Raw genomic sequence first — 72,089 nt, forward strand, 5'->3', positions numbered from 1 at the left:
TCTGCAGAGTGGCCCCAAATTTTGAATATGGCTTTCCTTTCATTATGAATAGTGAATAAATAGGGCTCCAACATCGATCCGTGCAGGATATCACTAAACATATCCTTCCAATTAGAATACCTCTTATTATCTACACAAATGTCTCTTGTTCAAATCAAGTTCCTCTGCAAGAACATATTTTGCATCTTATTACCTTTAATGGACAGCAGAAAGATGTAAATTCAGGGACATTCTTCGCAGTCAAATTTGCCTTGTGTTTATCTGATTGGGGGAGCAATGCATCTCATTAAATATTAATCTTTGTCTTCACGACATGGTAACACGATCAAAAAGATTAACAATGTCAAGTATTTATTCTTCTTCATGATTGATAAACTCTGGGCACATTGTTACAGAGTGGTACTCGCTTTTTTTTTCAAAAACACAGACCCCGCCCAACTGTTGGCTCACACTCGTTACACCGTATGGTCCTCGTCCTCTCCATCTAAATCTCATGGCAAAGTACCTCAAAAATGGAGAGGAGCAACTATTCCAAGCACTGAGATCCCAGTAATTGGTACCACCATTCACCCTAATCCCTTGGAGAAGCCGATTGGTCCCACCATATGTCCTCATCTGAATCATGCTGCTGGCTGCGTTTCTTCCCCATATTAAAGCGGTCATGGCTCTCTGATGGCAGAAGGGAATGGACGGAATTCTCTTCAATCTCATCTTTCGTCATTGACTCGTCGAACTCATGGGAGTACTCAGTGGCAACAGAAGCAGAGTCTGGAGAGACAATAAATGATTGACATTGTTCTTTGTTATTTTCCATTGCTCACTGAAAGGTTTAGAACATGAACTTGAAGTTAGGGGCTGAGCTAGAATCTTTGGATTAATTATCGGCTCAAGGAGCAGAGTTGGGTTACAATTATAGATTCAACACAACTTTGATATTGAATCACACATTGCTTAAGTTTCCTTATGCACAACCACAGATCCAAGGGAAACACAAGGAAGTTGGATTGAATAGCTTAAGCACACGACTGAATAAAGGAATCTTGAAATAAATCAGTGCAGGACATGTGCCTATTTGACCCACATATCCTTTGGGTAGGGAAGGAGTGCTAACATAGCAAAAGATTTGCTTGATTCAAATCATCTAACTGAAGAGACACATTTCCCTGCTTAAGTCATGAGATCAGTGGAAGGACAAAACATCATTTCTGATTAAAGAATTCACCTTTCTCACCAGGTAATGAATGCACACTGTCTCTGCTGACCGAGACGTTGGCCACTGTTTGAAACACCTCCTCAATAGAGCTGTTTCCCTTTTGTGTGGACAGAGGTTCTGCTTTTCTCCAAGAATGGTAAGTGTGAGCTGCCTTGTTTACTGCTGCCGCTGCTGCTCCTATATAAAATGTCACAGAACAACACAGATGCATAGTTTCAGGACACAAAAACAGGTTCTCAGTATTTGTGATTTACACAGGCTTCCTTCCCAACCTAAACCCATCAACATAGTTTTCTTCGATTTCTTGTATTCCAAGCTCCTCCTTGAATTCATCTGTTATTTGCTTCAATTATTCCTGATATAGTAAGTTCTACATTCAAACCCCTTTTTGGTAAAGACTTTGTCGACCTCTGCAAATTCCCCATTAGATTTAATAGTGATTACAATTATATCCACAGATCCAGTGGATTCAGTCATTCGCAAGAAGAAACGTCTTTTCCATGTCTCCTCGATCAAACATAACTGGACCATGTCACTCTTTTTCAATTAGACAAGACTGCCTAATCTTACTTGATGAATTCAAACTCAGTTTGGATATAATTCCAGTAACTATTCTTTATCTTCCCCGATCCGAACTGTGTGCAGTGCTCCAAGGGTGACCTGTCCATGGTCCTACACATATCGAACACATTTCCATTCTGTCACCCCAGAAATAAACCCATGACCTACTTCTCGATCTAACCTCACAAACCGGTGCCATTTGCTGCCAGTGACTCATTCCTATCTCCAGATCCCTCTGCCCTATTTAAGGACATATTTCCAAAGAGGAAGTGGTCTCTTTAGTCTTTTGACCACAGTTTACTATCTCACACATGGGTCGAGGTTAATCTTCCACAGCTTTGACTGCAATATTCCATTAACCAAATCTTCCCAACAGTAAGTCTTCCTAAAAACAAAACTCCAATATATTAATGTACTTAATCTCATCTACTATTTCTTATTTGAAAAGCACTAACTGTCCAGCTCAGTTTTGAACAAACACCCTCTGCCACAATTATTAAAATGTCACAAGCTGAACTACAACCACTATTTGCATTCATATTCATTGCAGCCCAATAATGAGAGTTGGTATCATTGAGGGTCTATAAAATGGACAATGGATTGATCAAGTAGATGCAGAGAAGATGGTTCAATCTACAATGAGCCGTCGTAGGTTTACAATAAAGGGAAAGTTGAAGGAATTACTTCTCTCAGAGGATGGTGAATCATGGGAATTCACAACCTGAGAACAATGTGGATTCTGGGACATGAAGTAAATTTAAATAAGAGACACACAGGTTTTTAAGTAGTAATGGGTTGAAGAGTTAAGGAGAGCTGGCAGGAAAGTCGTGTTCAGGCTAAAATGAGATTAACCATGTATGTATCAAATGGCAGATCAGGTACAAGGGGCTGGATTAATATTCGTGCTCCTAATTATGATGCTCTTATGTTCTTATTTCAAAAGGAGGAAGTAAGGGGAATGGACTAATACAAGGTGTTTAATAGGCATGGTATTGGAAATACTATGGTGAACAGGTGCTTGACTGGGTGAGGTGAGGCACAATATCTCTAAAGTAGTGTCAGCAGACCAACTGGGCCCTGCACCGAGAAAAGATCGTGATGTATCCTTTGCAGCATCTTTCCCCACCTATCCATTTCTAGCTCTACATTATTCTCCCCTCCCTAGCTTTCAGCCTGAAGATCCTTCACTAAAAACCTTGCAGCCTCTTTCTTCAAACCCAACATCACCGAATCCCCACTATCAACATTCTGGGGGTTTACTATTGACGAGAAATTGAAGTGGAATTTCCATATAACTACGGTAAGTAAACCACCCTCCAAATCGCTGAAGCCTGTCCATCATCTACAAGAATCAACTCAAGAGTGCAATAGGATATTCACTACTTGGCTAGGTTTGGTTGCAGCTCCAAGAACACTCAAGAAGCTTGACAGCGTCAGGAAAAAGCAGACTGCTTGATTGGCACCATATTCACTTCCTCCTCCACTAATGATCAGTGCAGCACTATGTACTATCTACAAGATACATTACATAAATTCATAACACTTCAATAGCATCTTCTATACCTATGACCAATACCAACTAAAAGTAAAAGGGAAGCAGATTCATGGGAACATCACCTCCTGCAGGATCCCTTCCAAGCCACGACCATCTGGAGATGAAAATCTTTCAGCAGCCCTGAAGTCTCATTGAGCCAAAATCCTGGAATTCCCTCCCAACAGCACTAACAATAGGTCTACAACCCACACGGACTGCAGTGATTCAAAAAGGAAGCTCACAACCACCATCTCAAGGGCATTATAATGAGGGAATAAATGTTCTCACAGCCAGTGACACCCACATTCCATAAATTCATTAATTCCTCAACACCTCCTCCTTCCTTCCACAACACCCCACCCATAGATAGCTGCGCTGCGCAAACACAAAGCCTTGAGCAGCATGTGGTTACCCACAAGGAGGCCCAAGCTACATTCAAGCCGTGCTCAGACAGGAGTGGTCCTGAACGAACAATCATCCCCAGTGATTCACACACCGTAGTCAACAGTGCAACTATCAGTTGCCAACATTTTCACAAAGAGATTGGTTGCGACATGGGATGAACGGGCAGAGGAAGTGATAGATGCAAGAACAGTGACAACATTTGGAGAGGTACATGTTTAGGAAAGGTTGAGGAATATGAGGCAAATGCAGGAAAACTGCACTGGCATAGTTTGGGAAATTTGGTTGACATGGATGAGTTGGACCGAAGGGTTCATTTCCATGTTAATGACTATGATTCTATTCTTTTCATCCACAGTGGCATTTTGGAATTGTCCTAAACTATGGTGTAATTGAACAAGTTAATGGAGGCTTTTGACACCAGGGCCACAGTACTCTGTAGGTAAGGTGTTGAGTAGTAGCTGCAATTTAGTGGACATTTAATAAACAACATAATGAAGAAGTATTGAAGGAAATTACTACAGATGGTGGATTCTGTACTGAAAACAGCAATTACTGGAGCTGACAGCAGTTGCGAAAGCATCCATGGAGACCAAGCAAGCTAACGATGTGTCTCAATGACTCGATCAGAGATCTGATGAAGAGTCATCTGGACTCAAAATGTTAGCTTGCTCTCTCCATCGTTTTTTTTTCAAAAGAAGTTCATGGGATGAGGGTGTCATTGACTCAGCAGCATTCATTGCTCTTCCCTAATTGCCCAATGGACAGTTAAGAGTCAGGCTTCTTGCGGTGTGTCTGGAGTCACATGTAGGACAAACTAGGTAAGGATGGTAGCTTCTTACTTCAAGCACGTTAGTGAACCAGATAGGTTTTCCGTAACCCGACAAAGGATTCATGGTCATGAGATTCTTAATTCCAGATATCCACTGAATTCAAATTCCTCCATTTCCTGTGGTTCAATTCGAACCTGGTTCTCCCGAATCCAACCTGGATCTTTGGATAAACAGTCTAGCAGTAATACCACTCAGCCATCGGCTCCCTCCTGTGATCTTCGGTATTTGTTGTTTTCAGTTCTCAAGACATACGTTATGCATTAATTTTGAACTCTGTAACAGCATCCACAGTGAACACAAAAATCCCACCTCCAGTTATGATGGTTGAGTCTGGATAACTCAGTCAGACTGGCTAATGAAGCGGAGTTACGCATTTTAACATCTGGCAGTTTCTCCACAGGTCCGGCTGGCGCTGGGCTGCTCTCATTCCTTCTGCGATGAAACAAACAATGAAATGACAGTGGATACTGCCCATTAAGTCTCTAAATTCAATTGCACCGTAACCAAAGTAATTTATTTTAATTCAAAAATGTTTCAGTTAAAGATATTTAAACATGCTCACCAACTCCTGTCTCAGTTCAATGGGAAATGGGATCAATTCTGCAGCACCTACTGTTCCAGTGGAAAAGGCGACTGGTTTAAGCCCTTGAACAGGCTAACAGCTGATCTGAGTTTTAAATCTTGTTCTTTGACAGATTGCAACATGTTTTGCACAAGGTGGCATGCAGACAGGACAAACTTCAATTATATTCAACACAAGAAAAGGCAATTCAGTGTAAATGAGAATGATTAATTGAGATCAGGCCTCATGTGAGGATACAAAACAGTTAAGTTTGGAATTTCCAGAGACCATCAAGACTGTCCATTCAATTACTGAAGTTTGTCTAATATTGCTTTCGTAGTCAACATATTTTGATGCATTATGACACATCTGGAACAGGTGGGACTGATACAGGCCTTCTGGCTCAAAGTTGGAGACACTACCACAGCATCACAATAGTACTTTGTTTTAGGCTGAGTAACTGGTGGGTTAATTTTCCCAATTATTTTACTAATCTGGAAGATACTGTTACCATCCTAATGCTGGGAAATAAGCAAGGGATTAATGGGAGAAAAGATGTTACAACAGTCTCTCTGACAAGGGACAAAATATCTTCCATCTGTTTTTTTTTGTCCATCCTTCGATAGTTTAAAAATGTTAAACCTTCTGGTCTACTATCATCTTTGCAGTTTTATACATCTTTTCATTCAATTTGATGTCACTCATAATTCCTTCAGCTATGCACCGCTGTTCATCGTGCATTTCTTTTACAAGTTAATATATATTGTTGAAAATTATAAAATAACTGAATATATTCTTCTGCTTTAACATTCTAACTATAATCCCATTCCACTTTGGCTAACTACTACCTTATACCCTGTGACTCCCTTTAATTTTAGATCCTAGTTGAAAAACCAATTTCCTCACCCTCAAGCTAAATTCTATCAGGCTGCATTGCATCTTACCAAAAGGGCCGCTTATTTTGAGCTCATAAATCAATCATATTATCAGGTCTAAAATAGCTGTTCCATGATTGGTTCCAGAGCATCTGTTCAGTGAAATTGTACAGAGCAGTCAACCACAAACTGCTTCAGAAGGTAACGTAAACTGAGTGAGCAATGCTATTTTAACTAACAGAGAACCCTCTGAATACCAGGATTCTGTTTGATCTCCAAAATTACTCAGAGCATGGAATCCCTACATTGTGGAAACAGGCCCGTCAGCCCAACAAATCCACACCAACCCTCCAAAGAGTATCCCAAACAAACCTATTCCTCAACGTTTACCCCTGATTAATGCACCAAAACTGTGCATCGCTGGACACTATGGAAATTTAGCATGACCAAATCACCGAACCTGCATTTCTTTGGATTGTGGGTTCGCAGCCCTGGTTCACAGTTGCTTCATGAAGTCTTCATGTTGTTGCCTCTATTAGTCCAACAGCACTGTCACTGACACAGGAGCTGTTCCACCAGATTGGTTTGTGGCAGTCACAGATCCTGCTATAACCTGCACACATGCCAACCCAGTCACGGAATCAGAAAGAATTAGGACAACACAGATTAGAGTCAACTTGGATCACAATTTGCTTTGAAACAGCAAAACCCAATGAGAACATTAAGACATCCAATGTTTAAAAAAATCACATGCTCAGTCACTGATGGTTTTTTTTTACATAATTCTTAGCAAAAGTTAATTTGAGGCAAAAAGGAGAACTCGAAGAGAAAGGTGAACCGCCCGTGGGTAACAAAGGCAGTCAAGAGCAGTACCCACAAGGAAAAGAATGACATTGCAGCAGATGACTAAAACGGGAGAAAACTGATCATGTAATTAAATTGACAAACAAAAATGAATGTGAAGAGTTGTACAGGTATATAAAAATTGAGTATCTAAAGTCAGCATCGAACCCTTGGAGGTTCTGACTGTGGAATTTATAACTGGTACAAGGAAACAGCAGATAATTTAAATCTATATTTTACAATGATCTTCATGAAGGAGGACACCGTTATCATCCTAAAGGTAAATAAGCAAGCTAATCATGGGTATAAAAATGTTATAACCGTCTTTGTGACAAGGGACAAAGTATTGCCCAATTAATAGGACGAAAGGCAGACTGGACCTAATGGCCTGGATCAAACATTTTTAAGACAACTGACTACAGATATATTCAAGGCATCGATTGGAATATTCCAGACTCGGGGAGACAGGAAGCATCCAGTGGATTGATGCATCTGTTCAAGAAGGGAAGGGAGACAGAAATCAGGAAACTATAGACTAATTAGTTTAATATCTGTTTTTGTAATACGGCTGAGTCAAATATTAAAGTACTAAATAGCAGGGCATTTAGAAAAGCTTATCATTAAACATGGTAGACTAGATTTTGTGAAAGAGACACTATGACAAATTTGCGACAGTTCATTGAGGAAATAACAAGCAGGGCTGATAAAGGGCAATCCAGTAATGTTCTGTATTTGAATTTTAAAAATACAAATGATAAGGTGCTACAGAAAGTTAATTGCATAATACAGGAGCTCACTGTGTCAGGGGTAACGTATTTGCATGGAGTAAGGATTGGTTAACCCCACTGGCTGTTGCTGAGACCTCACTTGGACGACTGTATACAATGTTAGCTCCCATATTTAATAAGGGATAAACCAGTATTGGAGACCAATTCAAAAAAAGATTCAGCTAGCTGCTTCGAGGACGAAAAGGTTGACCTATCAAGAATAGCTAAGCAGGTTAGGTCATTATTCAATAGAATCTCGACAAACAGATTACATACAGTGTGGAAACAGGCCCTTTGGCACAACAAGTCCACACCGACCCGCCGAAGCACAACCCACCTAGACCCATTCCCCGACATTTACCCCTTCACCTAACAATACAGGCAATTTAGCATTGCCAATTCACCTAACCTGCAATTTTTTTTTGGATTGTGAGAGGATACCGGAGCATCCGGAGGAAACCCATGCAGACAACGTGCAAACACCACACAGAGAGTCACCTGAGGCAGAAATTGTACCTAGGTCGCTGGCACTGTGAGACATCAGTGCTAACCACAATGCTACCGATCCACCCACGTAATATAAGGGGTGATCTTATGGAAACAAAATTTTGAGGAGCTTGACAGGGTAGGTGTTGACTAGATCTTCGAGCGAATGTGAAGTCTCAAACTAGGGGACATTACATAAGGGAACATTCATTTTGTAAAGAAAATTAAATAATTTTTTTCTCTGAGTGAATGGCGAGAATGTTCTAGCCAAAGCAATTGTGAAAGTTAAATGTGGTAAGGGAATGGCTCTGGTTGGGTTACTCTTCCGAGGGTCAGTGTGGCTTGTTGGGCCAAAGGGCCTGTGTCCACACAGTAGGGAATTTATGATTCTATCTCAAATTATTCAAATAGAGGGCAGATAGATTTTTGAAATATTGAGCAGTTGAGGTCTATGCGTATCAAGCATAATAGAGGTGTTGAGGCCTGGTTGGCGCAGCCATGATCTGATAGAATGGGGGAACAAGCTGAAGGGGATGAATGCCCTACTCCTGCTCCGATTCTTTGAGGCTGCATTTTATGATTTTTTTGACTCCAAAGAATAGCGTGATACAATGTGCTAAAGATCTCAGTTATTGTGAAACTGGGGTGTTTATGTTCTGGTTCAGATGGCATTGAATCATCAATCACAGCTACACAGTCATGAGTAGGAAGGCAATTCCCTCCATGAATAAAGAAAATCTACTGCAGAGCTCACACAAAGGGAATTCATCCCCTCAGTAAACTCTCCCATCACATTACCCAACATATCAGCTAAACTAGGACGCACTGCGCATGCTCTAGCCAACAAAGGGCCCCCGGGTGATTGATGTCAGTACCGGACCAATGAAAGGACGGTGGGCGCAGCTGAAGGACCTGGCGGGACGGTGAGTACTCTAACCAAAGTGAACGAGGGGCGGGACTAGACTAAACCACATTATCCCCCTCGCGCGGTAGCGCAGTGTCCCTGTCATGAATGCTGGGGAAGCTCTGGAGCGAAACGATGCGGTAAGGAAAGAAATAAACAGAGGGAAACGGGAGAAAAAAACTGCATGAGCGGACAGTTTTTGCAAACAAAATGTGCACGTCGGAAAACATAAATTTAAACGTTCCAGTCCCGTGTTTGCAGTAAGCAGGGAATTGCCACAGCGCGATTGAGCGCCGCCATCTTTATTCGGGGCAACAATTCACATGATACGTGCGCGGTCGCCATCTTTATAGGGGGTAAGGTGCAGCCAGGCGCAGCCAGGCGCATGTGCAGCCTTTCTCTGGCACAGAGTCATTGGGCAGGATCTCCACACAGCACATTCAAACTCAGGAAAAAAAGAATGCTTATTTCTGGATTTGTTTCGTCATTCACTTAAATTGTTTGGTATTGTAAATGAGTTTGCGAGTCATATAAAATTGGAGGTATTGTGGACAGCGAAGAAGGTTACCTCCGAGTGCAATGGGATATTGATCAGATGGTGTTTAATTCAGATAAATGTGAGGTGCTGCATTTTGGAAAAGCAAATCAGGGCAGGACTTATACACTGAATGGCAAGGCCCTGGAGAGTCTTGTGGAACAGAGAGACCTTGGACTGCAGGTTCATAGTTTCTTGCATAGTTTCTTACAGGGAGATAGGATGGTTAACAAGGTGTTCAGTATGTTTTCCTTTATTGATTAGAGCATCGAATATAGGATATGGGAGGTCATGTTGCTGTACAGGACATTCGTTAGGCGACTTTTGCAATATTGTTTGCAATTCTGGCCTGCCTCCTATCAGAAGGGTGCTGTGAAAATTGAAAGGTTTCAGTAAAGATTTACAAGGATGTTTCTGCGGTTGGATGATTTGAGCGACAGAGTGTGGAATAAAAAGCTCGGGCTGTTTTCCCTAGAGTGCCATTTTGAGCAGTGACGTTATGATGTTATACTATCATGAGGGGCATGGACAGAGAATGGTTAAAGTAAATGTTGATCCTTTGGAAAATGAGAAGGAGTATTTATTTATGGGATATCACAGTGGAGGATACTAATATGTTGCCAATAATTAACAGAGACAATGATAGGTGTAGATTTGGAAACTATCATAATTACGGAACAGCAAGTGTTGGACTGTTCGAGGAAATTATTCTAATGATAGAAAAGTCTCCTGACCTTGACGGAATGCATCCCAGGGTAGTAAAGGAGATGCCAGGAGAAATAGCAAATGCACTGGCAGTAATTTTCCAAACTTCACTGGTCCCTGTGGCAGTCCAACAGATTGGAAAGCAGCAAAAGTGACGCCACATGTTTAAAAAAGAGGTGGACAGAAGATGGGGAATTATACACCAGTTCACTTACTCTCTGTAGTGGGAAAGATGCTTGGATCTATTATCAAGGAAGAAATAGCAGGGAATCTCGGTTGAAATTGTCCCATTGGACAGACACAGCATGGGTTCATGAAGGGCAGGTCATGCTTAACAAATCTTTCAGAATTCTGTGAAGACATCACGAGCAAGGTGGACAATAGGGACCCAGTGGATGTGGAGTACCAGGATTTCCAAAAGGCCTTCAACAAGGTGCTGTGCAAGAGCCTGTTGCATAATATAATGGTCCATGGCGGTAGTGGTACAGTCTTATCATGGATAGAAGATTGGTTAACTAACAGGAAGCAAAGTGTGGGAATAAATGAGTACTATTCTGGCTGTCAATCAACGACTAGTAGTGTGCTTCTGGGATCAGTGTTAGGTGTGCAAATATTTACAATTAATACAGAAGATTTGGAGTTGGGGACCAGATGTAGGGTGTCAAAGTTTGCATGTGAGAATAATATGAGCAGCAGAACAAAGTGTGCGGAGGACTGTGAAACTTTGCAGAGGAACAGAGATACATTGAGTGAGTGAGCAGTGGTCTGGCAAATTGAATACAATGTTCATAAATGTAAAGTCCTACTGTTTGGTTGGAGTAACATTACAAAAGAGATTATTACTTGAATTTTAAAAAAAGTTTCACCATTTGCTATGCAGAGGCACCTGGGTATCCTTCTGCATGAGTGTTGGTCTCCAGGTACAACAATCAATTCAGAACACAAATGGAATTTTGTCCTTCATTGGTGAAGGGATTGTGTTTAAAAGTAAAGATTATGTTCCAGCGGTATTGGGTGCTGGTGAGGGCACACCTGGAGTAAAGCATGTAGTTTTAATTTCCGCACTTGAGAAAGGACGTACTGGCACCAGAGGGCGTGCATAGGAGGTAAACCAGGTTAATTCCAGAGTTGAGGGGTTCGCCTTAACAGAGACTGAGTAGATTGGGATTGTGAGAAATAAAACTCATAGTACAATAAATTTCAATCTGAGTTAAAATCTGAAGCAGCGAATCTCATTGGAACCTGCTTGCGAGAAGGGCTGACCCGTTGGCACCACATTAAGAATTGCTTTACAATTTATACAGTTTTAATTTTCCATACTCCCTGTTTACCTCATAGGTCTTCATACCCATCAATCTCCCTTATGGTGTTCTGCCCCTACCCAGCTGCGTTCCGCCATTATTACGTCCCCGTTCTCCAAGTTGACGACCCTCCACTCTGTAAGTGCTGACATAAGGGATATTTTGCTAAACTTGGATCTTGATGTTCTTTTCACTTTATCTGTTTGCTTGTAACATCTTCCCTTGTTCATAAGTACATTCCATTCCTGAATATACACTTTAACAATGTGTCTTTTCTTGCCTAGTTTGTGCTTCAGCTCTTTTGCTGAGACTATAAAATGTTAAAACTATCATGATGGAAGAAATGATTTGCTAGAATAATTATGCACTAAAGTTAGTATCAATTTGGGTGGCATGGTGACAGAGTGGTTACCACTGCTGCCTCACAGCGCCAGAGACCTGGGTTCAATTCCCGTCTCAGGCAACTCTCTGTGTGGAGTTAGCATATCCTCCCCGTGTCTGTGTGGGTGTCCTCCGGGTGCTTCAGTTTCCTCCCACAATCCAAAAATGTGCAGGTCGGGAGAATTGGCAATGCTAAATTTCCCGTAGTGTTAGGTGAAGGGGTAAATGTAGGTGTAAGGGTCTGGGTGGTATATGCTTTGGCGGGTCAGTGTGGACTTGTTGGGCCGAAAGCCCTGTTTCCACATTGTAAGTAATCTAATCTAACCACAATTATACAATAAAGTTCGTAATTATTTACCTATATCCCTATAAATACTTACCTATAAAGTCAATTATTTACCTATAAAGTTAGTACTCCATTATACTTGCAGAAGTAACGCTGTTTTACCTATATCCTGCAGGATTATATTCATTGTAATTTAGAAGAATTGAAACATATAAAATAATGCATGAAATGGATAAAATAAAAGTAGAGAGGATGTTTCCACCTTCAAGTGAAGCTCGGAAAAGAGGGCCTCACCTCAAGATTAGAGGCAGCATATTGAGGACTGATTTGAGAAGGAACTTCTTAAACTCTATGGAATTCATTGCACAGGGAAGTTGTTGATGCTAGTTCAATAAGCGTTTTTAAAGCTAAGGTAGGTTTCTTTTTAAAAAAGAAATAACTAATTTAGTGATATGGTGAGAATGCGGGTAAATGGTTCTGCGTCCACGAAATGATTTTGATGAATGGCAGAGCAGGCTCGAAGGGCAGGACAGTCTTCTCCTCTTCCGAGTTCTTTCATTCTTATATTATGCATTCCTCCCTCAGTCGTGACTTGGAGGTGCTGGTGTTGGATTAGGATGGACAAAATTAAAATTCAGTGAACACCACTTTAGAGTCCAACAGGTTTATTTGGAAGCACTAGCTTTGCTGATTTTTCATCAGGTAGATGTGTGTGATTTTTAACATTGTCCTTCTCGTAAGTTATGAACAGCAGCAAAAGCCACAAAGCAGTGCGCATGCTCCAACCATCAATGGGCCCCGGGTGACTGATATCCGCGGCGGACAAATGGAAAGGCAGGAGCAGAGCTGGAAGACCTGGTCCTCCGACCAATCAGAGTAAACGAGGGGAGGGACTAGCCTATACCACGTGATCATCCTCGCCATCGGCGCGCATGTTCAGGACGTGTGGCTGGAGACTTGTCAGTCAGGGAAGAAATAAACAGCCGGAAACGGGAGGGAAATGGTGCGGGTATGACTTGAGAGGTTTTAAATACATTTGGTGCACATCGGAAAACACAAATTTGAAACTTACAGTGCCATTTTTGCAGCAAACGGGAAAATGCCTAATCGAGAGATCCCGCCCGATTGAGCGCCGCCATCTTTATTCGGGACAACGATTCACTGAACACGTGTGCGGCCGCTCGCTTTGTCGGGGGCAAAGTTCAGAGGGGTGTATGCGCAGCTCTCCCTGACAGAGAGCCATGGGGTAGGATTTACTCAGAGCACATTCAAACCCAGGGAAATGAATGCTTTTTATTCTGGATATGTCTCATCATTCATTTAAAATATTTTGATGTGAAGATAGGCGGTACAGTTAGTAAGTTTGCAGTTGACAACAAAATTGGAGGTATTGTGGACAGTGAAGAAGGATATCTCGGAGTACAATGGGATATTGATCAGATGGGTCAATGGGCTGAGGAGTGGTAGATAGGGTTTAATTTAGATAAATGTGAGGTGTTGCATTTTGAAAAGCAAATCAGAGCAAGACTCACAAACTGAATTGTAAGGTCTTGGAGATTCTTCCTGAACAAGAGACATTGGAGTGTAGGTTCATAGCTCCTTGAAAGTAGATAGAATAGTGAAGAAGTTGTTTAGTATGCTTTCCTTTATTGGTCACAGCATTGAGTAACGGAGCCGGACAGAACATTGGTTAGGCCACTTTTGAAATATTGTTTCCAATTCTGGTCTCCCTCCTATCAGAAGGAGGAACTGAAACATGGAAGGTTTGAGAATAAATTTTCAAGGATGTTGCAAGTTGGAGGATTTCAGTCGCAGGGAGAGGCAGAAGAGGCTGGGTCCATTTTCCCTGGAGTGTCATAGGCTGAGGTGTGATGTTATAGAGGGGCATGGATAGCGTAAATAGACGAGGTGTTTACCTTGGATTCGTGGAGCCCAGAACTAGAGGATATAAGTTGAGAGTAAGAGAGGAAAATTCAAAAGGTGCCTAAAGGGCAACTAAAATTCTAACTTTTAAAAAGCATTTGAATAGGAAGGGTTCAGAGGGATGTTGGCCAAGTGCTGGCAAATGGGAATAGATTAGGTTAGAATATCTGGTTGGCATAGACGGTTGGACCAAAGAGTCTGTTTTGGTGCTAGTCATCTCTGACTGTGGGATCATAAAAGTGAACACTGTTCTGATTCTCCTCTGGTCTCCTTGATGTCCACTTCTTCATTATCTTGCTTCCTCAGTCTCTCGTGTGTATTTTTGCTCTGTTTAGTATTTTACTATGACGTTCACAGTCCCTTTTGTAAATGAATTGTCTAGTGCTGCCCAACCCGTGACAATATGCTTCTTATTATCAGATTATTTTTCCCCACAATATCTTTGACAGTCAGGAATTCTTTTTTCCAACAAGCGAATGGATTTGCCTTCTATTTCTGACAGCCAAATTCTGCACTATTGTCATTCCCTATACTTCATATTGCACTCCCTAAAACATTGTGTGTATTTCTCCTTCCACAGATACCAGTAATCAAGGCCAAAGCCCTGGAGCCTGTGGAGAGGGTAATGTTTGACTTCTTGTACTGCTGCAGTTTGTATGGTGAAGGTGCTCCCACAACATGGTTGGGTAAGAGACATTACAGATTATTCAATCAGCGATAGTGAAGATTAGAAGAGACCGGTAAAAATCAATATGTTTTTAATTTCACAAAAACATTATTGAGAACTTTTTACAAAAGGCCACAGACGGAGAATATTATGCCAGTGCTGGAGCCGTACTTATCTTGGTGGGCAGCACGTTCTGGATCACATCCATCAGTCTTGTGGCCACAATGCTGGCAGGGCCCAGAGCCTCTACACTATTTGTCCATTTCTTGCTCTGATTTGAAATGAGTTTTCAACCAATTCTGTGATTCACATCTGTGATGTCAGGGACCAATGGGGAAGCTCATTCACTTGGCACTGCTGGCTGAAGATTGCTGCAAATGCTGTTGTCTTATCTGTTGCATGGATGATTGAAATCCTTCTGTCTGTTGGGATGGCTATGTCTGTGATGCTTCCTGCAGTGAGTTGTTTAATTGTCCATCACCATTCCTGACTAGGTGTGGCAGAAATGCAGAGGTCCGATCTGATCCATTGGTTGTGGGATGACATAGTTCTATTTGGTGTTCCTTGCACTGTTTGGCATGCAGGTTTGGTAGCTGCTCCAGGTTGACACCTCAATTTTATGTATGGCTGGTACTGCTCCTGGCATGTCCTCCTGTATTCTCCATTGAACCAGGACTGATCCCCTGGCTTGATGTTATTGTTGAGTGTGGGATATACCAGGCCATCAGATTTCAGATTTGGCTGGAGTACAGTTCTGCTGCTGTTTTTGGCCCACAGTGAGGCAGAAGTTACAGTGTCAAGAGGGCTGACTTTGTGGTTGTACTTTCCAGTGCATTGGTAGATGTAATGCGGTCCATCCAGTTTCATTCCTTTGTTGACACTGTGCAGTGATTAATACAATGAGCGATTTGGTGGGCCACTGTCAGGAATGCAAGTTTTAAAACCGTTTTTTTGTGATTTACATATGAAAGAAGTGAAACTATCATGGTATTCGAACAGATAAAACACTCAACAGACAATCAAGATATTTTTCAATGTATACTTTCAGTTACATCACAATGTAAATTTTTGCTATAAATTCTGTGCCTTGGAATTGTGCCCTCCACATCACCTGATGAAGGAGCGGCGCTCCGATAGCTAGTGTGCTTCCAATTAAACCTGTTGGACTATAACCTGGTGTTGTGTGATTCTTAACTTAGAATATGACCGCACTACTAACAAGACTGCATGTAAACAAGCTCAGTCCAGTTAATCAATACATTCGGAAGGATTTCCTCCAAGTTTGATTATGCAATACTAGTCAAAACCGTCAACTTCAACCTGCAATGTAGCTCTCAACAAAAACTGCAGGCTGACACAAAACTCCCCATCTCACTGCAATGTGGTAACCGGGCCTGGCCCAGGAATTGGAACTGGGACATTTGTGGACTGTGATCTCAAAGGAAGCGAGCAAACACAATTCTGACAGATTAGTCCTCAAAGATGAATAGCAAGTTTGAGAGAAGGCCGGTGGTATAACATCTTGCACTTCGCTTAATTGCATTTCTTATTTACAGTCGTGTTTTGCAAAGTAAAAACAACCGGTTTGTTTTTCGTGGTTGTGGAGTTTTATCCTAGTTGATCACAATTGCTGCCTCTCGCTCCCGAAGTCAAATCATAGGATCTATAACAAAACAATAAAATGCAGGTGCTGGAGATCTGAACCCCAGAAACAAAGCGCTGGAGAAACTCAGCAGTTCTGAGGATATCGGTGAAGGAAAAAATAATGTTACATTTCAAGTTCACTGACTCTTCGTCTGAACGGACAAAAGGTCACTGGACTTTGAACTTAAAGTTTTCTTCACCTCAGAGATGCCGCTGGACCTGTGGTTCTCCAGCACTGTGCTTTCTATATTCAACTTTATTTACAAAACAGATCGGAAAAATACTAATCAGCAAAAGTGAAAGGTTCATTGCAAATATGAGCCTAGTTTTCACCCTGGAGTTACACTAGCATGCCTCAGTTTAAAAACAAGATTTAACTCAAACCAACATTCCATCTCAAAATTAGCCATGTTACACCAGTAATAAAGTTCATCCACCCAATGAGGCACTTCAGTACAACATCCTGCAGTGTTGCACACATCCACCTTTACCAAAGAATGATCACATGTCACAAAATTGAAGGCCGGGAGCATGTCTTTTTAAAGGGGCTGAAATCAATCGCTCAATTTTTGGAAGGCTTTTTGATCAAACCTGATTGAACACTTTAATCTCAGAGCATAATCTTTTCTTTTTTAAACAAAGTTTATGGGAAACGTCCCACATCTTGCTTAAAGTTCAGTTCGGTCTGACACAGAGAGCCAAAGGTCAAGCAAACATCACACTTTCCATTCACTTCTACAAAGGGCTAACATCACATTTCTTGAGAATATAAAGTATTTTATAAATTGTTTCTAAAATCATTTGGGACATTATAGAACTGGACAATAAATGTCATTGTAGATTAGATTACTTACAGTGTGGAAACAGGCCCTTCGGCCCATCAAGTCCACACCGCCCCGCCGAAGCGCAACCCACCCATACCCCTACATCTACCCCTTACCTAACACTATGGGCAATTTAGCATGGCCAATTCACCTGACCTGCACATCTTTCGTCTGTGGGAGAAAACCGGAGCACCCGGAGGAAACACACGCAGACACAGGGAGAATGTGCAAACTCCACACAGTCAGTCACCTGAGGCGGGAATTGAACCCAGGTCCCTGGGAGGTAGCACTGCTAATCACTGTGCCACCGTGCCGCAATAAGAGTGAAGCCTGTGACAGCAGATTGAGCTTTGGAGGGCAGTGTTTGCCCTTTCTAAATTCTGGGAGCACTTTGGGAGACTGCTCCCAGATGGTGATAGTGAGAATACCTGGACTGAACTTTTTAGAATTGGGAATCCTTAGGAGACAATAGTATTTGGCTTGCATTGTTGGTGTACAGTCAGCAATTTATGTATTGTTAAGTTATTTATGTATTGTTTTTTACTAACTGAATGGTATTCAAATCTGCCAGGTTGACTTCGATAGTGTGAATGCATCTATTGTAAATATCTGAATATTCCAGAACTGCCCATTGCTTGGCAAATTCAGGGGGGACAAAAGAATCACATTGAGTAATTTGAAATTAAGAATCCAAGGGGACTTGAATACTTCAGTGATTAATTCAAATAGTTAACTGGAGTGCTCACATTTAAAATACCTCTTATCCATAGGAATGGATGGATTGTCAAAACTGGGACCAAATTCATAGCTGGGGAGTGTGAAATGTGCTTTGATAAAGTCACCTGCATTTAACAACAATAATTTGGCATGCTCAGAAATTTTAAAAAAACAACAAGAGCTTCATTGCTGCTCCAGTCAGGTCCCAAGCTCTGTGAAAAAGTAACAATGTTTAGGTTTATTGCATATACTCTGAAACACAGATCTATTTCTTCCACAGATACTGCAAGTTTCCCCAATGAGCATAGTCCATCCAAATGATGTTGCTAACTTTGGCCAACTCATTTCTTTCCTAGCTTCTATAGACTGAAGTGTGACCAGAAACAATTACTCCACATATGTAGCAACATTACCAATGAGGATTTTTTCCTTCAGAATTGATTTCCATATATTCAGTCCCAGAAAAGATAAAAAGCTTGTTACCTTTTATAGAGCAATGATACAGCGGGAGTAAAACGCTAACCTTTTCTTGCTTAACAATCAAGCTGCCTAAATTTTAAAAATGAACACTTCTTAATAGTTCACTAGATCCTAACTAAATATTTTGTGCAAAACAAATTACATGATACATAGTTATTCAGATAACAAAACCAGATTGGTCATTCAAGAACCCAGAGGAAAAGGTCATGAAATAATGTGAGTTTGATATACCACAATATACCTCTTGGTGTAACCTGCAGTCTGGCCAAATTGAAGCAAACATCTGTTCAATTTTATCTGCAAACTGTTGAATGCAAAATCCTCCTTGCACAACAATGAGGCAGCATTTTGGTATGTCATTTTTAAAATATATTATTTTTAAAATATATTATTTTCAAAGTTACTCACAATTAAGACCAGAAGATCATAAGACATAGGAGTGGAAGTAAGGCCATTCGGCCCATCGGGTCCACTCCGCCATTCAATCATGGCTGATGGGCATTTCTACTCCACTTCCCCGCATTCTCCCTGTAGCCCTTAATTCCTCGTGACATCAAGAATCTATCAATCTCTGCCTTAAAGACATTTAGTGTCCCGGCCTCCACTGCACTCTGCGGCAATGAATTCCACAGGCCCACCACTCTCTGGCTGAAGAAATGTCTCCCCATTTTTGTTCTGAATTGACCCCTCTAATTCTAAGGCTGTGTCCACGGGTCCTAGTCTCCTCGCCTAACGAAAACAATTTCCTAACATCCACCCTTTCCAAACCATGTATTATCTTGTAAGTTTCTATAAAGTCTCCCCTCAATCTTCTAAACTCCAATGAATACAATCCCAGGATCCTCAGCCATTCCTCATATGTTAGACCAACCATTCCAGGTATCATCCGTGTGAATCTCCGCTGGACACGTTCCAGTGCCAGTATGTCCTTCCTGAGGTGTGGGGGCCAAAACTGGACACAGTACTCCAAATGGGGCCTAACCAGAGCTTTATAAAGTTTCAGTAGCACAACGGTGCTTTTATATTCGAACACTCTTGAGATAAGGACAACATTGCATTCGCTTTCTTAATCACGGACTCAACCTGCATGTTTCCCTTTAGAGAATCCTCGACTAGCACTCCCAGATCCCTTTGTACTTTGGCTTTGCGAATTTTTTCACCGTTTCGAAAGTAGTCTATGCTTTTATTCTTTTTTCAAAAGTGCAAGACCTCGCATTTGCTCACGTTGAATTCCATCAGCCATTTCCTGGACCACTCTTCAAAACTATCTCGATGCTTCTGCAGCCTCCCCACTTCCTCAGTACTACATGCCTGACAACCTAACTTCGTATCATTGGCAAACTTCGCTAGAATGCCCCCAGTCCCTTCATCCAGATCATTAATATATAATGTGAACAGCTGCGGCCCCAACACTGAACCCTGTGGGACACTGCTTGTCACCGGTTAAGAGTGATCACTTAGTGCTGTCTGCATAACACAGTACAAAAAGGAATTAACAGAAAAAAACAGTATAACCCAAATTCAGAGTCACTAATTCATTGATTATTGCATGGGTCCAGCATTTACAAGTAATCGATTTTTAAAAATAAATACAGATACATTTGCTAACTATATTGGATTACAGTCAAGTTGCTGACTGAACAGTGACAGGATTGGACAGAGTCCACATGGACTGCAGAGAAGGGAATCATATTTAGCAAATCTACTGAAAGAATCTACCGAGTCGAATATTAAAGTAAGAAATAGCAGGACATTAAGAAAAGCTTATCATTAAACATGGTAGACTGGGTTTTGTGAAAGAAACTATATTTGACAAATTTGCGACAGTTCATTGAGGAGATAACAAGCAGGGCTGATATAGGGCAATCCAATGATGTTCTGTATTTGGATTTTTAAAAAATGCAAACGATAAGGTGCTACATAAAAGTTAATTGCACAATATAGGAGCTCATGGTATCGGGGTAATGTATGAGCATGGATTGAGGATTGGTTAACCACACTGGCTGTTGCTGAGTCCTCACTTGCAGTACTTTATACAATGTTAGCTCCCACATTTAATAAGGGATAAACCAACATTGGAGGCCATTCAAAAAGATACACTTAGCTGCTTCGAGGACGAAAGGGTTGACCAATCAAGAATAAGCAGGGGTGATCTAATGGAAACAAGATTCCGAGGAGCTGGACAGGGGAGATGTTGACTAGATCTTCTAGCACCAGTAAAGTCTCACACCAGGGGACATTACATAGGGGAACATTCATTTTTTAAAAAAGTCAAGAAAATCTTTCTCTCAGGGAAGGCTAGAATCTTCTCGCCTAAACAATTATGAAAGTTAAATGTGGGAGGGGAATGGTTGGTTACTCTTCGGAGGTTCAGTGTGGCTTGTTGGGCTGAAGGGACGTTTTCCACAAAGTAGGGAATCTATGATTATATCTCAAATTATTTTCAAAGAGGGCAGACAGATTTTTGAAATATTGAGCAGTTGAGTGCTATGCAGATCAAGTATAAAAGAGGTGTTGAGTCCTGGGTTGGCCCAGCCATGATCTGATAGAATGGGGGGACCAAGCTGTAGGGGATCCTGCTCCAATTCCTTGAGGCTCCATTTCAGGTTTTTCTATCTCCAAAGAAGAGTGTGATACAATGTGCTAAATATCTCAGATGTTGTGAAAAGAAGGGAAAATCGGGTGTTTATGTACTGATTCAGATGGATTGATTCATCAATCACAGCTATGCAGCCATGAGTAGGAAGGCAATTCCCTCCATGAATAAAGGAAATATACTGCAGAGTTCACACAAAGGAAGTTCTAACCCTCAGTAAACTCTCCCATCACATCACTCAACAGATCAGCTAAAGCAAGACGCACTGCGCATGCTCTAGCCAACAAAGAGAACCTGGGTGATTGATATCAGCACCGGACCAATGAAAAGATTGTGGGCGGAGCTGGAGGACCTGGCGGGGCAGTTGGTCCTCCAACCAAAGTGAATGAGGGGGCGAACGAGACTAAACTACCTGATCACCCCGGTTCGCGGCGCTGTGTCGCTGTAAAGAATGCTCAGGAAGTTAAGGAGCGAAAGGATATGGTCAGGTAAGAAGTAAACAGAGGGAAACGGGAGAAAAACTGTATGGGCGGAGAGTTTTTTTGCAAACAAAATGTGCACGTCGGAAAACACAAATTTGAACGTCCCAGTCCTGTGTTTGCGGTCAGCGGGGAATTGCCTCAGCTGGGAGAAAACGCCGCCACCTTTATTCAGGGCAATGATTCACTGGATACGTGCGCGGCCGCCAGCTTTGTAGGGGGCAAGGTGCAGCCTTTCTCTGTTACAGAGTCATTGGGCAGGATTTACACACAGCACATTCAAACTCAGAAAAAAAGAATGCTTATTTCTGGATTTGTTTCGTCATTCACTTAAATTGTTTGGTATCGTAAATGAGTTTGCGGGTCATACAAAATTGGAGGTATTGTGGACAGCGAAGAAGGTTAGCTCCGAGTGCAATGGGATATTGATCAGATGGTGTTTAGTTCAGATAAATGTGAGGTGCTGCATTTTGGAAAATCAAATCAGGACAGGACTTGTACACTGAATGGCAAGGCCCTGGAGAGTATTGTGGAACAAAGAGACCTTGGATTGCAGGTTCATAGTTTCTTGCAAGTCAAGTTGCAGGGAGATAGGATGGCGAACAAGGTGTTCAGTATATTTTCCTTTATTGATTAGAGCATCGAATATAGGATGTGGGAAGTCATGTTGCTGTACAGGATATTCGTTCGGCCACTTTTGATTTGAGCTATAAAATGGTGAGGAATAAAAAGCTAGGGCTGTTTTCCCTCAAGTGCCATTTTGAGCAGTGATGTTATGGAGGTTTATAAAATCATGAGGGGCATGGACAGGTTAAATGGATAAGGTGTTTTCCCCTGGAGTGGTGGTGTCCAGAAGTAGAGGGCATTACTTTAGTGTGAACGGTGAAAAAATTCAAAGGGACCTGAAGGGCAACTCTTTCATGCACTGGGTGGAATAAGCTGCCAGAGGAAGTGGTGGAAGCTGGTACAATTAAAACATGTTAAAGGCATCTAAAGAGACATATGATATGATTAGATTAGGAAGCGTTTACAGGGATATGGACCAAGTGCTGGCAAACGAGAATAGATTAGGTTAGAATATCTGGTTCGCATGGATGCGTTGGTCCGAAGTGTCTGTGTCGGTGGTCTACACCTTTATGACTGTGGGATCATGACAGCTTTGGGGTGGCGTGGTGGCTCAGTGGTTGGCAGTGCTGCCTCACCACACCAGGGTCCCATGTTCAATTCCAGCCTCTGTTGACTGTCTATGTCGAGTTTGCACATTCTCCCCGTGTCTGAGTGGGTTTCCTCCGGGTGCTCTGTTTTCCTCCCACAGTCCAAAGATGTGCAGTTCACGTGAATTGGTCATGCTCAATTTCCCATCTTGTTATGTGCATTCGTCAGAGCGAAGTGGGTTTGGGTGTGTCACTCTTCGGAGGGTCGATGTGGACTGGTTGGGCCGAAGGGCCTATTTCTACACGGTAGGGAATCTAATCTGATCTAATACTGCTCTGAATCACCTCTGGGCTCCCTCATGACTACTTTGTCAATTTCTAGCTTCCTCAGTCTCGAACAATGGGTGTATTTTTTATCTGTTTAGTACTTTACTACTACTTTAATAGACCCTTTGCAAATGAGCTTTTCACTGCAGCCCAGCCCCTGACCATGTGCTGCTCTATTATCAGATTTTTTTTCTTGAATATCTTTGACAGTCAGGAATTCTTTTTTTCCAATAAGTGAGTGTATTTTCCAGCACCACTCTACTTGAGATTCTGATCTCTAGCATCTGCAATTCTCGCTTTTGCCACATAAAATCAGCATGAGCTTTCCTAGCTGCTGGTGCTCAGGGCCCAGTGCACTCACCCCTGAACCTGTCGGTGAGGTATTTCAACAGTTATACATTCTCCAGCAACACTGAGTCCGAGCTGACATAAACCAGTAAATTGACACTCTACCAAGCAAAGACTACCTGCACTCAGATTCCCTTGTGATACAATCCTCTGAGTGATAGTCTCCAGAGAACAACAGAATCAATGAATCCCCATTGCATGGGTCAGGATCAATAATAAAAATTTCATTCTTTGAAAACTGACAACTCCTCAATTCCTGCATCTCACAAAACTGCCATTTAAAAATATTAAAATAAAGAACATTCTAAATGAAGGCTTTGATGAGGTGCGCTGTGGTCAGTCTCTAGATCTGGATGTTACTAGATATATTGAGAGTGCTTTCTGTCAGAGCACTACTAGGTCAATCTCAGGCACACAGAGAGAATGGGCAAATAGATTCACATCTGAACTCACACCTCCCAGCCTGGGAACCTGAAGCTGTGCACAGCCATTCCGGTAAAGATCTCCAGAAACAGGACATCAGAGCCAGAAGACCGGAGGTTGCCTATCGTGTTGCTACTATTTAAGGAAGGCTGTAAGGAAAAGCCAGGGAACTATCGACCAGTGAAGCTGACATTGGTGGGCACGTTGATGGAGGGTATCATGAGGGACAGGATGTATATGCATGAGTCAGGGTCAACGAAATGCTAGGACTGATTAGGGATAGTGAACATTGCTTTGAGAGTGGGAAATCATGTCTCACAAACTTGACTGAGGTTTTTGAAGAAGTAACATAGAGGATTGATGAGTAGTGCGGTAGATGTGATCTATGTGGACTTCAGTAAGGCGTTCAACAAGGTTCCCCATGGGAGACTAGTTTGAAAAGTTAGATCTCACGGAATACAGGGAGAACTAGCCAATGGTACAGAACTGGCTCAAAGATAGAAGACAAAGAGTGGTGGTGGAGTGTTGGTTTTCACACTGGAGGCCTGTGATTAGTGCTGGGTCCAATATTTTGCATTATGTACATACATGATTTGGATGTGAGCACAAGAGGTATAGTTAGTAAGTTTGCAGATGACAACAAACTTGGAGGTGTAATGGCCAGCGAAAGAGGTTACTTCTAATTACAATGGAATCTTGATCTGATGGGCCAATGTGCTGAGAAGTGGCAGATGGAGATTAATTCAGATGTATGCGAGATACTGCATTTTGCGAAAGCAAGTCTTTGCTGGACTTATACACTTAATGGTAAGATCTGACAGAGTCTTGCTGAACATAGAGATATTGGAGTGCAGATTCGCAGCTCCTTGAAAGCAGAGTCGCAGGTCGGTAGGATAGTGAAGGAGGCATTTAGTATGCTTTCCTTTTTTTGGTCAGAGCGTTGAGTACAGGAGTTGGGAGGTCATGTTGCAGCTGTACAGGATATTGGTTAGGTTACTTTTGGAATATTGTGTGCAATTCTGGTGACCTTCCTATCGGAATGATGTTGTGAAACTGAAAAAGGTTCAGAGAAGATTTACAAGGATTTGGCCAGGATTGGAGGGTTTGAGCTAAAAAGAGAGGTTGAATAGACTGGAGCTGTTTTCCCTGGAGCATCGAGGGGTGACCTTATTGAGATTTATAAAATCATTAGGGGTGATTTTACAGAGGTTATAAAATGATGAGGTGCATGGAAAGGTTAAAGTGACAAAGTCTTTACCCTCGTGTGTGGGAGTCCAGGACTAGAGGCATAGGTTTATGGTTAGGGGGAAGATATAAGAGACTTATGGGGCATTTTGTTTTCATGCAGAGTGTGGTATATGTATGGAATGACCTGCCAGAGAAAGTGGTGAAGGCTGATACAAAGACATCTGGATTGGTATATGAATAGGAAGGGTTGCAAGAATATGGGCCAGACGCTGGTAGGTGGGACTAGATTGGGTTGGGATATCTGGTCGGCATGGATGGGTTGGTCTGAAGGGTATGTTTCCATGCTGTAAATCTTTTTGACTCTAAGAACGTCTGAATGGTTCAATCAAAGATGATCTGTGGTTCAAATCATAACATCCTTCATGTTCCACATCCCATTCTTTGTCCAATCCTGAAGGTTCTATGAATCCCGGTCCCTCTAACCTCCTGCAGGACCCAAGTCCCTTCCTACATTAGTACCATCCTCCAGGTTCTGCAGCCCTTCCTACCTCCGTAACATGGCCCGGTCTCTACAACTCTTCCCTCCACTGCAATGTTCCCCATAAGGGCAATGGAGGCCGGTGGCATTTACAAGAGTTAAGGAGGGATATCAGGACTGGAGAATTTTGCAGGCATTAGGAATATAGGGACTTGAGGAGGTTTCACAGTTTATGAGTGTTATAGGGACTGTAGGAAGTTACAAAGATTGGGATGGTTTCAGATTGGCGGATTCTGCAGAAAAGCTTTACATGGTGAAAGGCAGGATTCTTAGCAGTGTATACAAACATAGGGATCCTGCTTCCCTGAGGTTACCACCCAATTTGAGAAGATATTAAGAAGGCGTATGGTGTGTTGGCTTTCATTAGCATATATGGCTAAGACCCTAAACAAATTTTTCTTTCCAGAACTTACTGTGGACAAAGACTGGGGAACTCAGGGAACATGAGTAATACGTTAGACCACAATTGGAGTTCTCTGTAATTCCAGTCTCCCTGCCATAGGAAGGATGTTGTGAAACTTGAAAGGGCTCAGAAAAGGTTTACAGGATGTTGCCGGTGTTATTGCTGAATAAGCTGGGGCTTGTTTTTCCTGGAGCATTAGAGACCTTAAAGAGGTTTATTGAAACATGAGGGGCATGTATTGGGTAAACATTCAAGGTATTTTCCCAGGGTTTGGAAAATCCAAAAGTAGAGGCCATACGTTTAAGGTTAGAGGGGAAAGGTTTAAAAAGGGACCGAAGGAACAGCCTTTTCATGCACATGGTAATGTGTGTATGGAATGAGCTGAGAGAGAAAGTAACTGAGACTGATACAATTACAACATTTAAAAGGTATCTGGATGGGTATCTGATTAAGGGTTCAGAGGTACATAGGCCAAATGCTGGTAAAATGGATGTATTTACTTAAATCATCTGGTCAGCATGGATGAGTGGGACCGAAGGGTCTGTTTCCATGCTGTACATCTCTATGACTTGAAAAGAGTGCATGTTATAGAAGTGGTGGTGCTTGTGGTTTTAAAACACGAAGGTAATGAAATCCCCAGGACCTGATTAAGTGTATCACAGGACATTGTGGGATGCAAGGGAAGAAATTGAGGAGCTACTGGCAAGGGTATTTGTACCATTGACAGTCATGTGTGATGGGCTGGAATGCTGGAGGTTAGCATATTGGACAGTGATGGAGGTTTTCTAATTTTAAAAAAGTGATCTTGATGAAACGGGTGAATGGGCTGAAAAACTGCAAATGTAATTCAATCTGAATAAATGTGAGGTATTGCATTTGGTAAAACAAAAAAAGTGTAGAGCTTATACAATTAGTGTTCAAGCCTTGATAAGTGTTCTAGAGCAGAGGGACCTCCAGTTCAGGTACATAATTCTTGAAGTTTGCATCACAGGATGGATAAGACAGTGCTTGGCATGCCTGACTATTGCTCAGTCCATTGAGTGTAGGATTTGGGAGGTGATTATGATATTGTACGGACATTGGAGAGGACTCTTCTGCAATACTCTGTCCAGTTCTGGTCGCCCAGTTATAGGGAGAATATTATTAATCTGAATGGTGTTCAGAAGAGATTTACCAAGACATTGCTGGGTATGAAATGCATGAGTTCTGAAAAATGTCTGGATATGCAGAGTTTTTTTTTTCACTGGAGCCTGGAGGTTGAGAAGTATTAGAATAACCTTATAGAAGTTTAAGAAAAACAGTTGGGATATAGATAGAGTTAATGGTAATTTCCTTTTCCTTAGGATGAGGGAGTTTCAAGTGGAGGGGCCACATTTTTCAGGTAAGACGTGAGAGATGTTAAAAAAAAAGAATTTAAGGGGCAAATGTTTACACAGAGGATGGTTTGTGTGTGGAATGAACCTCCTGAGGTGGATGTCTGTACAACTACAATGTTTAAAAGACATTTAGTTAAGTACATGAATAGGAGGGATAAGGGCCAGCAACAGGCAGCTGGGACGAGTTTGGTTTGAGATTATGTTTGGTCTCAACTGAAGGATCAGTTTCCATGTTGTACAGCTCTGACAACAATATGGTTTTGTTCCATTATTTAAGAAAGACTGCGATGGAAACCCAGGGAACTAAAGACCAATTAGCCCAATGTCAGTGGTGGGTAAGTTGTGGAAGTGATTAGACAATAGACAATAGACAATAGACAATAGATGCAGGAGTAGGCCATTCTGCCCTTCGAGCCTGCACCGCCATTCAATATGATCATGGCTGATCATTCCTAATCAGTATCCTGTTCCAGCCTTATCTCCATACCCCTTGACTCCACTATCTTTAAGAGCTCTATCCAATTCTTTCTTAAATGAATCCAGAGACTGGGCCTCCACTGCCCTCTGGGGCAGAGCATTCCACACAGCCACCACTCTCTGGGTGAAGTAGTTTCTCCTCATCTCTGTCCTAAATGGTCTACCCCGTATTTTTAAGTTGTGTCCTCTGGTTCGGCATTCCCCCATCAACGGAAATATGTTCCCTCCTGCCAGAGTGTCCAGTCCTTTCATAATCCTATACGTTTCAATGAGATCCCCTCTCAGTCTTCTAAACTCAAGGGTATACAAGCCCAGTCGCTTCAGTCTTTCCGTGTAAGGCAATCCTGCCATTCCAGGAATTAACCTCGTGAACGTACGCTGCACTCCCTCAATAGATTACGCCAGACTGGAGTTATATGTGTTTGGAAAGGCAAGGATTGATGAAAGATAGTCAGCACGGTTTTGTGCGTACGAAGTCAGATCTCACTAACTTGATTGTTTTTGCTAAAGTAGAGACCGTATATTGTCTATACTACCGTCAGGAGGACCTTTGACGGGATTTAGCATGATATACTGGTTCATAAGGTTAGATCACATGGGATCAGGGAGAGCTAGCCAATTGGATACAAAATTGGCTTGACAGTAGGAGACAGAGTGTGGTGGGAGAGGGTTGTTGTTCAGACTGGTGGCCTGTGACCAGTGGTGTGCTGTAAGGATCGGGGCTGGTTCCACTGATGTACATCATCTACATAAACGATTTGGTTGAGAATATGGAAGTCATTGTTAGTAATTTTGTGGATGGTCAAATTCATGGTGTAGTGGGCAGTGAATACGGTTATCAAAGGGGATATCGACCAACTGGGCCAGTGGACCATGGCAGGCATGAAAGATGAATTTTAGTTCAGGTATTGAGTTTTGGACTAACACAGTTAATGGTACAGCCCTGGGTAGTGTTGTCGAACAGAGACAGACAAAGGGGTGCAGTTACATTGTTCTTTGGAAGTGGCCTCACATGTGGACAGGGCGGGGAAAGCGTCCTTTAGCACACTTGCTATCATTGGCCAGCAGTTTGATACATGTGTTGGAGATACTTGAAACATTGTCTTCCCTATTTCCCTTGGACAGAGGAGGCTTATAAGGGGTGACTTTATAAATGTTTATGAAACCATGCGGGGAGTAAGAATGGTGAATAGCTAATGATAAGTGAGTCCAAAACTAGAGGGCTAAAACGTGAGGTGAGAGAGCAAAGATTTAAAGAAGGAGATGAGGGGCAAAGTTATCCAGAGAGGATGCTGCATTGATGGAACGAACTACCAGAGCCACATGGGTGAAACAAGAACAATTGCAACATGGAAACAAAATTTAGTCAGGTACATGGAGAGGGGAAGGTCTGAAGGGATATGGGCTAACACAGGCAAATGCGACTCGTTCAGTTTTGGAAAAATGGTCCGCATTTATGACTTGGACTGAAGGTTCTGTTTTCATGCAGCATGACCCTGTACCCAGTTAAAGAGGAAGAGAATACTGAGATATGGCATGTTGTAGACATTGAAGCAAGCTATAGCGACAGGTGATGGTAGCCTAGAATGCGGAACGTTTCAAATATGCAGAGGCCTATATGGAAAGAAGGAGAAGAGATAGGAACTGTTATAGGAGTTAAAAATTACTGAAGACACTGTACCTATGGTATGTCTTGTGGATCAGTGTTGGAGAGAGAACACAGAACAGAAAGATACCAGGGAGCATTCCCACCTTGACGTGGGAGACCTGCTTTCCTCTCTGTTGTACTGATGCTCACTAAGAAAGCACAGGCCTGGATTGATAACTGTGAACTCTCTATGCTGACTCAGTGCAACGCAAGTCAAAGTAGACGTGGTGATTAAGCTAGAGGTGTGCCTGAACTGTGCTCCCCCTCCAGCACTGTATCTGTGTCATGTGCTGTTAGTTGATGTTTGGAGTCTTCTCATTGCTCCCTGCTATGTGCATTAGTAGTGATCTTACCTCACTGCAGGATTTATTAAAGGCTCCAGATCTCCCTGCCCTTTGTCTCTGTGGCTGACCAACCATCTTCAATGTGGTTAGGGACGAGACACCCAGCAGTTGGGAAGTCTGTTGAGTCAGGAACTTCCTGAGTACCTACAGGAGACAGACAAATAGACAGAATGGAAAGTTACTCTGATGTAGTGAAGGTTACATGTGTAGAATGGCACTGAGTCCCACAGAGATCTGGAAAATCCCAGTCTCCACCCCTGGCCTGTGCTGTTGCGTCTCTCTGGAGTGGAGAATTCTGCACTGGGTTTGGAGAGACAGCAGAGACAGTCTAGGGGGTAGTGTAATTTTTAAACGGTTAGCTGCCTTTTTAGTCTTTTCTACCTCATAGTAAACACAAGCATGTAGGGGGTAGACGGTTAGCTGCCTTTTAGTCTTTTCTACCTCATAGTAAACACAAGCAGACACTCGAAACTGTTGCCGGACCTCCCCCACGTTTATATGAATGAAACAGTTGTAACAGCTTTCCTCGATAGTTGAGAGGCCGCCCTTAACCACAGTTGTACAACATCATCCATATAAGGGAAGAATGGGAAGCTCAAACACTGATTGGCCAAGTGAATGATAAAAGAATCGCAGGCACCAGAACCCAAAAAAGGAAAACAGTGGGGAATCCGAGCACTCGTTGGTCAAGGCAGCAGTAGTAAACCCAGCCCACATATACATGTATATAATGTGTGGAGATTACTATGCTTGTGTGTGTGTACCTTTGGGAACAGCACCCGACTTTGCAAAGTTGAATGAAAAAGTTTTGGACTGACTCCTCCGTGTCTTTGTTCCTGGGAAGGGAAATGAAAAGTGCCGTAGATGGGGCTGGATAGCCACTTATCTCGCACAATTGGGGGCTCCTCCGGGATGAAATAATTATTGCCGGGGGGGGGCAGTCTCTTCGGCTCACGGATCAAGCCTGATTACAACAAAGACGCGTCTAGTATATATTTATACTTCTCACTGATCGGCTTGGTCCGTTGGCCGTCGGCCAAGAGACGATGTGACCCGGCTCATTTAAAAATAATTTTGAATCCTGGAAAAGGAACACACGGACGAGTGCTGGGACGACCGGTTAGTGACTATACACGGGGGTACACACATTTAAAAAGGCCAGACAACTCCGTGCACGGATCAAGGTAAGAGATTCTTTTGTTCTTCCTTGTTGGCCGCGTGGTTTTGACGGTCATCTGTGAAAACGCTTTGGGCGTTTAAGACCAGGACTGAAGATAAACCACGGGAAATTGTGGTTTTGACGGTCATCTGTGAAAACGCTTTGGGCGTTTAAGACCAGGACGGAAGATAAACCATGGGAAATCAGACTTCTAAGGAAAAGTCAGGGAAGACTGCAAATGGGAAAGAAATACCCCCCGATAGTCCATTAGGTTGGAAGTTAAGTCTATGGACGGACAGTAGTAGAACGAAGGACTTAAAGAAAGAGACCATGATAAAATATTGTTGTTTTAGACAATAGACAATAGACAATAGACAATAGATGCAGGAGTAGGCCATTCTGCCCTTCGAGCCTGCACCGCCATTCAATATGATCATGGCTGATCATTCCTAATTAGTATCCTGTTCCAGCCTTATCTCCATACCCCTTGACTCCACTATCTTTAAGAGCTCTATCCAATTCTTTCTTAAAAGAATCCAGAGACTGGGCCTCCACTGCCCTCTGGGGCAGAGCATTCCACACAGCCACCACTCTCTGTGTGAAGTAGTTTCTCCTCATCTCTGTCCTAAATGGTCTACCCCGTATTTTTAAGTTGTGTCCTCTGGTTCGGCACTCCCCCATCAACGGAAATATGTTCCCTCCTGCCAGAGTGTCCAGTCCTTTCATAAGCCTATACGTTTCAATCAGATCCCCTCTCAGTCTTCTAAACTCAAGGGTATACAAGCCCAGTCGCTTCAGTCTTTCCGTGTAAGGCAATCCTGCCATTCCAGGAATTGACCTCGTGAACCTACGCTGCACTCCCTCAATAGCCAGAATGTCTTTCCTCAAATTTGGAGACCAGAACTGTACACAGTACTCCAGGTGTGGTCTCACCAGGGCCCTGTACAGCTGCAGAAGCACCTCTTTGCTTCTATACTCAATCCCTCTTGTTATGAAGGCCAGCATGCTATTAGCCTTCTTCACGACCTGCTGTACCTGCATGCTTGCCTTCATTGACTGGTGGACAAGAACACCCAGATCTCTCTGAACAGCCCCTTTACCTAATTTGATACCATTGAGGTAGTAATCTGCCTTCCTGTTCTTGCCACCAAAGTGGATAACCAGACATTTATCCACATTAAACTGCATCTGCCATGCATCTGCCCACTCACCTAACTTGTCCAGGTCACCCTGTAATCCCCTAACATCCTCATCACATTTCACCCTACCACCTAGCTTTGTGTCATCAGCAAATTTGCTAATGTTATTGCTGATACCATCTTCTATATCATTTACATATAATGTAAAAAGCTGCGGTGGACCAAAGAACCTATCCGCGCCCCCTCGTTAGTTTGGCCCGAGTATGGGTCTGATGAAGACTGGGTGTGTCAAATCCTAAATGTATATGTTAACAGAAAACAACTGTTTGACCCAGAGGAGAGCAAATATGCCGCCGCCTGGTTGGCGGGCGACGGCGAGAGTCCCACGCGTCTCTATTCTCTGATTCCCCAAACAGACCCGAGGAAGCCCCAGAAGTCTTGGGACATCCTCACCGACGGTTTGCCACCGTCTTCCCCGCCCCCGTATATACCACCCGCGCACGACCAGGCGTCCAGCGCGGACCTCCCTCCTGCGACGGATAATTCCGAGTCCCAGCAGGCTACGACCAGTGAGGAAGGGACTGCTGGGGGGGCACAGGAGGGGGCACAGAACTCACCCCAGGCACGAGGAACTCAGTCCGACTCGAGATGCGGAGAGGTCGAGAAGAGGGATTGAGAGCTGGGAGGAGTGACAATATTGAACAGCTGAACCCCTTACGAGAGGTGCCGTTTGGGAACGAACGGACCGGGTTCGTAGTACAACCTTTAAATTCTGGGGATATCCGGCAACTCCGTAATGAACTACCCCATCTACTGGACGACCCCGTCAGTGTGGGAATACAACTGGACCAATTTCTGGGGCCCAGTATATACACATGGGCTGAACTGCAGGCCATGATGAGAATACTATTTAATTACGATGAAATTGTTATGATCCGGAATAGTGCAATGGCCATTTGGGATAGGGAGCATCAGGACGGCCCTCAGCGTGGAGAGCAGAAGTACCCCTTAGAGGACCCCCGGTGGGATCATAACGACGCGGGGGGAAGGGCCAATATGACAGACCTCAGAAGCAATATAATCAGGGGGATCCAAACCTGCGTGCCCAAACAGCGGAATTTAGCAAAAGCATTTGAAGTTGGACAGAAAAAGGATGAATCCCCGAGTGAGTTTCTAGACCGTTTGCGGGAGTCCATGCGAAAGTATTCAGGTTTAGACCCCGATGGGGAAATAGGCAAGAGCATGCTTAAGGTGCACTTTGTGACTAAGTCATGGCCTGACATTCAGAAGAAATTACAGAAAGTGGAGGATTGGGCTGAAAAGGATGTTGCAGAATTATTACGGGAAGCACAGAAGGTGTACGTTCAGAGGGATGTAATAAGGGAGAAACATAAGACAAAAATGATGGTGGCAGCCGTACAGGAAGCTTGTAAGTCCACCGGAATGGGGGAGGGAGATTATGGGGTGGAAAGAGGAACGTCGAAGAAAAGTTGGAGAGGGAGAGAAGCGAGACGGGGCAGAAGTGAGAGAGGAAGAATTAGCCGTTACCTTGTCATACCTTAGTGAGTCCCGATTGACAGAGATAGACCCTAGGGTTTGGGTCGCCAAAGGGAACCGGGGGGGACTCGCAATTCGACCTGTGGAGGTAAAATTAAAGCCCCAGAGCCCCGACGTCAGAGTGCGCCAATACCCCATCTCTTGGGAAGGGAGACAGGGCCTGAAGACAGTTATGGAAGACCTAATAAAAGATGGATTGGTAGAGCCCTGTATGTCACGATACAATTCTCCCATCCTGCCGGTCCGGAAGTCGGATGGGAGCTACCGAATGGTCCAAGACCTAAGGGAGGTAAATAAAATTGTCCAAGTACGGCACCCTGTGGTACCGAACCCATACACTATTCTGGGGCGAATCCCCCCGGACCACGGCTGGTTTAGTATTATACACTTAAAGGATGCCTTCTGGGCGTGTCCCCTGGACAAGGACAGTAGGGATCTTTTTGCTTTTGAATGGGAGGATCCTGATACTGGCAGAAAACAACAGTACAGGTGGACCGTACTCCCCCAAGGATTCACTGAGTCCCCGACTCTGTTCGGGCAGATTCTGGAACAATTATTGGAGGGACTAACCTTGTCCCCGGCCCTTAAGCTTATACAATACGTGGACGATCTCCTTTTATCCGGACCGGCGGAGGAGGACGTCCTACTTGGGACTAATGCCCTGTTAAATTACCTAGCTGAGAAGGGGTTAAGAGTGAGTCAGAAGAAGCTCCAATATGTCGAGAAAGAGGTTAAGTACCTGGGACACTTGATAAGCCAGGGACAGAAACGAATAAGTCCGGAAAGAGTGCGGGCAATAATCGAACTCGGCCTCCCAACGACCAAGAGGGAGTTGCGGAAGTTCTTGGGACTCTTAGGCTATTGTCGGTTATGGATAGACGACTATGCCCCCCTTACTAAAGACTTGTACCTAAAACTCATTGAGGAGGCACCCAACAGAATAAAATGGGAGGAGGAGGAGAAAAAGTTAATTGAAATCCTAAAAGGAAAATTGATGGCCGCACCTGTTTTAAGCTTGCCGGATTTTAGTAAGACATTTCGCCTCTTTGTGAACTCCAGAAAGGGAACCGCTCTTGGAGTATTGACCCAGGACTGGGGGGGGGTAAAAGGAAGCCCGTGGCTTTCCTGTCAAAAATTCTGGATCCAGTCTCCCGAGGGTGGCCGGAGTGTGTCCAAGCGGTGGCAGCCTCGGCAAAGCTGGTAGAGGAAAGCAGGAAGTTGACTTTCGGGGCCCCCTTGACGGTCACTACTCCCCACCAGGTTAGAACTATCCTGAATCAGAAGGCCGGGGGTTGGCTGACTGACTCGAGAATTCTGAAATATGAAGCCATATTGTTAGACCGAGAAGACCTCCGAATAGAAGTCGGGGGCTGCCAGAACCCGGCGGACTTTCTTTGGAAAGGGGAAGGGGAGGAGGAACTGGAACACTGTTGTTCAGACATAATAGAGTACCAGAGTAAAGTGAGGGAAGATCTGAGGAATACCCCCTTACATGCAGGTAGGCGGTGGTACATTGATGGGTCCTCTCGAGTGATAGATGGGAAGAGACACAACGGTTATGCAGTCATTAGTGAGACTGGTTGGGAATTAGTGGAAAGTGGACGGCTACCGAATGCCTGGTCCGCACAAACGTGCGAATTGTACGCCTTGCACCGGGCTCTGAGGAATTTAAAGGGAATAGCCGGGACAATCTACACTGACTCTAAGTATGCCTTTGGGGTAGTACACACCTTTGGGAAGATCTGGAAAGAAATGGGAATGATAAATAGTAGAGGAAAAGAGTTGGTCCACGAGGAACTAGTAGCCATGATCTTGGAGGATTTGTTGCTGCCACAAGAGATTGCTGTAGTACATGTGAAAGGACACCAGAAAGACGATAAAATAGAGACCCTGGGGAATCAATTGGCAGATGAACAGGCAAAATTGGCTGGGATGGGGAAGGAAGTAATAAACTGCCTGGTAAGGATTCCACAGATATCCGAAATTACCGAAGTGCCCACGTTTACTGACAAAGAAGAAACTCTTCTCGCGTCTCTGGGGGGTACAAAGGATAGGGAAGGCAAGTGGACCTTACCCGATAGCCGCCAGCTACTAAATCGACCGTTGACGCGGGACATTATTGCCCGTTTACACCAAGGGGGTCACTGGGGCGCCCAGGCACTGTGTGATGCCTTCCTGCGCCGATATGCTCACCCTGGTCTGTACACGGTAGCCAAGCAGGTCACAGGAGATTGTATAACATGTCGAAAGATTAACAAAAGGGGGCTGCGGCAGCATGCAAGACAAGGGGGTAGGAGTCCGGCCTATAGGCCGTTTGAGTATATCCAGGTAGATTACACTGAGCTCCCCCCCATAGGTCGCCTGAAATATCTATTAGTAGTGGTAGATCACCTGACAGGATGGGTGGAAGCTTTCCCCACTACCACGGCAACGGCAACTCAGGTTAGCAAGATTCTACTCGAGCAAATCATCCCACGATTTGGGCTACCCCGCGCTATTGACTCTGACCAGGGGAGCCACTTCACCTCGACCGTCCTCCAGAATGTAGTGCAAGCAATGGGGATTGACTGGGATTTGCACACACCCCCTGGCATCCCTCCTCCTCGGGCAAGGTCGAAAGAATGAACCAGACCATCAAAAAGCAGCTAACCAAGCTCACTAGTGAAATCGGCCTGCCTTGGACCAAATGCCTACCCCTTGCCCTGTTGCAAATTCGCACCCAGCCAAGGCGGGATTTGGGCGTCTCCCCTTTCGAAATGTTATTTGGCCTCCCGTTCCATGCGCCGAAGGGGGAACCTCCTGTATTTGAGTCTCGGGATATGTTTGTGCAAAAATATGTGGTGGCTCTGGGGTCTGCTCTATCTCGTTTACGCTAACAGGGACTTTTGGCACAGATGCCGCCCCTCGAGTTTGCGGTGCACACCGTCAAGCCGGGTCAGTGGGTCCTGATTAAAAGCTGGAAGCAACGTACCCTCGAACCAACTTGGGACGGTCCCTTCCTGGTACTTTTGACGACCGAAACGGCTGTCCGTACGGCCGAAAAGGGCTGGACACATTACACTCGAGTCAAGGGACCAGTGCCACAACCGACGGAGGACGAACGAACCTCTCTGACAAAGGCATCTAAGGAACAGAGACCCTGAGAACGAACTAATCGGACTTTGGCGAGTCTAAAGGAACTGTGCCCTCGGGCTACGGGTGTCGCGACAAAATGCAGTCAATCGTATTGTTAACTTGCTATGCCATTGTCCTTGGGCTGGGTCATAGTGTGCGTGTTACCCAATTTGGCCTCCGGATGAAACAAATAGAGGACCGTCAGTGGTTCACCATCTCCGTGCTTGCCAACCAATCAACACAGACACTTAGCTTAGACCTATGTGAGTTGGTGCCCTGGAGGACTAAAAGTCAACTGAATCAAACTAAGCAGAATCTAGAGAGAGAAAGGGGATTCCAGGGTCAGACGTTAGTATTACAATTGTATGGTAGGGAAGGCCTAAGTAGGCTTCCAGCCCCCGGGGTCCAGGCTATGGTGTCAGTTGTCCGTGATCCCATCACCCCTGGACGAGATTGTGGGCATAATCGGTGCAATCCGCTTTATCTGACCATAAAGAACTTGCAAAAGAACGAGGCGAGACTTAATAGAACAATACTGGGTATTAGAGTTGGGGGCCAGGCAGGATGGGGGGGGAATGCAGCTGTGCTGCACGTATATCACGGTCATTGAAGCTGAGTCTGGGGGCTCATCCACCACTGATAAGCAGGAAAAGATTAGAATAATTGAGACAACGGATTTGGAAAAGACCTTTGAAATAGAAACGGTATACGGGGAGGCGAATGCCTGGATGGAATGGGTCAAATATACTGTGAGGAGCATGAAAAAGAGTGATTGCTACGCATGCACGAGTGCCCGCCCTAACCCTCAGGTGGTCCCATTCCCGCTGGGATGGGAGAAACACCCACGAGCCATGGACTGCATGATAAGGCTGTACCAGGACCGAGAGGCCTGGAACGACCCCACTTGTCGACCCTTGAGTTTGAAGTTTCCCCCCGTCAGGACTGAGGGGGCGCCCCGCCCGCCATCATTCTCAGGGGTAACGGGTACGCACCAGGCCTGCGTCTCTCGGACGGGACTACAGTGGGACGACGATGTGGGGACATTTGACAAGTGCAGCGGATCAATCCGGCTGGTCAATGAAACTACCGGGGGCGGGAATTACTCCCACATTCATGTGCCTAGGGCAGACCTCTGGTGGTACTGTGGTGGGAGGGTTCTGCGACCGACCCTGCCCCGAAAATGGACGGGCACTTGTGCGATCGTTCAATTGGCCATCCCATTCACCCTGGCATTCGAAAAACAAGAGCGACCCCGTTCTAGTGGAAGAACTGAGAGAGCTTTGGAGACCTCTTTCGATGATAACATATATTTAGATGCCATAGGGGTCCCCAGGGGTGTTCCTGACGAATACAAGGCTAGGAACCAGATAGCGGCGGGTTTTGAGTCGTCACTATTCTGGTGGGTGACCATCAATAAGAATGTGGATTGGATTAATTATATTTACTACAATCAGCAGAGGTTCATTAATTATACCCGGGATGCAGTGAAAGGAATAGCAGAACAACTGGACGCCACTAGTAGGATGGCGTGGGAAAATAGGTTGGCCTTAGACATGATGTTGGCAGAGAAGGGGGGTGTTTGTGTCATGATAGGCATTCAGTGCTGCACTTTCATCCCCAACAACACAGCCCCTGATGGGTCCATCACCCGCGCCCTGGATGGACTCACCACATTGGCGGACGAACTGGCCGAAAACTCGGGCATCGACTCTGGCCTCACGGACTGGTTGGAAGCTTGGTTCGGTAAATGGACGGGGGTGGTCGTTCCCTTTCTTGTCTCATGTATAGTGGCGGCAGGGGTACTCACTGCCCTTGGGTGTTGCGTTATTCCCTGTGTCCGGGGATTAACTCAACGACTGATCGAAACCGCCCTTACTAAGAAGGATGTTCCCTATGGGCAGGTTGAACGAATAAATCTCGAGATGGAACAACGTGAATCCCTCTTGGGCGGGGGTAGTATTAGAGAAGGGCAGTTTGATGAACAAGCTCGGGAGTTATTAAATGCCCTGGAGAAGAAACTTACGGTTGAAAAATTACAGGCCGTAAGAAAAGACACGGGGGATTTCTAGGGGGTAGTGTAATTTTTAAACGGTTAGCTGCCTTTTTAGTCTTTTCTACCTCATAGTAAACACAAGCATGTAGGGGGTAGACGGTTAGCTGCCTTTTAGTCTTTTCTACCTCATAGTAAACACAAGCAGACACTCGAAACTGTTGCCGGACCTCCCCCACGTTTATATGAATGAAACAGTTGTAACAGCTTTCCTCGATAGTTGAGAGGCCGCCCTTAACCACAGTTGTACAACATCATCCATATAAGGGAAGAATGGGAAGCTCAAACACTGATTGGCCAAGTGAATGATAAAAGAATCGCAGGCACCAGAACCCAAAAAAGGAAAACAGTGGGGAATCCGAGCACTCGTTGGTCAAGGCAGCAGTAGTAAACCCAGCCCACATATACATGTATATAATGTGTGGAGATTACTATGCTTGTGTGTGTGTACCTTTGGGAACAGCACCCGACTTTGCAAAGTTGAATGAAAAAGTTTTGGACTGACTCCTCCGTGTCTTTGTTCCTGGGAAGGGAAATAAAAAGTGCCGTAGATGGGGCTGGATAGCCACTTATCTCGCACAACAGGGACAGGGACAGTGTCTGTTGAACCTGAATTACAAACCCCCGGTAAATTAAAACCAAAAGAACTGCGGAAGATGTAAATCAGAAATAACAACCAGGAAGTTCTGGAAAAGCTCAGCAGGTCTGGTAGTATCTGTGATGAAAAATCAGAGTTAAAGTTTAAGATCCGGTGTGCCTTCCACAGAACAGATGTTACTGAGGAAACAAAGTCAGTTTATGTGCAGAAGATAGTGTGGGGGGAGGATAAAAGGAGTAAAGGATAGGTGGGGATAGAGTGAGAAGAACAGTTGGTTAAAGGATAACGATCTGTCTGGGGGAGGGTGACGAGCTGTTAATGGAGTCTGTTAGTGGATAACCATAGGTATGTAATGGCAGGCTGTGAGAACAAGGACTGGCGTGTGGGGTAGGGGGCTACGATATGAGATTGTTAACCTATGGTTAGCCACTAACTGTCTCCATTGTAAGCTATTGCCCAATATATCACTTCACGATTGGAGCTGCCGAGGACACAAACGTTGGGAATACCCTCCCGAACCCCCTCTTGTCCGCCTTAAAGATGTATCTAAAATTCGTTCTCTTTAATCAACATTTCCATCATTCGTGAAGCATTTTAGGAGATTTGTCAATGTGAAAGGCTTCATACAATGCAGCTAGTTGTTGTCATTGTCTGACATCAGGAGAAACAGGGATGAGCCTTCTGTCTCTCAAACCTGATGAACAGCAGCAAAAGCAGGAAGCACTGAGCATGCTCCAGCCCACAGTGGGCCTCGGATTATTGATGTCAGCGCAGGACCAATAAGAGTGGGGAACGGGGACAAGAGGTGCTAGTTGGTCCTTCAACCAATCGGAGTGAATGAGGGGCGGGACAATACTCAACCGTGATAAACTTCACTGACAGCACACTGTTGTGACCAAGGCATTGGAAATGTGTGAAGGTGAAGGGCAGGGGAAAGGAAAGACATATTGACCAGGAAGAGAAGGAAATTTTCATGGTATGGATTGAGAGGTTTTACAAAACTTAGTACTCATTGTAAAACACAAATTTGAAAATCCAAATTCTGCACCATTTTCCCTCCCTGTATTGCATCTTGCACTCCCTGAAATATCAGCTGTGTGTTTCTCTCTCCACAGATACCCGTGATCAATGCCAAAGCCCCATTGCCTGTGGAGAAGGTGATGTTTGACTTCCTTGTACAGCTGCAGTTCATGTGGTGAAGGTGCTCCCACAATGTGGTTGGGTAAGAGCTGTTATCGATTATTCACTCAGCAACATTGAAGAGTTGACAATGTGTGCAAATCAACGACAGTTTGTTTTTTGTTTATCATGTTTCCACAGAAATACTATTGAGAACTTCTCACATAAGGCCACAGATGGGGATATTAGGTCAGGTGATCAAAAGAATTGCCAAATAAACAGGTTTTCAGGAATACCTTAAAGGAAGAAAGCAGGTCTGAGAGGGTTAGTGTAGGAATTTTAGAACGTGTTTCCTTGGCAACAGTAGAAACAGCCAGACAGGTGAAGCAATGAATAAACACATCATTGGGAGTCTGAAAGAAAATGAGTTGTCAGGGTCTCACAAGTTGTGTGGTGCAGGGAGACAGGGGTGTTCGCAGCCAGGAATGACATCAAGGGTGAGAATTTTAAATCGTTGCCTTTTGATGGATCAACAAGTTTTTGTACAAGTGAGTACTTGGGCAGTATGGTTTTAGATACTCTTGAGATTGCATGTAAGTTGAATGTGGGAGGCTGGTCAGGAGTGTGTTTGGATAACGAAGTCTGGAGATAACACAAGGATGGACGAGTATTTCAGTAAATGAGCTGAGACTAGGGTGGAGTTGGGTGATGTCACTAATGTAGAAATAGTGCTTTTGGAGTTGGGCTGCTCCTCCTCCTCATCACCCCCCACAACAAATCACAGATATTGTACCTTGTTCTCTCTGTCTGTCTTTTTTGGTTATGTCCTTCTCTCCCATTCTGCTAAAAAATAATATTTGACCCCACCGTTGTTGGAAAAACCTGCTCCATCTCAACTCTCCCTTTCCTCTCTGAATTTGGTGTTCTTTAAGGATCTCTCCTCGGTCCCTCCTGTTTCTCACCTACACACTGCCAGGAGGTGACATCGTCCAAAATCACCGTGTTAGGTTTCACATGTACATTGACAATGCCCAGCTCTCCCTCCCCATCATCCCTCTCCATTACTCAGTTATCAAACTGATCATCACGCTCCCACTACGCGATTGGCTGCAAATTCCTGCAACGGAACGTTGCAATGGTTAAACCCATTGCCTTCAGTTGCTGTTACAAATTACTTTCCCTTACTGCTGAGCCCCACCCTCTCCCTGGGAACTGTCTGAGGCAGAACCACACTCTTCACAATATTGCTCTCATATCTGACCGCAAGGTGACCTTCTGATTAGACATCTACACAATTACAAACACCAGGAATTCAAATCTCTTAAAATGTTGCTTGTCTCCACCTCACCCCAACTCCATTGCTACTGAAACCCCTTACCTATGTTGGTGTTGCCTTAAACTTTACGAATCCAAAACAGAAGCCGTGATTCCGTGACTGACCCAGAATCTGGTTCCAGACTCCCTCATGATGGGCAATATCCTCTCAGTATTTACCCTGTCAAAATCCTTAAGAATCCTACATGTTACAATGAGATCACCTCTCATTCTTCGCAAATCCAGTGAGTAGACTCCCAACATCTTCAGCCTTTTCTTAAAAGATAATCCCTGCAAACCAGGATTTATCCCAGTCAATTTTCTGTGAAACGCCACTGATGAAATGATGTATTTCCTTAAATAAAGGGGCCAAAACCTCTGTCATTACTCCAGATGTGGTCTCACTCGCAAGTTCCTCTCAGGTATATACTCCAAACGACTCCCTTTAAACTTGCACAGATGTCGTTGGAAATGCTCAGCAGGTGATGCAACATCTGTGAAGAAAAATCAGTTTATTTTCGGGTCTGGTCACCCTTCCTCCAATACGTTAACTCTAATTTCTTTTCACTGATACTGCTAGACCTGCTGAGCTTTACCAGAAACTTCTGTTTCTCTTTCTGGTTTACTGCATCTTCAGTTGTTTAGGTTTTCATATCCGTTAAACTTGCCATCTCTCCTCTAGAATTTGTCATTTCCAACTTGGAAAAAAGATTCACATTTGTTTGGTCTCCCCTACCCTCGGAAAAAAAGAAACTATGACTAGTCACCCTATCATTGCTCCTCATAATTTTATAAAGTTCGATAAAGCCACCTAAAGTGTCCAGTGCTGCAGGGAAATAGCCTCAGCCTATTCAGCCTCTCCCTATGGTTCCAATAATGTCAACACCCTGGTAAAACTTTTCTGAACTCTTGCAAGTTTCCCAACATCTTTCCTATTGCAGGGAGACTGGAATTTAAAGCTGTCTGGGGGTTCCAAAAGTGGCCGAGCCAATAAACTGTGCAACCGAAACATGATCTCCCAACTCCTACCCTCAATGCACTGCCCCAAAACAGCTAGCATTCCGCACAACACCTTCACTGACCTGTCTACCTTCAACCACACTTTCAAGGAACTATCAACCCACACTGCACGGTCTGTTTGTCTGTCAACACTTCCCAGGAACTTACCATTAAGAGGGTGAGTCCTATTCTGGTAACATCTTTCTGAAATCAGTGGGACCACAATTGAGTGTCGTATTCTAAAACTGGCCTCACCAATGCCCTACTCAGCCACAACGTGACCTCCTAATCCCTATACTCATGGGCAGAATCCCCACAGTGTGGGATCAGGCCTTTCGGCCCATGAGACCATACCAACGATCGGAACATCATTCCACCCTAACTCTGTAACCTACCATTACTCAAATCTAATCCAGCTAACCTGCGTGTCTTTGAATTTGTGGGAGGAAATTAAGAGCACCCAGAGGAAGCTCACGCAGACACACAGGGAGAATGTGCAAACACCACACAGACAGTGGAATCGAATCGAATAAGCACATTCCATTCAATGTTAGTGTCCCAAATGCCACATTCAGCATCTGATCTCCCTGAAACTCTACTTTCCAAGAACTATCCAGTTGTTCTGAGCCCTTCAGAGGGAATTAAGATGAGGAGGAGAAAACGGGAATAGGGTTGAGTTTTAGATCTATAAAATAACTCTTCATCTCCCCCCCCACCGTTTTTTACCCCCCCCCACCCCGTCAGCCTGTTCCCCACCCCCCAAGCCTGTAGGCCTGTTCTTCCTGCACCCCCCAACACCGTCTCTTTCCCCCTTCATTGGTCGCCTCCACACCCCCGGTCTGTTCCCCCTTTCTGTCAACCGCCCCCCCCGTTCCCCCTGTCTGTTCCCCTCCTCTCTAATCGCACTTTCTGTCCCCACCCATCTCTGTGCCATCCCTCTCTGTGCCCCCCTCTCTTTTCCCACGCATTTCGGTCCCACACCTTGTCTGCCTACCCTCACTCCCAGTCCCCTAGTTCTGTACTCCCCCACTGCAGGGCAAATATCTTGTCTATTTACCGTATCCATGCCCAGCCTGATTTTAAAAATCTCTTTTAGGTCACCAATCAGCCTCTGACGCTCTAGGGAAAACAGCCTATCCAACCCTGGTAACATGTCATAATTCTTTTTTGATCTCTTTAAAGATTAACAACATCCATCTGATAGGAAAGAGAACAGAATTATATGGAATATTGATTCAGCAAATTTTGCAATGTCCTGTACAGCCGCAATTTGACCTCCCAACCCCTATATTCAATGCTCTGACCAATAAAGACAAGCAGACCAACTGCCGCCTTCACTATCCTATCTACTTGCTATTCTACTGTCAAGAAACTATGAACCAGCACTCCAATGACTCTTTGTTTAGCAGCACTCCCCAGGAACTTACTATGAACTGTATAAGTCCTGTTAAAGTATGCTTTTCCAAAATGCAGCAGCTCGCATTTTTCTAAACTGATCTGCTCAGCCCATCACCCATCTGATCCAGATCCTCTTGTACTCTGAGGTAATCTTTTTCACTGTCTACTACACCTCCCATTTTGGTGTCATCTGCACACTCACTTGCAATACCTCTTATGTTCACATCCAAATCATGGATATAAATGGGGAAAAGTAGTGGATCCAGCACCGATCCTTGTGACACTCCACTGGTCACAGACCTCCAGCCTGAAAAGCTCTCTCTGCCTTCTACCTTTGGGCTAGTTTTGTTCTTCATGCGATCTAACCTTGCTGACCAGTCTCCCATGAGGAACCTTGTCAAACACGTGATTGAAGTCCATGTAGATCATGGCCATGCTCTGACCTCAGCAATCCTCTTTGTTACTTCTTCAAAAAATCTGAGTCAAATTCATTAGATGATTTCCCATGCACAAAGCTGTTATTAGTATCCAGAATTTAACTCTGTACATCGGGGTCTGCGTTGCCAGTTATAGGAGTTAATATTCTAGATGAAGTTCAAGTACACCAGCATTGTGTCAGTGAGTCTATAGTGAGTCTTGTTAATGTCACCAACACAGGTGAGTTCCTTTTGAAAGGCAGCCCCTGTATCCCTTGCCCACCAGGAAATAGTGTAAGTGTCCTTACCTCTGGACTAGGAGGATCAGGCTCAGAGTTGAGTAACAGCATCTTTGAAGAGGCTGATTAGTAAACCTGCACAAGCCAACAGGCCATACTGTCTCCCATCTGTCCCTGCCTGAGCCTCCAAACAGAACCTTCCTGTCGTTTCTGTCCTGTCAGACTCTCCCATTGCTCAGTTTGTCCAGGCTCCCCTCCTGCTGCTGCACTGATCCTGTCCCTCACTAACCTGTCAATCCCCCAGTGTCCTCCTCATTCATTCACTGTTCTCAATTCCATTGACCCAGTCCTCCAGCCACGCCCCCTCCACTCTATAGAGACGGTTCAGTGGTTAGCACTGCTGCCTCACAGCACCAGGTACCCTGGTTCGATTCCGGCCACGGGCGACTGTCTGTGTGGAGTTTGCGCATTCTCCCAGTGTCTGAGCAGGTTTCCTCCCACAATCCAAAGATGTGCAGAGCAGGTGAATTGGCCATTCTCAGTTGCCCCTAGTATTAGTTACATTAGTTAGGGGGCATGGGTCTGTGTAAGTTACTGTTTGCAGTGTCGGTATGGACTTGTTTGGCCGAAGGGCCTGTTTCCATCCTGTAGGGATTCTTATATATTGTGCAGAAGCTGCTGTCAATCACCCGGACTTCTGTATGATCGGGAGCACGTGCTGTCGGAGGGGAGACCAGTGCATGGGTGCAGTGCTGGCAACTGTGGGAGTATGCGCTGCATAGGTCAGTGCCTGGGAAGGAGGCTGTGGGTGTGAGGGATTAATCTATCATTAGCAGCTTCATCCCTCTGGGAGCAGGACCCAGGGGAATGGCCCCTTTCTTGCGACCCTGACATGTGATCAGACTATCAGTGGTGCAGCGTTTTGCAGAAAGTTATCAGAACTCTTTTGTGAAGATTCAGGATTGTTATGGAAAGGGACAAAGATGGGCCTGCAATTAGAATTCTAATTTGGCTCATTTTAGTAAGATTTGTCTAGGCCAGAGTGTGCAGGAAGTAGTGTATGCAGGATGATTCTCATCAGGAGCTAGGAAACTGAATTCGAAGAGTGTGTGTGAGAACTGAGTGTGGAGGAAAGTAGTTGGGGGGGGGGGCGTTTGGTTTGGCTTTCAGTTCACAGAAGAGAGAAATTGTGAGACTGAGGTTTAAAGTTTTGGGGGAACAAGGAAACTGCAGTTTAATACTAAAATTGTCTTATGAATTTCTATCCTGTATTAACAGTGGTAACTTGTGTGCTCTGTTGTATGGTACTGAAATGGTGGATTTGCAGATGAGAAATTCAAATTGAACTTCATGTTCAGATCTGATAGTTACTTGATCCGTGCCGATCTGAATATCATTGGCTTTTTCATCTGGAAGGAAAGGTGTGCATTCTGTCCATGGGCGAATATTTCAAATCTCAATGTGACGGAAAAAGTACTGAGACACAGCCAAGTCCATGTCAGCATGGTGAGTGTGGAGAGAGATTTCATTTGTTTTTGAAATTCTGAAAAATCATGGCACATTTCCCAAGAACAATTAAGCCACAACTTTGCTTTGTAGAAGGACAAGTCTTTAATTAACCATGCATCCAGTAGGACACAAGTATACCTGCACCATGGGAAACACGATGAAAACGGGATTGTTGTAAAGGAGTTCATTCTCCATCATGGATTGTAATCCATTGGCATTGTCACGTAGGTTCCAGCGCTGTTTGGAAATACTGGAAATATGATGAATGTAATGTAGGTTTCAGTTATTAAACTGTAAAAAGTGCAGAACAATTTACATGGATGTTGCCAGGGCTCAGGGATCTGAGTTATAGGGAGAGTGTTGGACAAGGATTTTATGTTTAGAGCAGAGGAAAATGAGGGGGTTCTTTTCTAGAAGTATATAAGACCATGAGAGGCATGGATAAGGTGATTGCACTCAGTCTTTTTGCCAGGAACTCGAGGATTGAACGGCTTGATTGGATCAGTTTAAGGTTAGAGGAGAAAGAATAAAAGGGAAGCTGAGGGGCAACTGTTTTACACAGAGGGTGGTATGTATATGGAATGAGCTGCCAGTGGAAGTGGTTCAGGCAGGAAAACTCACAACAGGTAAAAGACATTTGGACAAATACATGGATAGGAAAGGTCAGAAGCAAATGGGTCAAGTACAGGGAAATGGGTTTAGCGTGGATGAACATTCTGGTCAGCATGGGCCAGTTTGGGCCAAAGCGCCTGTCTCTGCTGTCAGATTCTATGACTCTAAGTACATTTGCTATTTCTCCCACTAACTCTGTTGGTATCCTGAGATGTATTCCATCAGGGCAATGAGACTTGTCTACATTTAGCTCCATTAACTTGCCAAACTCTTACTCTTTCACGATAATGGTTATTATCTAGGTCCTCACCTTCCTTAGTCTCCATATCAATTGCTGGCATGTTCTTCATATCCTCCACTGTGAAGACTGACTGCTGTGTGCTCATATTCCTGAACCCTGATGGATAGGAATAACTCGGCACAGAACTCTGAGAGGTCTTCTTTGAGTCTTTATTGATGTGACATGGCAGTTACCTGAATAATGTGAATGCAAAACGCCTCCAGGCAGCAGCAGGTAACCCCCCCACCCCACCTGTCCGATGTGCCGCTCCCATTCTTATACCTTTGTGGTTTGTGACTTTGAATAGAGTCTGTCTCTCAGTATTATCTCCATGGCAACGGTAGTTAGAAAGTCTAGTTCAGTTCAGCACTTTGTGGTTAAACCACACACCCCTCCCCACGCCCCCGTGGCTCCCTCAAGTATCTGACAGGTGCGTCAGTTTTAGTGGGGTACCTATCAGGATTCTGATGTAGAAGAGCTGGTGTTGGAGCAGGGTGGACAAAGATAAAAACCAAACATCACCAGGTTACAGTCCAACAGGATTATTTGGAAGTACAAGCTTTTGGAGTGTGCTGTGATTTTTAATTGGAACAGGATTATCTCTATGATAACAGTTAAGTGCTTCAACAATTATAGAGGCCATATGTTCCCCAAACAATAGGTTCCCCTCTAGCAGTGTAAACTGCTATTATGGCCCTGGGGATAAGTTCTCATCACTTTTCTCCCGCAATCCCATCTCGCTTTCTGTTGATCTTTAAAGTTTTTCTAATCTCCTTGGTTTTTGGCAATTTGTATGCATTCTATTTCAGTTTGAGAGACTCTCTTATTTCCTGAACCACCCATGGCAGATTGCTCCTTTTCCTACAGTCCTTCCTTTTCCCTGATATATACTTTTGCTAAGCACTTCAAAAAATTGCTTTGATATTCCCGCACTGTCTGTCAACTTTCGCACCATAAAGTCTTTGTTTCCAGTCTACATTTGCCAACTCCTGCCTCATCCTATTGTAGTGTCCTTTGTTTAAGCACTGGATCTTGGGAGTGGATCTAATCTTCCAGCTTTCCATCTGTTTCCAAGTTCAACCAGACATATCAGAAGTCTTTTAACAGATTGAGGTGAGGCGATGTTTCCTGGGTGTTTTGGTTTTCATTGTCAGTGACCTTGGCTTTGTAATAAAGTACAGGATAGATATTCACAACATCGTACTCTGGATGCTGTGAATGTACGATGCAATCTAAAACCACAAATCACTGTCTCCTCTCAGTTTAAAATTGCAAAATCATTATCTCCTACACACTTCCTCACTATCTAAGATTGGAATGCTAATCCACCTGACTATCAGTTATTTTCTGAAAATCTCCTTTGGTGAAGTTGTTGATTTTTGGATTCAGCTTTCCAGTTATTACCGTAAAAAGATAAGCACTGGGCACTGGAGAACCAGTCCCACCATTTAATGCGGTGATGATTGAGCTCACATCGGTCTCAGCTGGATTTTCCCGCCTGCTTTCTCTCACCCTTCATCCCATTGCAAATTCACCATCTGTATCTCTTCATTACATTGGCTCATTGACCTGGCATCTGCCGCATTTTGAATACGGAATTCCACAGATTCACAACACATCGAGACAAGTACATTCTTCCTCATGAGAATAGAATAGAGTCCCTATAGTGCAGAAACAGGATATTCATCCGTCGAATCCACACCAGCCCTATGATGAGCATCCCATTCAGACCCACTCGTTCCCTGTAACATTGCATTTCCCATGGTTAATTGTCTAACCAGCACGTGCATGGACACTGTCAGCAATTTTGCATGGGCAATCCACCTAACCTGCACATCTTTGGAATGTGTGAGGAAACTGGAGAACTGCACGAAACCATGCAAACATAGGGAGAATATGTAAACTCCACACAGTCGCCTAAGGTCCCTGACATTGTGAGGCAGCAGTGCTAGCCACTGCGCCACCTCTGCTTAAAACCTACTGTGCCTTTTAACCTTCCTATCCCCGAATTGGCTGAATCTATGTTCCTTACGTCAGAAATCAGGTTGTCGAAGCGGATATCTCAGTAAATCCCAGTGAAAGCCCACATGTCCCGTGTGTCTGAATGGGAATCCAATGCACAACGTCCTCCATCCCACACTTTTCATTCACGTTCCAGAGACAGGGCTACAGGGACTGCATGAGGACTGCATCTCCCAAATTCCGAGGCAGGGACCACACGTCTGTGGGGAAACCTGGCAATGCACAAGGACGGAATGTGGGTGAGTTTTGGAGCATATACTTTGGGGTAATTAGTGGAAAGTATTTCACACTCTGATTGTCTGGAGGAGGAACATATTTGTTTGTAATATTGATCTGTTGGAGGGTCAAAGTTTCACCACACCCACATGGGACCAAGTTACATTTCCAACTTGTCATAACACTGGAATCGACCAATGAGAAGCAAAAAAGGATGTGACCCATTCGCCCAGACTGAAGGTTCCTCTTTTGTCCAGGATCTGCAACCTCCCCTTCTGCTTCCTTTTGTGTCATTCTGCTGTTACATTGTTGACTTGCAGCAACTGAAGGGGAAGGAAATGAACTCAGAAAGGGTGCAGAGTCTAACGAGGACGGGAAGTCGTGGCATGGATCTGTTTATCAACAATTCCATGAGAATGGGGAGGGTGAAAATTAGTGGTTGCAGAGTCAGAATGGTGGGATAGAGTAAGTGGGCTGGAGGGTTACAGTTTTGGGGGAAGAAAGGGGAAAAATATATTCCAGAAAATTAGCATTGTCTGTTCTGTATTTCTAATCTGTACATATTCATTTATACCGGGTGCTCGATGGTGAAGGTTTGCAGACCGAAATCTCAAAATCATGTGCAGATCGTGATTAAGTTACCCAGTGTTTGAACAACCAAAGATAGAGAATCACTCGGGATAAAATAATGCAACACTCTCCCTCCCAATATTGTCGCTCTATCTGCGCCAAATGGACTGTGAATGGTTCAAGACAGCAGCTCACTACCATCTTCTCAAAGGTAACTAGAGATGGGGAATAAATGCTGGCTGAGCGAGTGATACCCATATCCTGGAAATGGTTTCTATCTCCAGTTGCTGAAACCGAACTGATGTTACAGCAGGATGATGAGGGACGCTGAGTGCACCCTCCAGGAGGCAGCACCATCACATTACCCCTGCCTACACACACACAGTAACACAACAACAGCACTGGAACAAAAGGCAGTGAAGCTAAAGGAGAACTCGGATATAGTTCTTTGAGGTAAAGTCATGAAAGGGGATTGGAACCCAGCAGGAACAGGAGATTGAGCTGCATGGTTAGCTGTTTCCCACTAAATGGTGGAGCAGGATTGAAAGGGAGAATGAACTCCTGCTGCTATCTCCCAGGTATGTATATAGCCATGGAACGCGGGTAGGAAGAAGTAGGCAGGGCAGGGATTCTCCAGGAGATTGCACCTCCACATCAGTTTTCAGTGAGGGATGGTTTGATGGATTTTATTTAACATTTGTCTTTAACACAAGGTTTGTGAATTTGGTTTTGAAATATTGTAGCTATTTATTCCACAATAAATAAAACTAAAAGAAAAGAAATATAAGTATCTGAATATAAAAGTTTTTAAAAATTTCAAACGCCCTGTAAAACAATATCCTGTCTATTCCCAGTTACTTTCCAGTTACTCAAACTCCAGGGAAATATTCCCTCCCTGTCTGAACCTTTGGTTTGATTTAACTGCTTTTCAGTTCTCCTTCTTTGAGCAGTGAAGTGTTCCTCCCCTCCTCCGCCCCCCCCCCCCCCCCACATTTCTCCTACCCAGACATGTTATCACACATAGCTGAGCAACCTTCCCACCATCAAAATCATCATAACACCATTTTGGGTTTTGTTAATATATAATCACCAGCAGTAAACCACCCGTGTAACCAATTGAATATTGCACAAACAAAGCCCATTACGGGCAAAGCAAACCATTACAAATGACAGAGCGGGAACGGACCAAATCAAAGTCGAGTTAGGGGTGATGGGGCAGCAATGGAGATAAAGCACTGTATCCCCTGCGATGCTCACCTCTATCTAAAGGCATCGAGAGCATTGATACATACCACATGCTTGTTAAAAAGGACACCCTGCTGTGTAGCCTTTATCCTCAATCATAGAATAGAATCCCGACAGTGTGGCAGGACAGCATTGGCCCATGAAACCCCACCAAACATCCAAAGAGCATCCCACCTGGAGCACTCCATCCCTGTAACACTGCATTTCCCATGGCCGATCCACCGAGTCTGCACAATCTTGGACACTGTGAACAATTTCGCACAACTGTTCCACCTAACACACAAATCTTTGAACTGTGGGAGGAAACCAGATCACCTGGAGGGTGCCCACACTATCCTGGGGAGAATGTGGGAACTCCATATAGGCTGTTGACCAAGGCTGGACTCCACCCTTGTACCTGATGCTGTGAAGCAGCAGTGCTATAATCCCAATTTAAATCAAAACAGATGATCCCTGCTCACTATCACTTTGCTGTTTGTGGAGATGTATTGCCCGGAGAGACATCCTGAGATTCAGAAAGAGACAATATAAATTCCGTCAACTCCAGCCGAGTTAATGTGATTACAAACAGCATCAATACTCCAACAGTGCCATCAGACCTCTTACCTACTCTATCATTTACGATTGTTAACCCATGGGACGTTTGTTACCAGCTTCGATGACAACCATAATGCTCTGACCACTTTGCCGGAGCCAGTGCAAGTCAGTTCTAATAGTTATCAATAGATTGAATCTAAACAGGATGCCCCACAACAGGAAGTGCTCTGACACTCAATTCCCGTAGGTCAATGTCATTTTCCTAAAACCACTCACGCCTGGCAATACCATTGAAGACATTTTATACAGTAACCTTTCAGTCTCAATTGTCAGTTCCAATCCATGAAGCAGCCAGTAACATGCCAGTTAATTGAATTCTAACAGCAGTATTGCCCTGGCAGGAGAGATTGAGGAGCTTGAAGCTGTCTTGCCTGGAGTATCTAAACATGAAAAACTTCACATGTACAAAAATCTTCAAGAGCTCGATAGGATAGGTACAGGAAGGATGTGCTCCCTGGCTGGTGTGCCTGGAATAAAATAAACACTAACTACGGTATATTTACCCAGCATCCCCTTTAGGTGCATAAATGTTTAAGATTTATTTGCAGCTCTATTTCCACTATCTTGATCACACCCATTTTTAACCGCTGTAATGTTGATGACTATGGAAATGTATAAAATATAATTTAATCCGTCCCAAAACCTCTCTGTACCTGTGTCTCACTTGTGTTCACCGAGACACTCATTCAATCTGACCTCTTTATAAACCCTGCCCGGATAGTTCCTTAGAGGGCTCAGAATGAAATATTCACAGAATTGTTACTGCACGAAAGGAGGCTGATTGGCTGATCAGCTCTCCAAAGGATCACCTCACCGAATGCTGTTCTTCTGCCCTTACCCCATAAACCTTCCCAGTCGTCCTCTTTCACTAACACCAGCGAGTTCACAAGTAACCACGGCGATTGGATTTGTTTTGTTTGTTCATGGGATCATGGCATCACTTGCTGGGGCAGAATTTGTCATCTATTTAACTGCCCCAAGAGATCGGTCAGAGTCAACCCCATTATTCAGTGTCTGGATTCACATTTGCGCTGGACCAGGTCAGAATTAATACAGTTTCCCAGGGCCAATGACACGAAGAATTGATTTCTGGCCTATTATCCTATTTCTGAAATGATAATGAATAATGTTTGTAGTTGATTTAAAAGTGAAAGACCAAAATGAGTTTTATTCTGATTGAGCACGTCCTCCTGTTTTCTCAGTTGCTATTGACAATCTCATTCCCCTTGCACCAGAACCTGTGAATTCAGTGCATAAGGAGAGAGGTGTTTCCACTAGCAGGTGAAACTTGGACAAGAGGGCGGAGCCTCAAGATTACAGGGAGAAGATTCAGCACTGAATTGAGAAGGAACTTTTTCACCCAGAGAATTGTTAATCTGTGGAATTCTTTGCTCTTTGAAGTAGTTCACACTACTGCAGTAAACGTTTTTTAAAGCTAAGATTTTCTTTAAAAATAAACGAAGGAAGGGATACAGTGAGAGGACAGGTAAGTGGATCTGAGTCCATGGAAAGATCAGTCGTGATCTTATTGAATAGGGGAGAAGGATCGAAGGGCCAGATGGCCGACCCCTGCTTATCGTTCTTATCTGCTGTGTATGTGTGCATGGGTGACCTCGTCAGTGATTGCACGGCAAGATTCCATGGGGCTGTGGGGGGAGGTTTTGGGAGTGAAGGCAGAATGCATCAGTGTGTCCCAGAGGGAATGGTCCCTGTGGAAGGTGGACAAAGGATGGAAGCGGAATATGTGTATGGTGATGGCATTTCGCTGGAGCTGGTGGAACGAAAAAATATGTTTCAATGATCACTTGAAGCACCACCACGCATAAGGCTACTGACCACGTTCTGGAAAATGGGATGAGAGTGGATAGATGCTTGATGCTTGACATTGTCGAGATGGGTCAAAAAGCCTCTTTCAGTGCTGTAAAAGTCCCAGTTTCTATGAGAAACTAACTGCACCAGCCATATGAACGCTGTGGCTACAAGAGCCGGTCAGAGTCTGGGATTTCTACAGCGAGTAATACACTTCTTTATTCCCTGAAGCCTATCTGTCAGATAACCTGCCATTACACTCCACCTATGTTTAGTGACCAGCAGTCTCCATTAACGGCTATTCACTGTCTGAACCTGATTGTTATCCGCTCCTTTGTCCAACTGTTCTTCTCTTTCTTTGGGTTCTTTTCCCAAATATCGTTTATTACTTTCCAAAACAGAAGTAAGAAACACGATGGGATACTCCCTGCTTTCCTGGATGAGTGCAGTGTTGAGAAAGCATGGCACAGGAGAAGCACAGCAGATAAGGCAGCATCGATGTAGTAAGAGAAATTTCAGTCATGACCTTCTTGAGGCCTCCTGAGTGCAGTTCCAAAAATATGGCAAAGCTCAACAACATCCAGAAGAGAGCAGCCGAATTCATCAAAACAACGTTACTGACACAGCATCGATAAAGATCCACTTCCTTCACCTCCAAACACTCAGACAGGCCGTCAGCATTATCCACAAGATGCACTGCAGAAATTCACCAAATCTTCTTTCACAGTACCTTTCAAACTCACAACCACTTGCATCTAAAAGGACAGGTTAGCAGAGAGATAGTAAAAGTCTCCAAACCACTTACGATTCTGACCTGGAAATATGTCTCCATTCCTCCAGTGTCACTGGGTTATAATTGTGAAATTCCCTTCTTTGTGTTTTGGGTCTACCAACAGTAAATGGACAGCAGTTGTTCAAGAAGGTAGCCCATCGTCACCTTGTCCAGTAAAACTAGCAACGGGCAATAAATGCTAACCTTATCTGAAATATCCACATCCAATGCGGAATGAAATTTTCTGCTTTGGTTTTTTTTTAAAGTTCTCTCTTAGTGGACTATTTCTTTTTAATTTCAGAATTAATAAAGATGAGATTTTGCAGTTGGGCAACTGAAATGAAGCAGCACATCAATATCTGATGGAGTTGCTCTGTTTGATGTCGCCAGAATCTCTTCGACCTTTGCGAATGAAAGGAGAAAGCAACTTTCACAGGTGAGTGAACCCATTCCCGTGGTCTGTCTGTAGCGGGGCTTCAGCCAATCATCTGTCTTTTCAATATATAACTGGAGGGATACTGGAGAGAAAGTGGAAATGTGGTAACAGTGGAAAGGATTCAATTAAGCGTCTGCTCTGCAGATCCATCAGTGCAACGACACTGGGAAAATAACGTTTACCCTTTCGGAGTGTGGGAAAGGATTTTTCAGTTATCTAACCTGGTTTCACACTGAGGAGAGACCATTTAATTGTCCAGAGTGCGCAAAATGTTTTAAAAGTTCTCAGGAACTGATGCATCATCAATATATTCAGACTGATGAGAAACAAATCAAGTGTTTTCAAAGTGGGAGTGGGATCAGGCCAAAATCTGATCTCGTTTTACATCTGCGAACTCACTGGAGAGAGGCTGTTCACCAGCTGTAACATTGGGAAAGGATACAGTCAGTCATTCAGTCTGCTGAGACATCAGCGGAGAGAACACACAGAGGAGAGACTACTCATCTGCTGTTTTAGGTAGGAAATTAATTGATTCCAGAAACCTACTGAAATCCAAGCGGTTTCACACTGGAGAGAAGCCATTCACCTGCTCTGAATGTGGGGAAGGACCTCTTAGTAATCAAATTCACTGAGGCACCAGAGGATTCACATTGGCATTCTGAATTTGGGAAAAGAAGCACTTAATTCATCTGTCCTGCAGATACACCAACGGGTTCACAGTGACAAGAAGCTGTTTCAATGCCAGAGTGTGGGAAGTGCTTTATAAGTTCCCAGGAACTGAAATCCCATCAATGTATTCACACTGATGAGAAATCATTCACGTGTTCTCAATGTGGGACTGGGCTCCCACTGCACATCGGCACAACTTATCTGTTGTATCTTCCACAACAGTGACTACACTTCACAATGATTTCAGTTGCTATGAAGCACATTCACAAATCCCGAATGTGAAAATACATTTATAAATACAAACCAAACCTTAGCAATGAATAGAAGGCTCAAGAATAGCGCAGTAAATGTATACATACCAGTCTCATCTCATGGAAGAGAAATTCAGGTTGAAACAAAATCTGTGATTGATACCTGAACAATTAAACACTGTTCAGTTAAAGAGATAATTCACATCCAAAGAAGTAAACCACTGCTGACAGAATGAACACAGTTCAGTTCTGGATGCAATACCAGCAGAATACAATCACATCCGACCTCACTGGAATGGGTGTGTCACCATAGTCTTAGCAGTCTATAGGGACTGCTCTCTTGAAAAGAGAGAAAAGCGACTCATGGTGATTTGACCAGAGGGCCCCCTGACGTCGGGAGTGGGAAGATTTTGCGAAGGAGAGTTCTTCAGGGTAACCTCAAACTGGTAATGGGAATTGAGCCCATGCTGTTGGCATCACGTTGCTCTGAAAATCAATCACAGAGCAAACTCAGCTAAACCGATGCCCCCTCACTGGGGTACCATATGTGGGAATGAATAATTGACTCCCTTGCTACACACAGTGGAGCTGAATGGCCTCCTCCCACAATGCGTTTGTTGGTGTTTCATCAAATCATTGCTACTCATAAAACTCTTCTCACAGTCAGTCCATTTAAATTTTCTCCCATTGGTGTGAACAAAGCCATAGCTGCTGATGTATGAGAACCGAGTGAACTCTTTCCCTCACAAGGAGCAGGTAAAAGGTGTTAATATACTGGTGCTCACTGAATACAGGTAATGAAGTGAATTCTTTCCCACACTCAGTGCAAGCGTACAGTCTCTCTCTAGAATGGCCACACCTATGTATTTGAAGCTTTGCTGATGTAATAAATAAATCTCACCCACAGAGCAGATGATTGGTCTCTCCCCAGTGTGAACTAAACGGTTGACATTAGGCTGAACTATATAGTTTATTCTTTCCAAATGGAGCAGACAAAGCTTCTCTCCCAATGATGAAGACGCTTGTGTGACATGACGCTGGATCCCCAAGTGAATACATTTCCACACATGGAAAAACAAAATGACTTCTCTCCCATGGGAACAGTGTGATGTTAAGTAAAAATCATTGACTTAAGACCTTGACAGATCTTAAAGTTTTTTATTCCCACAATCAGGGGAATGGTCTCTTGGTCAGTGTAAACTCACTGGTGTTACAAGAAGGTGGATGACAGAGTGAATCCCTTCCCACACGCAGAGCAGGTGAACGGTGTCTCCTCAGAATGTCTGTGTCGATGAGTCTCCAGCTGGTCTGGGAATTTGCAATCCTTCTCACAATTCCATGGTGCTGATCTCCTCACATATCTGTTGAATCCTTTCTCATAAACACAACATATTTATGTCTTCCCTGTCTGTGTTTTTAAATGTTAACTGGTTAATATGTGTGTGTGTGCGTGTGTGTGTGTGTGTGTGTGTGTGTGTGTGTGTGTGTGTGTGTGTGTGTCACAATGTTGTTTGAAATCTTTGCTAACAGACATACCAGATAAACAAATGAATTTCGTGACAGTTGGATCTTTATATCATGTTTGATTTGACACAATCCTCTTCAATTCTTTCAATTTATTTCTTTGTGAAATGATTTTTAAATATTATCACAGTCCATACAGGGTAAAATCTCAGAACTTTTGAGTGCGAGCAGCAGCTAAGGTAAGACTGTTTGTTTTAAAGTACTTAACGGTAGCGGGCAGCGGTGTTTTTTTTCACTCTCTCTTCACAGAAAGAGCGGGAGCAGCAGGGGGAAGTGAAGACGACCAGAGAGGCAGCCGGGAAGGAAAGCAGTGAGTATAAATACTCACCCTTCGACGCTAGCGGTCATTTTGAGTGCGAGCAGCAGCTAAGGTAAGACTGTTTGTTTTAAAAGTACTTAACGGTAGCGGGCAGCGGTGTTTTTTTTTCACTCTCTCTTCACAGAAAGAGCGGGAGCAGTAGGGGGAAGTGACGACGACCAGAGAGGCAGCCGAGACCCGGAAGCAGGTAGAGCGTAAGCTTACCTGGGTAGGTTTGTTTCCCCTTTAAAAGCGCGCAACTGAAGAACCCGAGGCACTACGGAGGTAGTGCCTCCCACCCGCCCTCCTCCTCTAACCTAATAATAAGATCCGTTGTGGTAAGTAGGTAAGTGCTGAATTTTGCTTGTTGTATTCTTTAGACCCAGTTTTGTTTTAAAATAAAGGTTAGCTTCAGAGGGATGGCAGTGAAGGCACTGCAATGTTCCTCCTGCAACATGTATGAGGTGAGGGATGCCATGGACGTCCCTGCTGATTACACTTGCAGGAAGTGCACCCATCTCCAGCTCCTCCAAGACCGTGTTAGGGAACTGGAGCTGGAGTTGGATGAACTTCGGATCATTCGTGAGGCAGAGGGGGTCATAGATCGGAGCTATAGGGAAGTAGTAACTCCAAAGATGGCAGATAGATGGGTGACAGTGAGGGGGACTGGGAGGAAGCAGCCAGTGCAGGGACCCCCTGCGGCCGTTCCCCTCAAGAACAAGTATACCGTTTTGGATACTTGTGGGGGGTCGACTTACCGGGGTAAGTGACGGGGCTCAGGCCTCTGGCACGGAGCCTGTCCCAGCTACTCAGAAGGGAAGGGTGGAGAAGAGCAGAGCAATAATAATTGGGGACTCGATAGTTCGGGCCACAGATAGGCGGTTTTGTGGGAACGAGAGAGACTCACGTTTGCTATGTTGCCTCCCAGGTGCAAGGGTACGTGATGTCTCTGATCGTGTTTTCCGGGTCCTTAAGGAGGAGGGGGAGCAGCCTGAAGTCGTGGTCCATATTGGCACCAATGACATAGGTAGGAGGAGTGCTGAGGATGTTAGACAGGCTTTTAGGGAACTAGGTTGGAAGCTGAGTTAGAACAAACAGAGTTGTTGTCTCTGGTTTGTTACCCGTGCCACGTGATAGAGAGTCGAGGAATAGGGATAGAGAACAGTTAAATGCGTGGCTACAGGATGGTGCAGGAGGGAGGGATTTCGGTACTTGGATAACTGGGGTTCTTTCTGGGGAAGGTGGAACCTCTATAAACAGGATGGTCTGCACCTGAACCTGAGGGGCACCAGTATCCTTGGGGGGAGGTTTGCTAGTGCTCTTGGGGGGGGGTTAAACTAACTCTGCAGGGGCATGGGAACCGAGACTGTAGCTTTAGGGTGCAGGACCTGGAGTGTAGGGAGTTTAGGAACATGGCATCAATCTTAAAGAAGGGTGCCTGTAAACAGAAGAGTGGCTTGAAGTGTGTATACTTTAATGCCAGAAGTATACGAAATAAGGTAGGTGAACTTGCAGCGTGGGTTAGTACCTGGGACTTCGATGTTGTGGCTATTACGGAGACATGGCTAGATCAGGGACAGGATTGGCTGTTGCAGGTTCCAGGGTTTAAATGTTTTAGTAGGGTCAGAGGTGGGGTAAAAGAGGGGGGTGTATGGCTTTGCTTGTCAAAGATAGTATTACAGCGGTGGAAAGGAAGATGGACGAAGATTTGCCATCTGAGGTAGTTTGGGTTGAGGTTAGGAATAGCAGAGGTGAGGTCACCCTGTTAGGAGTCTTTTACAGGCCTCCTAATAGTCCTAGAATCGTTGAAGAAAGGATTGCGAAGATGATTCAGGAGAAGAGTGACAGTAATAGGGTGGTTGTTATGGGGGCCTTTAACTTTCCTGATATTGATTGGGAAAGCTATAGCTCAAGTTCGTTAGATGGGTCAGTGTTTGTCCAATGTGTGCAGGAGAGTTTCCTGACACAGTATGTCGATAAGCAAACAAGAGGTGAGGCCATTCTGGATTTGTTTCTGGGTAACGAACCAGGCCAGGTATTAGAACTAGAGGTAGGTGAGCACTTTGGGGACAGTGACCAGAATTCGGTGATTTTTACTCTAGTGATGGAGAGGGATAAGTGTATACTACAGGGCAAGAGTTATAGCTGGGGGCAGGGAAATTATGATGCGATGAGGCATGACTTAGGATGTGTGGATTGGAAAAGTAGATTCCAAGGCAAGAGCGTAATTGATATGTGGAACTTGTTCAAGGAGCAACTATTGAGTGTCCTTGATAAGTACGTACCTATCAGGCAGGGAGGAAAGGGTCGTGTGAGGGAGCCGTGGTTTAATAAGGAATTGGAATCCCTTGTTAAATGGAAGAGGGCGGCCTTTGTAAAGATGAGGCGTGAAGGTTCAATAGGGGCGATTGAGAGTTATAAGGTCGCCCGGAAGGACCTGAAGAGAGAGCTAAGAGCAGCAAGGAGGGGACATGAAAGGTCCTTAGTTGGTAGGATTAGGGAAAACCCTAAGGCTTTCTATAGGTATGTTAGGAATAAAAGAATGACTAGGGTAGGAATAGGTCCAATCAAGGATAGTAATGGGAATTTGCGTGTGGAGGCTGAAGAGATTGGGGAGGCACTGAATGAATACTTTTCGTCAGTATTCACTCAGGAACAGGACATTGTTGTCGATATGAATACTGAGGCACGAATAAGTAGAATGGATGGCTTTGAAATATGTAGAGAAGAGGTGTTGGAAATTCTGGCAAGGGTGAAAATAGATAAGTCCCCTGGGCCTGATGGTATTTATCCTAGGATTCTCTGGGAAGCAAGGGAGGAGATTGCAGAGCCATTGGCCTTGATTTTTGTGTCCTCTTTGTCGACAGGAGTAGTGCCAGAGGACTGGAGGCTAGCAAACGTGGTTCCCTTGTTCAAGAAGGGGAGTAGGGATAATCCTAGTAACTATAGGCCAGTGAGTCTCACTTCTGTTGTGGGCAAAGTCTTAGAGAGAATTGTAAGGGATAGGATTTATGCACATCTGGATAAGAATAATGTGATCAAGGATAGTCAGCATGGTTTTGTGAAGGGCAGGTCGTGCCTCACAAACCTTATTGAATTCTTTGAGAAGGTGAATAAGGAGGTAGATGAGGGGAAAGCGGTAGATGTGGTATATATGGATTTTAGTAAGGCGTTTGATAAGGTCCCCCATGGTAGGCTACTGCAGAAAATAGAGATATGGCATTGAGGGTGAGTTGGAGGTTTGGATTAGGAATTGGCTGGCTGGAAGAAGACAGAGGGTAGTAGTTGATGGCAAAGGTTCATCTTGGAGTGCCGTCACTAGCGGTGTTCCGCAAGGATCTGTTTTGGGACCATTGCTGTTTGTCATTTTTATAAATGACCTGGAGGAAGGGTTAGAAGGTTGGGTAAGCAAGTTTGCGGATGATACGAAAGTCGAAGGAGTTGTAGACAGTGAGGAAGGATGTGGCAGGTTACAGCGGGATATAGAGAAGCTGCAGAGCTGGGCAGAAAGGTGGCAAATGGAGTTCAATGTAGCTAAGTGTGAGGTGATTCACTTTGGTAAGAGTAACAAAAAGATGGAGTACTGGGCTAATGGTCGGCTACTTGGTAGTATGGAAGAGCAGAGGGATCTTGGTGTCCATGTACACAGATCTCTGAAAGTTGCAACCCAGGTAAATAGTGCAGTGAAGAAGGCATATGGCGTACTGCCTTTTATTGATAGAGGAATTGAGTTCCGGAGTCCTGAGGTCATGCTCCAGTTGGAAAAGACTCTGGTGTGGCCGCATCTGGAATATTGTGTGCAGTTTTGGTCGCCATACTATAGGAAGGATGTGGAGGCACTGGAACGCGTGCAGAGGAAGTTTACCAGGATGTTGCCTGGAATGGTAGGAAGATCCTATGAGGAAAGGCTGAGGAACTTGGGGTTGTTTTCATTGGAGAAAAGAAGGTTTCGGGGTGACTTGATAGAGGTGTACAAGATGATTAGGGGGTTAGATAGGGTTGACAGTGAGAACCTTTTTCCACGTATGGAGTCAGCTATTACAAGGGGGCATAGCTTTAAATTAAGGCGGGGGGAGTAGATATAGGACTGATGTTAGGGGTAGGTTCTTCACTCAGCGAGTCGTAAGTTCATGGAATACCCTGCCAGTAGCAGTGGTGGACTCTCCCTCTTTATGTGTATTTAAGCGGGCATTGGATAGGTATATGGAGTATAGTGGGTTAGTGTAGGTTAGGTGGGCTTTGATCGGCGCAACATCGAGGGCCGAAGGGCCTGTACTGCGCTGTATTCTTCTATGTTCTATGTTCTAAAGAGAAACAGATCACAAGAGATCTGGAGCACAAGTTTATCCAGTGGGGTTGTTCATGAGCATTTTAACCAAACACTTCACACAATGATCTGCTCAGTATTTCAAACAGTCACTCGGAATTGGAAGCACAGAAAACTTCTCCAAAGAAACGAATCTTTCATTCTTCCACTAATCTCTGCTGTGTGTGAATCATACAACGATCCATAATCCAGCGTGTTCACTGATTTGCATACTGTATAAGGTCTACCAACTTTCTGCAGCAATCACAGCTTCAGTACACGGCCACCTGTGCTGTGCCCAGTGTCATTTGTTGCCCCCATGTCACAGCACATTTCTTCTTCCTGAATTTATGAGGCTTGTTCCTGATCTGTCTGATCTGTTTAATAAACGTATCCTATCACTTCCGCCCATCCCCTCACAATTCTGAACTAATGAACAAAATAAGGCGTTCGACCAAATGTTAAACCAACTGGAAATATGCCATGCAGCCCATCGAGTGTGTCCCAAAATTCAACGAACTCATGGTTGATCTGATAATTTTCAACTCGATTCTGCTCACTTACCTCGACAAAGTTTCATTATCTTTCTGATTAACTATCTGGCACAGTTTGAAAGTACCCAACAACTCAACCTCAACAATGTGTGCCACAAAAATGCCACAGACTTTCTGGCCCCTGAGCAAAGAAATTACTCATCTTTTCTGAATTAAATAGGCAATATCTAATTCTCTGTTCATGTCGATTGCTGCTCTCCTCACACCATAGGGCAAGCCACCTGCCTGTATCTACCCTGTCAAGATCCAGTGAACATTGAATGTTTATAATTGTTATTATATGATTATAGAGCTCCCCTCCACCTCCTTTGCTTCAAGGTTTTATAATCACAGCCTAACCAATCATTCCACGAAGGTCCATTTTATAAAGAGTTAGCAACACGTTTGTAAATCTCTGCTGGCACTTACACTGTCCTTACGTATTTATATGACGTGTGGAGAAATTTCGGCGAGGAAACGGGTTGAAATTTCAGGAGCAGATGGGAATTGGAACTTGAAATCAGAAAGCGATTGGAATCGGATTGATCCACAGAAGGACCAAGTGCAGCAATGATAACTCTGACGAATGAGAATCTAATCATATTCAATTGACATTCAATGGCTTCATGGTAACTGAATTCCTCGTGTAATCGTCCTGGGACCGAGTATTTCGGAGAAATGGAACCTGACCGTCCACATAAAGAACTTGACTACAATAACATGTCCGTCGGTCGACTTTGTTTGATTATTAACTCAATTCTCGTCTCCGTGAAGCCTACGTTGTCCGCAACGCATAAATTAGATGTTTAACACAACTTTCTCCATTTGCCTCGATTGGGTGCAGCTTCAATACCACTGAAGGAATTGGGCATCCTCCACGACAATGCGGTCACTTAACTGTACATTCTTCAATACCTGAATATTTATTCCCTTAATTGCTACGGCACAATTGCAGCAGAGTGCACCACCTAGAAGATTCACTGGAGTACGTCATCCAGGTTTTATTGACAGAACCTTCAATGTTCAAAAACTTTACCGACTATAATACATGATTGAAGATGCACTGAAACGTTACCCTTTGCAAATTACCCTCCAAGGAACATATCAACATGACTTGGAGAGGAATAAGTGGTAAATTCATTAAGTGATGAAGCGATCTTCATTGGCAAAGTGTGAGACTTCAGCCCTCCATCTTTTAGAACATAGAACATAGAACAATACAGCACAGAACAGGCCCTTCGGCCCACGATGTTGTGCCGAACATCTATCCTAGATTAAGCACCCATCCATGTACCTATCCAAATGCCGCTTAAAGGTCGCCAATGAATCTGACTCTACCACTCCCACGGGCAGCGCATTCCATGCCCCCACCACTCTCTGGGTGAAGAACCCACCCCTGACATCTCCCCTATACCTTCCACCCTTCACCTTAAATTTATGTCCCCTTGTAACACTCTGTTGTACCCGGGGAAAAAGTTTCTGACTGTCTACTCTATCTATTCCTCTGATCATCTTATAAACCTCTATCAAGTCACCCCTCATCCTTCGCCGTTCCAACGAGAAAAGGCCGAGAACTCTCAACCTATCCTCGTACGACCTACTCTCCATTCCAGGCAACATCCTGGTAAATCTTCTCTGCACCCTCTCCAAAGCTTCCACATCTTTCCTAAACTGAGGCGACCAGAACTGCACACAGTACTCCAAATGTGGCCTAACCAAAGTCCTGTACAGCTGCAACATCACCTCACGACTCTTGAATTCAATCCCTCTGCTAATGAACGATAATACTCCATAGGCCTTCTTACAAACTCTCTCCACCTGAGTGGCAACCTTCAAAGATCTATGTACATAGACCCCAAGATCCCTCTGTTCCTCCACCTGACCAAGAACCCTACCATTAACCCTGTATTCCGCATTCTTATTTGTTCTTCCAAAATGGACAACTTCACACTTGGCAGGGTTGAACTCCATCTGCCACTCCTCAGCCCAGCTCTGCATCATATCTAAGTCCCTCTGCAGCCGACAACAGCCCTCCTCACTGTCCACAACTCCACCTATCTTTGTATCATCTGCAAATTTACTGACCCACCCTTCGACTCCCTCATCTAAGTCATTAATAAAAATTACAAACAGCAGAGGACCCAGAACTGATCCCTGCGGAACTCCACTTGTAACTGGACTCCATGCTGAATATTTACCATCTACTACCACTCTCTGACTTCGACCGGTTAGCCAGTTTTCTATCCAATTGGCCAAATTTCCCTCTATCCCATGCCTTTTATCATACAATTTTGAAAAATGTGACTATTGCATTGACCGGACTTGTGCACATTCCTTTAGCTGCTTCCTAAACTGGCGCTTGCTAAAGATCGAATATCATCCTCAGCCTGTGGTCAACAATAGAAAATATCCACAAACCCTGTCAAACAACTTATCTCCCTGTGCAACAATCTTCAGAGATCTGTGAATGTCCAGGCGAAGATCTCTTTGTTCCTCTTCACCACTCAGAATACTCACTGTTACTGATTCAACTCCCCATATTCATTACCACTTAGTGGTCTGGATTCAGTTACATTCGCTATTTTTCCTTTCTACCTGATTGTTACATCCCTGACATTATTCATCATAGTCAACTACACAACCGATTGTTGTATCTGCTGTAAACTTCTAAATCATGACTTCGACAACGAAGCTTGTATTATTGATCTACATCAGGAAATCCTGGTACTTTAGTGGTACTCCACTGGAAACAGGCATTCAAATATGGTTCATTTTTGGATGGGATGAAATCTGAAATAACAGCGGAATCTGACCCTTGCTGTAATTTGTAAACCTGATGGTGACTCTGCAGGTTGGTCGCCAGACTGATTCCTTCTCACATGTGGGACTGATTAAGTGAGTTTACACTTCAGTGGGTAATTGAATCCCTTCCTGCAGTCCCCTGACTTCATTGCGGAGTGTGTAACCTTGTGTCTGTTTAGTTTGGATAATCAGTTGAATTTAAGTCCACGCTGAGACGACTCCCGATTATCCCCTTCATCTATGTATATTTTTTATCCTTACTTATTCTCCCACGGAGTGTGACCATCATAGGTTGAACATTCGTCAAAAGGTCACTGGGGCAGGATGGGGCCAGTGTGGCAGGATGGGATAAGAGTAGTGGAATGCTCCTATACCAATTAGCACATTCAGACTGGGATTAAAGGTTAAAATGGCAGGCTGAGATAAAATCAATTAATAAAGTCAGCCTCGCCTACTCAATATCATCATGGCAGTTCGGGACAAGTCTTGACAATACATACGAAGGGAATGTCTTTAAATAATTAATTAATAGTACAGTCAGCCTGCTTGATACGCTTGTCTACGGAAAGATATGACATTAAATATCTAATCAGTAATTAGTAGAGTCAGCTTGGGACAGGGTAGCTGGGGTAGATGGGGTAGCTAAATATCTAATCATGACAGATTAGTCTGGGATGGAAGTTCATTGCAGCACAGGTGGCAGTAGAATACCTAATAGTGACAGTAGAATAATATTCAGTAGAATTATGAAAAACTATAGAGGCAGAAGTAGAACGATAATGGTAACTAACACTATTGGTTTATTGTATAGCTGGAGTGAGGTAAGTCTGACTAACACAGTTGGCATTCTGATAAGCTAAAAAGAACATGATTAATGAAAAGGTAAGAAGTAATGGAGATAAATTCAGATACATTCGAGGTGCTGCACTTTGGGAAAGCAAATCTTAGCAGGACGTATACACTTATTGGTAACGTCCGAGGGAGTGTTGCTGAACAAAGAGACCTTGGAGTGCAGGTTCATAGCTCTTTGAAAGTGGAGTTGCAGGTAGATAAGATAGTGAAGAAGGCGTTTTGTATGATTTCCTTTTTGGCCTGAGTGCTGAGTACAGGAGTTGGGAGGTCATGTTCTGGCTGTACAGGACATTGGTTAGGCCACTATTGGAATATTGCGTGCAGTTCTGGTCTCCTTCCAACCGGAAAGATGTGGCGAAACTTGGAAGGTATCAGAAAAATTTACAAGAATGTTTCCAGGGTTGGAGGATTTGAGCTACAGAAAGAGGCTGAACAGGCTGGGGCTGTTTTCCTGGAGCGTCGAAGGCTGAGGGGTGACCTTATAGAGGGTTAAAAAATTATGAGGAATATGGATATTATAAATAGACAAAGTCATTTCCCTAGGTCGGGGAGTTCAGAACTAGAGGGCATAGGTTTAGTTTGAGAGGGGAAAGATAAGAAAAGAGACCTAAGGGGCAGCTTTTTCACACAGAGGATGGTCCGTGAATGGAATGAGTTGCTAGATACATAGATACATAGATACATAGAACAATACAGCACAGAACAGGCCCTTCGGCCCACGATGTTGTGCCGAACTTCTAACCTAGATTAAGCACCCATCCATGTACCTATCCAAATGCCGCTTAAAGATCGCCAATGATTCTGACTCCACCACTCCCACGGGCAGCGCATTCCATGCCCCCACCACTCTCTGGGTAAAGGACCCATCCCTGACATCTCCCCTATACCTTCCACCCTTCATCTTAAATTTATGTCCCCTTGTAACACTCTGTTGTACCCGGGGAAAATGTTTCTGACTGTCTACTCTATCTATTCCTCTGATCATCTTATAAACCTCTATCAAGTCACCCCTCATCCTTCGCCGTTCCAACGAGAAAAGGCCGAGAACTCTCATCCTGTCCTCGTAGGACCTACTCTCCATTCCAGGCAACATCCTGGTAAATCTTCTCTGCACCCTCTCCATGATGATGAGGTGGAGGCTGGTACAATTGCAACATTGAAGAGGCATGTGAATAGGAAGGATTTGGAGGAATATGGGCCAGTTGCTGGCAGGTGGGACGAGATTGGGTAAGGATATCTTGTCGGCATGGACAAGTTAGATAGCAGGTTCTGTTTCAATGCTGCATATATCAATGACTCTATGACATTATGCCATGGACCCTGAGGTTCGGGGGAATTCAATAATTTGCTTTCTGAGTGTTACGGTTTTTGTTTGCAAATAAAAGATCTTCTCCTTGAAAAACTCTCCGCATCTCCTGCTGATTGTTGACATTTTCTCCACGGCAACCGCAACTTTGGGTGCAGTAAAATTGTGGTGAGTGCAGCTCTGTGCCGCAATGAAAAGCGTATTAGAGTTCTACAGATTTGGTAACTTTGCTATTCAAAGTTTGTGGGTTTGAACCGCAATAGAATTGGAGTTTAATTCAGTTTTCAGCTGAATCATTGATTGTTGTGCTGAATCATCGCCAATTCCTGTCGTCTGGAGTTCTCATCCCTTCAACTGACCAGAGGAAATTCCTTACCTTCTTGGTTGTGAGCTTTTATGGAATCATGATCAGACCAGAATCAGATGCTCACTAGCAAAACCTGCAAATTTCGTGCAGAAACCAATTGTCTCAAAACACATTTCCCTCCCAAAGTTGTACAGAAATATTCCGATTGCTTACATGTCTTTATTGTGGTCCTGTTCGCCGAGCTGGGAATTTGCGTTGCAGACCTTTCGTCCCCTGACTAGGTGACATCCGCAGTGCTTGGGAGCCTCCTGTGAATCGCTTCTGTGATGTTTCCTCCGGCATTTATAGTGGTTTGAATCTGCCACTTCCGGTTGACAGTTCCAGCTGTCCGTTGCAGTGGTCGGTACATTGGGTCCAGGTCGATGTGCACTGAGGATGTCACCTAGACAGGGGACGAAACGTCTGCAACACAAATTCCCAGCTCGGTGAGCAGAACCACAACAACGAGTACCCGAGCTTCAAATCTTCTCACAAACTTTAAATGTCTTTATCCCGTTGTGCGACAGGTTGTTGTGGATGAGCTGGGGCAAGACATTGAGGTGTTTGGTCAGCCATGATGATATCAAACGGTGTGTAGGACACGTGTTTGGACAAGCCTCCTCCTGTTCCTCTCTTTCTGTGCTGTTTCTTACAGAAGGTTTTCAAAACATGATGAGGGCAATGTGAAACTACACCAATGAATATTAAAGTCCTCCCCTTTACACCACCGCTCTCACAGCCAGAACAGACAGCTCGTATTGCAGCTTTAGATCAGACAGTGAAGGATTCTTTCAGGCGCTCTGTCAGACTGTATGATCTTTCACACATGTTTCCAACTGGGTACATGGAGCAAGCAAATGTGTGGATATTGGGATTCAGGGACAGATTTCCAATCTGCTGGGCTGCAGTTCTGGTCACATGAATTTCTGACATGCTGAGACTTTCTGTGCATTCTACCTACTTTATGATTTAAACTGCAATTGCTTTTTATTATGGCATAACATTCTTACATCTTCAATATTCATGCAAACTCTGCTACATGTTCTTGGATGTAGGAATGGTGAAGATTATTAATGAATGCAAAATGTTTCATGTTACCTGTATAAACATTCAGAAGGAAGTTGGTGAAGTTTCATTGATTCGAATTCTGTGCCGATTGAAGCTGATCGAAGGAAAAGCCCTGCGACAGCGGCAAGGTAACATTGTCTGTAAACAACGCAGGAACCAACGGAAACCCATGTTTCAATGTCGTCTATTTTTTCACAATTTTTTGTCCCTTTTGTATCCGTTTCGAGAACCTGATGATTCAATAATCACAGGTTCATGTCAGTTTCATCTTGTCTGCATTAGCTTTAATTTCAGAACCAGACGGTTCAGGGAAATGAGGCAGGGTGAGTGACTAAGGTACCAGTGGGACAGCACATTATCACCAAAAATCCCATAGTATTGTGTTTCAGTGGTTAGTCCTGCTGCCTCAACAGGATCCAAAGTTCGATTCCAGCCTCGGTAGACTGTGTAGAATTTGTACATTCTCCCCGTGTTTGCGTGGATTTTCTCCGTGTGTTCCAGTTTCATCCCACAGTCCAAAGATTGTGCAGGTCAGGTGAGTTGGTCATTCTAAATTGCCCATAGCGCATTTGTCAGAGCGGAAATGGTTCTGGTTGGGTTACTCTTCGGAGGGTTGGTGTGGACTTTTGGGTCCGAACCGTCTGTTTACATACTGTAGGGAACCTAATAATCACAGTAAAAGTAGAGCAGTTAAGTTAAAGTTCCCAAGGTACGTGTAGGTCACGTGACAAGTTCGCTGTCTGCTGCTCCAGTCGCGCAGTTGGTCAGCGCCGAATGCTTAAAGGTGCAAAACATTCCAAGGCTGTAAGTTCAAAGCTTATCTAAAGATGCTGTTACTGACATTTACCAGTGATTATTGAAGCATCAGACTATAGGGCAGTTGAAAACGATGTTGAGTTAAGTAGCATTTAGTTGGAAATTCCAGTTTCTGACGTGGGGAAATGCTTTGCCTTTGTCAAGCATGCCAATTATTAATAGAATATCTGCAAATATTCCCCAGCTGAATATCCATCTGTGGGCAGAGAAACAGAGGTGAAGTTTTAGCCTGATGATCTTTTTCAAATCGCTGACGCAGCACTGGATTACATCCTGGGAAAGTCTGTATAAAGCGTTTCATATTTATAATCAATTTCCTGCAAGCTCATTCAACCAATCAAAACTAGTAGATTTACTTCTTTGTGGAATTTGACTGTTGTCAGTAAACCTGGTAAAGGATCTGGGCAAGTAGTTTTGCTGTTGGGAGGAACAACGGTTCAAACTGGAATAAGGTTGAGTCTTGAAGCAGGATTTTTCAAGCGGAGATAAAAGAGTATTAAATGGACTCAGTCCCCTTTCGGTTGATTATGACCAAATGTTCAAGACAACAGATGGCAATGATAATGATGTTTTACATCGACAGGCCAAATCTTGCTCACTTGAGGCACCACAGTATTAAAGTTCAGGTGTTCGGGGGGAGATGATGATCCTTGTGGAAACCTGAGACAGTGAGAAAATTAATTCCATTCTGTTGGTCTCACTTTTCTCATAAACTCGTTAGTCAGCGGACTGAGCTAGCAGACTTCCATTCAAGAGCTAAACGAAACTTCTCAGTGCATTTACAATATATAGTATTTCATGTCGAATGAGTTGTTGCACCTTCCAACTCCACCAGCTCGTCTTCTGCTTAACATTTTCAGTTGCAGGTGTCATGCAATTTCTTTCCTATGAAGGTTAACCAATTTGAGAATGTTTCCATTTTGCATTCCCATCCAGGCAGCCCAGAATCCCTGTCGCTGTTTAATTCTCCCCGCGTCTGCGTGGGTTTCCTCCGTGTGCTCCGGTTTCCTCGCACAGTCAAAATATGTGCAGGTTAGGTGAATTGGTTGTGTTAAATTGACCGTAGTCTTAGGGGCAGGGGTGCATGTTGCGGAATGGGTCTGGGTGGATTGCGCTTCGGCGGGTCGGTGTGGACTTGTTGGGCCGACTTGTTTCCAAATAGTAAGTAATCTAATCTAATCCAATCTAATTCACTCGTTGTCTGCCTGCACTCACTTTTCAAATATTCTTGAATCAGATTCTAAAATGATCCTATTTGTGGAAATTCATCTCCAAATTCAATACCTCTTACAATGAAAAAATGGCGACTCCAAACTTCTTTATCGTGCCCCGATGGGTTTGAATTTCTAACCTCTCGTTTCCATTCACGTAAACAAGGAAAGTTCCCTCGCATTTACTCTTAACAACTTCACGTCAGCTGGATAACCTCTTTTCGGACACAACTAAGTCATTCCTGATTTCTCCCGCGTTATTCCTTATTCAATGCCACCATCCCATTAAAGCACCTCTTTTCGTTTCTAGTGGCTTTATCTCCCAACAAACCACACTTCCATCGTTTCTAACACATGGTATCATGGCCGTGTCATTCCTAACGTCTTTATAGTTCAGTAAACACTACCCGTGTCTTTCCTCATGTCTTTATATCCCTATATAATTTAACCTGAGAAAGGATGCTGGGTCAAATTCAATGCATGAAAACTCACCACTATGCTATGCAATCTTATTACCGACACAGGAAAGGTGGTAGCAATTTCAATTACAGCTGAATGGATTGGTTGCAACAGAATCGGGTCAAATCCCAGTCGCATACATGACGGTTGTTCTTATAGTCATTTGTTCTCTACGTGTGATGAAGTAACACAGTGAGGGATCAATTACTATTGCCAGACATACATAAGGGGGTGGGAATGAAATGCTGAAGATGTGAGATCAGAGCAGTTTTTATTGACATAGACCATTCACTGTTCGAATATCAGTCATAGGAATTGGACAGAGAGCGATATAGCACAAAATTTGAGCAGGGAAGTTTACCCCATGACGTAACACCAAATTGTGTGGTTACTTTGTTGTTGACCTCATTTGTGTGTTTTGACTCATTGGGGGATTTTGAAGTTGTTCCCTCAATAAAAAGTTCCGTGCTTTTGCACCATTATACAAAAGATGCTTTGCAATAACACCCAACGTCGTTTCAGTCTACTTGCACAGATATGGACCCCTGGAAACAGCACTATGCACTCTCCTCGATTCTGGAAAATAATTTGCTACATTCTCACTCTTATGGCTCTTTTCATTAACATCGGCTTCTGTTCTTCACGGAATCCGATTCAGCAGATCTTATCACTGAGTCATTTCTTTGTTTGTGTTCAGATCATGTGAGCAGAATATCACAGTCCATAACCCAGAA

General features: G+C 44.0%; 1 protein-coding gene across 1 annotated transcript; it reads left to right on the forward strand.

The window, feature by feature from the left end:
- Positions 1–30,106: 30,106 nt before the first annotated feature.
- Positions 30,107–39,268, forward strand: LOC140467934 (uncharacterized). The gene is made up of 3 exons (XM_072563999.1): positions 30,107–30,928; positions 36,479–38,831; positions 38,892–39,268. Exon 2 carries the CDS (start codon positions 37,289–37,291, stop codon positions 38,780–38,782), a length of 1,494 nt encoding a protein of 497 aa, XP_072420100.1. The 5' UTR covers positions 30,107–30,928; positions 36,479–37,288; the 3' UTR covers positions 38,783–38,831; positions 38,892–39,268.
- Positions 39,269–72,089: the final 32,821 nt, after the last annotated feature.

This window comes from Chiloscyllium punctatum, chromosome 46 (assembly GCF_047496795.1).
Source record: "Chiloscyllium punctatum isolate Juve2018m chromosome 46, sChiPun1.3, whole genome shotgun sequence".
NCBI classification, from domain to species: Eukaryota; Metazoa; Chordata; class Chondrichthyes; order Orectolobiformes; family Hemiscylliidae; genus Chiloscyllium; species Chiloscyllium punctatum.

What these genes read in the sequence shown, in the direction of transcription:
- LOC140467934 (XM_072563999.1), top strand. Translation starts at nt 37,289, where the DNA reads ATGCAGCTGTGCTGCACGTATATCACGGTCATTGAAGCTGAGTCTGGG.